The sequence below is a fragment of the Fukomys damarensis genome, unplaced genomic scaffold (assembly GCF_012274545.1).
Source record: "Fukomys damarensis isolate Sample0158 unplaced genomic scaffold, DMR_v1.0_HiC HiC_scaffold_17, whole genome shotgun sequence".
Classification (NCBI taxonomy): domain Eukaryota; kingdom Metazoa; phylum Chordata; class Mammalia; order Rodentia; family Bathyergidae; genus Fukomys; species Fukomys damarensis.
This window is the reverse complement of record NW_022900929.1, coordinates 26,683,569-26,750,470: the sequence shown is the minus strand read 5'-3', so window position 1 is coordinate 26,750,470 and position 66,902 is coordinate 26,683,569. Positions and strand designations below refer to the sequence as shown.

The 66,902-nt window shown below is 46.8% G+C and overlaps 2 protein-coding genes and 1 long non-coding RNA gene across 6 annotated transcripts; all 3 read left to right on the top strand.

Moving 5' to 3' along the window:
* The first annotated feature begins 7,368 nt into the window (after nt 1-7,368).
* Sun3 (Sad1 and UNC84 domain containing 3) lies at nt 7,369-29,396 on the top strand. 3 transcript variants are annotated; one of them, XM_019207606.1, is made up of 10 exons: nt 7,369-7,517; nt 10,533-10,594; nt 15,455-15,558; nt 20,401-20,441; nt 21,882-22,053; nt 23,031-23,115; nt 25,371-25,486; nt 26,599-26,820; nt 28,477-28,569; nt 29,131-29,396. In XM_019207606.1, exons 2-10 carry the CDS (start codon nt 10,564-10,566, stop codon nt 29,248-29,250), a joined length of 984 nt encoding a protein of 327 aa, XP_019063151.1. In that variant the 5' UTR covers nt 7,369-7,517; nt 10,533-10,563; the 3' UTR covers nt 29,251-29,396. The 3 variants fall into 3 exon arrangements, with proteins under 3 accessions (XP_019063151.1, XP_010623201.1, XP_010623200.1); XM_010624899.2 differs by having other exon boundaries at nt 7,438-7,657; nt 26,599-26,766; XM_010624898.2 differs by having other exon boundaries at nt 7,438-7,657.
* A 16,790-nt stretch (nt 29,397-46,186) lies between these two features.
* On the top strand, nt 46,187-46,837 carry LOC104862716. The gene is made up of 2 exons (XR_780417.1): nt 46,187-46,488; nt 46,699-46,837. It is a non-coding gene; the product is annotated as an uncharacterized LOC104862716 (long non-coding RNA).
* Nucleotides 46,838-50,310: 3,473 nt separating this feature from the next.
* Nucleotides 50,311-59,990, top strand: Hus1 (HUS1 checkpoint clamp component). Of its 2 annotated transcripts, none has more exons than XM_010624903.3 (8): nt 50,311-50,415; nt 50,924-51,051; nt 51,130-51,306; nt 52,705-52,812; nt 54,507-54,581; nt 57,506-57,632; nt 58,784-58,903; nt 59,711-59,990. In XM_010624903.3, the coding sequence occupies exons 1-8, from the start codon at nt 50,364-50,366 to the stop codon at nt 59,791-59,793; spliced, it is 870 nt and encodes a 289-aa protein (XP_010623205.1). In that variant the 5' UTR covers nt 50,311-50,363; the 3' UTR covers nt 59,794-59,990. The 2 variants fall into 2 exon arrangements, with proteins under 2 accessions (XP_010623205.1, XP_010623206.1); XM_010624904.3 differs by having other exon boundaries at nt 50,312-50,415; nt 57,533-57,632.
* The last annotated feature ends 6,912 nt before the right edge of the window (nt 59,991-66,902 follow it).

Here is a 66,902-nt window from a genome sequence, read left to right as displayed (position 1 = left end):
CGCCTACAGCGGGTGTAGACGGGTATGCAGCCGGGGATCAAGCGCCGCAGGACGGGACGCTTCCTGCCGCCCAGCTCAGCCGCCGGCCAGGGGTCTCCGTGGCTCACACGTTTGTACGGCGCGGGCTGGCAGTCTGGGGCCAACCCGAAACTCCCAGGGCGGCGCGGAACCACAACAACCCGCGTCGCCACAGCAACGGGTGGGTGGCCAATAGGTGGGGGCGGTGAGAGTGCAGGCAGCCAATAGGAGCAACCTCTGTGGGACCAGCCGGCCAATCAGAACCAGGAAAGAACGCAGGCGCCTCTGTCAACCGCCTAGAGCCTAGAGTGGGGCGGGCGGGAACGCGCCTGATGTGGAGCCGCCCCCGCCCCCGCTGAAACCACGGAAATCTGGAATAGCCACCCTTAAATTCTCACCTCTAAGAGCACCAGTAGATAAAAATACAATGTAAGCAATTGCAGGAGGAATGATTCACCTAGCAAAACGACGCTTAATCTTAGAAAAAACGTGGACTCCCAATCTCTCGATTATTTAGTGCATTAAAAAGTGACGAGGTTCTTGGAAAAGTTCAGTGAATAGACATTTCTGCTGATTGTATACCAATAGTAAAATTACCGTGTAAACGTTTCCTGTATCTTGGTTTGGGGGATATTTCTGTTTTGTGAGTCAGGACATCCTTTTTATAAAGCTCTTAGACATATCCCTGGAGTTCCAACTGCTTAGCTTAAATGAGATTTTTTGGCCTTGCTGGATTTGAGATCTGAAAAAGGGAGCGGGGAGAGGTAGGGAGGGAAGAGGAGTCAATTCAGAATCGTGCTTCTTTGCAAGAATGGGAATTATCTGACAAAACCTAGGTGAATCCAATGCAAGGAGGCAGCTTTGGCTCAGGTCAGTAGGGGACCCTTCTCATCCAGAGAGTGTCGTGTGACCCTGGGCAGTAGAGGAGAAAACTAACTACCCGTGGTTAACCCGTGTTTAGAGTTAGACAAGGACCAACTGCTAGAACCTGAAAAGGAAGCCTGCTTGTCCAATAGCTGGGACAACTGCTAATAGCTTTCGCTTTTCTCTGGTCGAAAAAAAATTTTTTTTAAACCAAGACTTTAGCAAGGTGGCCACTTGGCACAGGGAGCTAGAGAAGATACTGACCGTTACAGGGGTTTGGCTTTACACGTCTAGGAGAAGGCAGGGCACGCGGGAACTGGGTAAGGAGAGGGAATTCTGTGTGCATGTGACTGGCTGTTTCATCCAGCTCTAATATCGTATTGGGATGAATTCTAAGAATCCCCAGCTGGCCCCTTCCCGTAGTTAAGACTTCGTGCTGCACTGACCTGTAGTTCACTATGTATAGAAGCATTCTGGGTATCTCTGGCATAACAAGCGCTGCTGTGTGTGAAGTCACAAATTCATCTGGTTCAGGGATTATACAGCCAGCAGAGCTTATTTTTTAAAACAGCTAATCAAGGTCACTGTAGCTATTCTGACCAGAGAGCTAGTACCTGTAGTTCTCCACTGGGTTAATAAAAGCATGGGGCATTTGCAGGTGAAATGATAATGAAGGATGATTGTTCCTCAGGGGGACTGGCATGGGAGTCACTGAAATCACAGAGGTCTGTATGTGCCAAACCAGGTGAAGACATGATACAAGAAAGATCTATTCATAATGAGCACGTCTCAATGTCATTTTTTTCCCTAAACTTTGGAACTATGCAGGATTTTAGCCTTTTAAAAAATAAATTGTGACCATTCATCCCATAATCCAATCCTTAGTTGGATTAAGAAACGCCTGGCAAGGGCTGGGGATGTAGCTCAGTGGCACTGCACCTGCCTCACAAACACAAGGTCCTGAGTTCAATCCCCAGTACCAAAAGGAAGAAATGCCTAGCAGATCTGTAAAGCTACTTGGCTGTTTGGAGTCTCTTGTGGTTTCATATGAATTTTAGGAATTTTTTCCATTGCTGAGAAAAATGGCATTAGAATTGATACAAAACGTATCGAATCTGTAGATTGCTTTGGGCAATACGGAAATTTCAGTGATATTCATTCCAGGGAATGAACATGGTCTTTCCAATTATTTGTATCTTCTTCGATTTCTTTCATCAGTGTCTTAACCGTTTTCCTCATACCGGTCTTTTCGCCTCTCTGGTTGAATATTTGTTCCTAGGTTGGTAGAGTTTGGACCTTGAATGTCCCGCAATGGCCTTGTGTTAAAGGCATGGTCCTCTCCTATTGGGAGGTGGTGGAACCTTTAAGAAGCTTGGCCTAGTGGATGGTATTGCATCCTTGGAGGCGTGGCCTCAAGTACTGTGGAATGCTGGGCTTTCCTCTCTGTTTTCCCACCACCATGAGATAAGCAGCTTGGTCTACCACGCACTCCCCATTGTGATAAGTTGCCACAGCAGGGCCGACCAGCCATGGACTGAAACCTCTGATACTGTGAGGCAAATAAACCTCTCTGCTTTTTAAATTATTTTCTTAGACATTTTGGTATAAAGATGGAAAGCTGACTGACACATAAATATTTTCATTTTTTGACACCACTGAAAAGGAATTATTTTCTTAGCTTCTCTTGTAGACAGTTCATTATTAGTATGAGTACTAAAATGCTATCTCTGTTAATTTTGTATACTGAAACTTTATTAAATCACTTTATAAGTTTTTAACAATTATTTTGGTGGAATATTTAAGGTTTTCCATATTTAAGATCATGTCATCACCAGAGACAATTTAACTCCTTTCCGATTTGGATGAGTTTTGTTTATTTTTCTGTTCTGGCTAAGAGTTCTGGTATTCCTAACTTGTTGAGAGTTTTAATCATAAAAGGGAAGGAATTTTGTCAAATGCTTTTTTTGTTTGGTTGGTTTTGTTTTTTGCAACGGGCTTGCTATGTAATTCAAGCTGGTCTTGAATTCACGTGTAGGCCTCAAACTCATGGCAATCCTCTTGCCTCAGTCTACCAAATGCTGGGGTTATAGGCCTGTGCCACCACACCTGATTTCAAATGATTTTTCTGAATCAATTGAGATGATGTTTTTTGCCTTTCTGTTGCAGTGGTCTACATTTACTGATTTGTGTATGTTGAACCATCCTTGCATCCCAGGGACAAATCCTATTTGATCATGACATATGATCATTTTAATGGGATACTGAATGTTTTGCTAGTATTTTGTTGAGAATTTTTTCTCTTGTTCATCAGTTATATTGGTCTGCAATTTTCTTTTCTTTCTTTTTCTTTTTGGTTACCAGGGATCACACTTGGGTCCTTGTGCTTGTGAGGCAGGTAGTGGAATCATTGAGCCCTGGCCCTGCAGTTTTCTTTTCTTATTGTATGTTTATCTGGCTTTGGTATAAGGGTAATGCAGGCCTCACAAAATGAGTTTGGAAATGCTCCTTCTGCAATATTTTGGAAGAGCTTGAGAAGAACTGGAATTGTTCTTTACATGTTTAGTAGAATTCAGCAGAGAAGGCACCGGATCTTGGACTTTATATTATGAGAGATTTTTATTACTGATTCAGTCTCCTTACTTGTTATTGACCTGCTTGGATTTCCTAATTCTTTATTACTCATTTGTATGTTTTCAGGCATTTATCAACTTCTAGATTATCCATCCAATTTATTGGCATCGAATTATTCATATCTGTTATTATATTTGCATTTTTTGCAATAACCACAACATTTCCTTTTAAATTTCTGGTTTGAGTTTTTCCTTTCTTCTTAGACTTGCTAAAATCTGTCAACCTTGTCTTTTAAAAAAATCTTAGCTTTTTTATATTTCCTATTGTTTTTCTAGTCCATATTTCATTTATTCCTGTTTGGTCTTGCTATTTCCTTCCTCTGTACATACAAAAATACTTTCACTTTTCCTCCTCATATCTTTTTATATTAATGTCACACTTCATATCTTTTTACATTATACATTAATGAATTATTGTTTCTATCCTTTTATCTTTCAACGTGTGTACTACGGTTAAAAGTGTTTACCACCACCTTTTCAGCATTGTCATGTTCTGAATTTGACTATGCATTGGCCTTTTGCATGTGTGCATTTAGCTTTACACTTTCGTTTTGTAACTTAGCTACCTTTTATTTTAGCTTGAATTGTCCCACTTGCATTTCCTGTAAGGCAGGTCTTACAAGACATGACCATTTGTCTAAGAATGTGTCTATCATCTCCTCTGTTTCTGAAAGTCGGCTTTCCCAGGCCATATTCTTGAGTGGCAGTTTGGGTTTCTTCAAATGTGTTTTTATTTTGTTTTGGATTTTTGTTCATTTATTTGTTTGTGGGTTTGTTTGTTTGTTTGTTTGTATTATCTCATTTTGTCCAAGTCTGCAAGGTTCTGCTGAGAAATCTGCTTTAGCTTTATGTGACAAGTAACTTGTTGCTTTAAAACTGCCATTTGTCTCTGACTTTTAATCATTCGAATGCGATACATTCCTGAATAACTGCCTTTGAATTGATCTTACTTGGCAGTGTTTAAGTTTCACAAATCTAAATGTTCGTATCACTGCCAAGACTGGGAATTTTTTTCTTTAAATATTCTTTCCTCACCTTACTCTCTTCTGCTTTGCAACCCCAATAATGCATATATACACCCATTATGGCATCTCACAGGTCCTGTGCTCCCTTTGCTTTTTCCAATCCCCCCTACATGATTAATTTCCAATGACTCACTTTTAATTTCACTGTTTCTTCTTCATCATTTCATCCCTCTCTGCATTTTTCGGCCTGTCATTGTATTCTTTTGCTCGAGGATTTTTGATTGGCCCTTTTCTATTGTATCTGTTTTTTTAACTTACTTTGCTCTGATCTTGTTTAGTTATCTGTATGTGTCCTCTTGCATTTCATTGAGCTTCTTTAAAATTCTTTTGATATAAGGGAAAAATATGAGAAAATGAAAAAATGGAAATAAAGTGTTTGTAAATGGGGAGTGGAGGAGGGGATGAAGGGAGGGCAGGGACAAGGGGAAAAAATGAGAACCAAGACCTGTCATGTAAAGGTACAAGAGGGCCGGGGATTAGCTTAGTGGTTCTGCCCCCTGCCTTGCAAGCTCGAGGACCAACCTGAGTTCGATCCCTGGTACAAAAAACAAAAAACAAAAAAAAACGTACAGATACAAGATCCCATTGATGAATGTAACTGTACTGTATACCTAAAATGCACCAATAAACTCAATGAAAGAAAAAAATTATTCTTTTGAGGGTTCGCTTCGGCAGCACATATACTAAGACCATTATTTTGAATTCTTCATTAGATTATTTATAGGTCTCTATTATTTCTTTGAGGTCAACTATTGGAGCTTTATTAGTTTCTTTTGTTGGTGTCATGCTTGTCTGTCATCCATGTAGTATTGAATGGTTGGTCCTTAGAAATAGCAAGTGTTTTTCCAGTCTTCTCAGACTGATTTCAAAAGGTAAAGATCTTAACTTCTTGGGTCCCCAGCCTGGAGGAAGTGTACCCACTGTTGCTGCTGAACAGGTTGGAGTTAAATAAGACGACCATTAGTGAGACTTTAGGTGTTGGACCTGTTACCAGGGGCCCAGCTGTGCCCAGTCCCTGGGTGGAGAGGAAACCCTCCAGACTGTGGTAAGTAGGGTTGGCCCTGGGGCAAGGATACACTTCAGGGTCCACAGTGGAGCCTGCAGGTAGCAGGTCTGCCAGGTGCCTGGATGGGTGTGATCCCCGCTGGGTGTCTGGGAAGGAGGGATTATGGCAGCTGCCTGGGCAGGTCCCTGAGGAGGTAAGGCCATGCCCAAGCCACGCCTGAGAGGACTGAAACCAGGTCACAGACTGCTTTAAATCCTGCAGCTGATACTGAAGACAGCAAACTGGCCTCTGGGTGTACAGTGAGTCCCTGGGTGGATGTGACCACTGTCACACCTCAGCTGGGAGGGGCTGGAGCAGCCACAGGCCTGTGTCAGGATTTTCTACGAGATGGGTCAGTGGCACTGCCTCTGGGGACACAGATGGCTGTGTCTCTCTCTCAACACCTGGATGACATGGTGGCTCCCAGACCATGGCTGAGGAGTGCAGAGCTGGTCACAGAGATCCTTGGGGACTGAAGCAGATGGCTGGCATACCTGCCTCAAGTGTTGGATGGGAGCGTCCCCTCATGGTCCCTATGGGGACATCCTATGACTGTGGCTGATGGGCCATTGTGCTGTTTACATTTGGACTGTGGCCAGGAGGCTCACAGCCTGATACACAGGTGGCAGGGACTCCCCTCTGGTGGAAGCCCAAGGGAGGAAGAGACTTTTCTGGGTTTTCAGGTGGGACCATGGCCAGGGATCCTGCCTGCTCTCCTGGGCCTGACTTCCCAGAATGGCCCTGCTCAGCGGGGGGCTCCATGGGACTTCACAGCCTGTCACTGGGCCCCAAGGCTCCCACAGAGGTGCTGTGTCAGGCATCTGCTGGACTGCTGCTGCTGCTGGGGGACATGAGCAGGGCCCACCTCTCCTGCTGTGTTGCTGATGTCACCCTGAAGTTCCATATTTTAAAATAGATAACAGCAAGATGCCATTAAGTGCTGAAAGCAAGATAGCTATCACACCAGAGCTGCATACCCCAAACAGAGAAGCTCATTCTTCCACCCAGCAGTTCCATGTCTGGGTGTACGCTTGGAAGAACCTGTGACATCCACACAAGAGTGACTGGTATGGCTCAAAAATAACCCGAGTGTACATCTGAGGGAACATGGGTAAATGAACTATGATGTATATGTGATAAAATACTACGAGCAAGTAAAATTTGTGACCTGGGTTAATACATCTCAAGATAGTTATTGTTAGCTGGGCGTGATGATGCACACCTGTGATCTCAGCACACTGGGAGGTTGAGGCAGGAGGAACAAGTTCAAGTCTATCCCGGACAACTTAGCAAGACCCTGCCTCAAAATAAAAAGTAAAAAAAAAAAGGGCTGGGGATGGAGCTCAGTAGGAAAAGTCTGGGTTCCATCTCTAATGCCACACACACAAACGATATTATTGAAAAAAAAAAACAAAAAAGAGTAACCTAAGTAGTCACTTATTTCAATTTTAAAGCATGAAAAATACAATATTTATGGAATATACATATTACAAATACACAGGAATCGATTCGAGTATTTCAGTTTTCCAGTGGCCACTATTGGGGGGGAAGTGTGAAAATGGAGAGTATCTTGGTTTCTTCCATTATATTTCTGATATTTTATATATTTTTCAAAACATCCAGCCGTGCCATAGCATGGACACCTGCACAGCACACACAGGTTTAAACCAGGGAGCCACACAGCAGGGGGGCAGACAGGTGGGTGTGTGGCTCCCCTGGGTGGGGCCGTGGCCACCTGCTTTTATGAGCTGTCGCGGAAGGTGGTGTCATAAAGCAGTCACGACGCTTCGGAACACGCCCAGAGCTCCCCCTTGCAGGCAACTCCTGTGAAGAGGGAAGACAGGAAAGAAACCACTGTAGTAGTGACACGTTTCCCGCAAACCTGGAAAGAGACGGGGGATGGCACCTGGCCTTCTGTGAGCTCTGGGCTGCCAGGTGGGAACAATGAGTGGGAAGGGAAATCTCAGGCGGGGTGCAGGGCCCTTCCCCGCTGGCTCTCATGACCCCAACAGTAGCAGCCGCAGTGCCAGCCTCCCTGTCTTGCTACCAGAGCTCCGGAACCCAGATGAAAATGGGTACGTGACTTTGTGGACTGCTTTCCGGGCCCCGTGTATCTGGAAAGTAACCCATTTTCCTCCATGGTACTGGCTGTCTGTGCCAGTAGTAGTCACATTCCTTAGAGCAGTGGGGACAGGACAGTGAGACAGGAGCCACACCTTTCCAATGACTCACTCTCACTAAAGGGCTGGCTGTGTGGTGTCAGCAGCAGCCTCAGAACACGAGACAGAGAGGCACTTGTGACACTCTGGGTGATGATGGGCCCACAGCCCGATAGTGGACACACAGCTAATCCCTGTGCTGCCTCTAGGAAGAACAATTAGCTGTCAGCTGGACAGAGAAGCAAGGCAGGCTCTGTCTTCTTGGAGGGGGCCAAATGTGCTGCCTGCTGGGAAAAAAAAACTCTGAAAAGAATGAGTTCACCACCCCAGTAGTAACAGTGAAGCATGCTCCCAGAAACAAAACTGCCAACAAAAATTAAAGGGTCACTGCAGAGTCCTCTCTGCCATAAGAACAGCAGTGGAAAATCACACTCAGTAATAAAGCATGCCCACCCGCAATGGCAAAACCCGCAGGCTCTGTGAAGGCTAGAATGAATTTTGCTTTGCAAAGCAGAGCCTGGTGGCAAGGATTTTAAGTTTAAAAACAAAAACTTGAATTAATCTTTGGTAAATATGATAATTTTCACTTAATGCAGCCCCCAGGGAGGGTGTCATTAATCTTAGAATAACTTTGCTTAGACAGTGGACCTTCTGCCCCACCCCCCATATGCTCAATAATATTTAAAAGGGGGATGATTCCAAGAGAACAATTCCCTGGAGGTACTAGGTGTGATTAAAAAATATGGTGCATGTTTAAATTTAAGAATTTTTTACAGGAAAGAATTTATTACATTACTGTTAACTCTCCTCAGAACACTCCCCTTCTTTGAACACACTTGTCCCATTGTGTTTGCCACTTTCTGAAGCCATTCTGGAGTCCTCTTTCCTGAGGGTCTTCCCAAGGCATGGTCAGGAGTGTGAATGCTGCTGCCGAGCGCCAGCCAGTGGAAAGTCAGGCTTCTAAAAACGTGATGCTGTGTCCTCCTCCACCTTATTCACCAGACCTGGCATTGTGTGACTTCTGGTTCTTCTTCAAAATCAAACCGACCATGAAAAGGAAACACTTTGAATTGATTTAGGAGAGCACAACTACAGACCCTCAGGAGAGAGGACTCCAGAACTGTTGCAGAAAGTGGCAAGGACAATGGGATGAGTGTGTTTAAAGTGAGGGGTTGGATTTTGAGGGGAATTCGTGCCCATGTGTCTTTTGCTGTAATACTTTTCTTAAAAAACTTAAGCGTTCGCCACATAGTTTAACCTACCTCACAAATTACATTCCCAGGCTCAAGGGCACCTCCTTAGCCCATCCCCATCCACCTGGAGCAAGGACTTGTGCCTTCCAGGTGATGGAGATGGGTTCAGAGCCAAGAAGTGAGACACTGAAGGTCAGATTGCTGATGACTCCATCTCAGGGACCAGTGTCACCGTCCTCCCAAACTGTGACCCAGGACTCCTCCCGCTGCTTCCCTTTGCCATCTCAGTTAACCAGGAGCCTGTCTTCCGTGTGTGACACGGCCTCTGTCCCGTCACTCTCTCCTTGTGGGGACACAATACCCAACACCCACAGTAATTCACAATGCGTGGTCGGCTGGCTCCAAGGCAGGGCAGAGGGGGCCGGGGGAGGAAATGGTCACAGCCAGGAAGCAGAGAGGAGAGGAGCCAGGGAGGGAGCTGCAGCCTTCCTGGTCACACCCCAGTGACCGGCTTCTTCTGAGCAGACTCCACCTCCTCACAGCAGTGCTCTCTAGTGCTCCATGGTGCAAACACCTTCCAAAGCTCCACCTTGGAGCTCCGGAGGCCTTTAAGGAGGAGCATTCTTGGTCTAGGCCAGGGCCCAAGCTCCTCTCTGTGTGCACACACACACAGCAGCTGTGGGCTCTTCCTCTTCTCAGAGGACACCGGCCTACACTTCAGGGCCGGCTCTGATGAACTCATCCGGCCTCAGCTCATGACTCTGCCTCCACACACAGCCCATGCAGGCGACAGGCTGCGGCCATGAGTCCGGGGTACAGTTCTGCCCAGAGCACTGCGGACTCTGTCCCCGTCCTGCCCAGAGTCACAGGGATGGTTCCTCCTGGGAAGGTCCACGGGGCATCTGTTGCATTCTAATTTGTGCACTTTTCTGTGTGAATAATGCAGTCCTTAAATGCAAAGTGAGGAAGACTTTTGAAAACTTTCTGAGTCATTTTTTCCATAATTCTTAAGCCTAACACCCAATTCCTGCAAAATGACAGCATGACTTTTAGCCCCTTTTGCGTCAAAACCCGCCTATCTTTGTTTTCTTCTTCTAAGCATTCAAGGAACATAAATAGACCCACCCGGCATCCCAGGCACAGATGTGTGAGAGAGGAACATGAACGGAAGTGTGTGCTTGCCTTTATGAAGACTGTTTCCTCTCCGTGTCTAAGAGGAGATTAGGATTTAAGGGAACTCACAGAATCAACCTCAAATAAGCAAGAATGAGAATGAATAGGTTTGAAAGGGAAGAGGACCGAGAGTAGGACGGAGAGAGAAGGGAGAGGAGCAGATGGGGACACAAAAGCAATTGAAATATGCGATGGTCACATATCAACTCCCCACCGTGGATGTCACCGCTGCGTAGTGCAAACTTGGACTAATAAAAATAAAAATAAAAAAGTAAAAGCAGGATGGCCTGCCCTGCAAGAAAAAACAAGAATAAATAGGCTTGTTGGCATGGGTGTAGTGGCTAGTTGAAAGTCCAAGTTAAAGGTTAATAGTAATGGATTACTTGGTTAAATACCTTTTTTATTGTCTTAATTTGTTCTTTTAGGTTAACTCGGTCATGGAAGATCGTTCTAAGTATGATGTTTACATTGACTTTTCTTCTTGTTGGTAAGTGTGACCAACAATGCTCCTTAACACTATTCCACAGGGTCCATTTGTGAGGTATGAAAGATTTTGATACAATGGTTGTCTTTGTTAGATAAGTGACCCGGAAAATGCCAGAGTAGGTGGCATGTTTCTGAAGTTCTTTTTTATTTGTTTTGTCTTCATCTCTAATTATAAAGGTAATGTAAATTATTTATAGAAAATTTAGAAAGTGTTTTTTTTTCCTTTTAGCATTGCATTTTAAAATCACAGAGGGTTATTTAAGGTTAAGAATCCTTAATAGACTTATCGGAAACACACTTTACACTTTCTAAATCTCGGTAGCTCCTTTTGGGAGATCTTAATGACAAAAGACTCTTGTTAATGACGTGGGTCCCAAAGAAATTACTGCTTCCCGTGAAGTTCACGTTCTGACTGGGCCAGTACCACACATCATGACTCCTGGCACAGCGGGAAATGTCTCTGCACTGTATCATCAGCCTGGGCACACAGTTCTCTTTAAATCAGGGCTCCAGTCTGGCTACTGTCACATTATGGCACCGTCTAGGAGGGCAGCACTCTGGAGCTATTCTCCACAACCACCCTTGCACACCTGTTCTCCGTGACCACCCTTGCACATCTGGGCAGCTGCCCCAGCCTGGCCCTGTGGCAGTTCCCAAGCAGGGTTACTGGGATGCCCATTCCAGCTGGGAACTTCTGAGCCTCACCCAGAATGCTCTGGTTTCTAGAGAGAACCATGTACCTCTTGGCTGCTTTCTGGCTGTTTTTTTTTCATTTTGTTTTGTTTTGTTTTGTTTGTCTCATCTCTGTTGACAATGGGATTGGTGCCTCCAGCTGTTCTTTCCCACTTCACTTCTGCTGCCTCTCTGTCCATCCCTGTGGATGAAATGTCCTCATAGCAGTCCCCCAGGACAGTAAGTAGTGAGGCAGGCCTGCCCTTCCCAGTCTCCACCTTAGGGCCTAGGTCAGGGCACACAGTGTAGCCACCAGAACTACTTGTGTTCAAGATGTTTCTCCTCTGGCACCTGTGTATGTGTCAGCTTTATGTTACTGTGACAAAATACCTGATATAATCAGCTTAAAAAGAGGAAAGGTTTCTTTGGGCTCGTAGGTTAAGAAGTTTCTGTTTACAGTCAGTTGGTCCATTGCTCTGGGTCCTGTGACAATACATGATGGTGGGTGTATGTGGCTGAGGAAGGGAAAGGGAAACAGGAAGAGCCTGGGGCTCCAATGCTCCCCTCCAAGGTGTACCTCAATGATCTAACTTCCTCCCGCTAGGCACCACCTCCTCAAGGTTCCAATGTCTCGCAGGAGTGGGGACCAAGCCACTGTCCCTGGCCCATGGGGGGATACTTCCCTGAACTATAGTGACATCTTTTAAGATACATATTTATTAATTCAAATTTAGCTCAGTGGTTCTGCTGCCTGCCTCCCAAGCACGAGGTCCCGAGTTCGATCCCCAGTGTCAAAATAAATAAAAAGTAACTCAAAGAGCAAAGTGAAGGGGACTGTAGGAAACAGGGCAGGAGAGCTTTTCAGATGGGAAAGGGTCCTAGGGATGGACTGAAGAGAGGGAAGGGAGGAGGAGAGGAAGGAAAAAGGACTAGGATGCACTGTGCTGGGATACCAACTCACCACGCCAAATGTATTCATTATAGATCACAAACACATGCTAGTAAAAAGTCTGTGTAAAAGTCACACATTATGTCATTAACCGGATGCAAACTGCTTCTTTACCTGATTATGAGCTGGCAAAAAATGTGCCGGATCCATTTCATACACAGCGGGAAAAACGGAAACACAGTGTCAGTGGAAGTGAAAAGGGCTCTGATCCTTCTGTTCTTTACCAAGCTGAAATCCACACAGTATAAAATGAGCCTCTGGGTGCACACGTGAGTGGCATTTAGCTTGTTTACAGTGCCACACAACCACTCCCTTTCTAGAGTTCCAAAATAATTTTCATCACCGCCAAAGGAAGCACCTCATACCCAGCAGGCACTCGCTTCCCTTTCCGCTCTCCCCAGACCCCGCCACCAGCAGGCTCCATCCTGTCTCTCTGCACGTTCTCCTTTGGGACCACTCAGCATTCGGCCGTTCCTGTCCTCTTGGCTCTGTGTACCTTCACGTTTTGAGGGCTGGCCAGTGTTGTAGGCTGTATTCATCCGTTTATCTTGGCTGAAGAACACTCTGGTGTATGCACACACTAGGAGTTGTTTCTGTGTGTCTCCACTGATGGACACTGGACCATGGTCACCTTTTGGGTTTTGTGACTAGCAGTGCGAAGGGCACCTGTACAGGTGTTTGTTTGAATTCCTGCCTTTGGTTCTTTGGAGTATAAAGGAAGTGATGGAGTTTGGAGAAGGACCTGCCGACCTGGTTTCCCTGCACTTCCAGCTGGAGTGTCTCCACCTGGCTTTGGTTTTCACTTGCTCTCCTTCACAGCTAGTGGTGCCAAGCATGGTTGCATCCATTCTGTGGAGAAAGAGCTTCTGTCTGTCTCTTGCTCATTTTTTGATTGTGCTACTTGTTCTTTTGCTGTGGAGTTGCCAGTTCACTTTTGTACCTGGTGCAAGGTAAGGGTTCGACTTATTTGTTCCTGTTCTGTATGTGGCCATGCAGTTGTCTCAGCAGCATTGGTTTGAAAGGTGATTTCCCCCGCAGGAGCCTTCAGGTAGTCTTGGCACCCCTGCCAGAAGTTCAGTTGGCCATAGTCATTATCTGTCGTGATTTTGATCAGAACTGCTTTGAAGACATGCTTTTTTTCTTGCTGTCATCTTAACAATAAGAAGTCTTCTACTTCATAAACGTGGATTATTGGATTATCTTTTTAAATTTTTTTCAGTACTGGACCTAGGACCCTCACTCTGAGCTACACCCCCGGCACTTATTTTTAAATTTTGAGACAAGGTCATGCTGAGTTACTGGGTTGCCAAGCTGGACTCAAACTTGCCATCCCTGCCTTAGCCTCCCAAAGTGCTGGGATTGCTGGTGTGCGCAGCTGAGTTTCTATTTATATAGATTTATTTAATTTCTTTCAGCAATGTTTTAGAGTTTTCAGTCTCAGTTCTAAAGGAAGCCTTTTGTAAGCATTTTGCTGAATCATAGTTTTAAGTCTATTCTGCCAGTCTCTGCTTTTTACTGGACAGAAAAACTCCATTTACATTTAATTTTAAAGAAAGGTTTGTTTCTACCATTTCCCTTTTTCTTCTCTATATTTTGCTGTTTATTTCTGCCACTACTGCCTTCTTATATGCTTAACTGATTGGCTGTATTGTTTTGATGATCTTTTTTTGCATGTGACTTCCATGGAAATTGCAAGTGACATCTTCAACTTTTAAAGGAAAAGTTTTAACTGATGCCAGATTAGCTTTCAATTGTGTCTCAGTGGCTCCTTTGTCACTGAGACAAAACACTGAATGCCTACCACTAAGAGAGGGAGGAGACATTTATTCTGACTCACATTTTTTAGTCCATGGTCGAGGGACTCCAAAGCAAAAATGGCCTGGCAGGAGGGTCTGGCGGAGGAAAGCTGCTCACTCCATGGCTGCCAGGAGGCAGAGAGAAGGGAGGAGCCAGGGAGCGAGACGCAGCATTCCAGAATAGGCCCCAGGGACCGCCTCCAGCCAGGCCCCGCCCCCTAACAGCACAGTCTTCTCTGAACTCCTCAGTGGGTTAAGCATCTGATGAGGCCCCACCCCTGGTCCGATCGCCTTCTGAAAGCCATATCTCTGACGTGTGAGACCTTGGAAGGGGCCTTCTAGATCTAAACCATAGCAAATTGCATCCTCCCTCCGCTACCGCTCTGTCCCGCTTTATGCTGTTGTCAATAATCTTATCATTATGTTTTGTGTGCTTATTAACATAGATTTAGAATTATTTTTATGCCTTTTAAATGACGTAGAAAGTTAAAAAGGAGTTACCAAGTACAGATACAATAATACCGGCTTTTCTGTTTTCCTGTTGTTTCTTCACTGCAGAACTTGGTTTCGTTTTATGGCACCCAGTTTACCTTTTGCTCACACTTCCACTCAGCCTGAACAGCCCCCTACATCATTTTTTCATAAAGCAAGTCTAATGGTCATGATTCTCTCACTTTGTGTTACTTTGGGAACATCTTACTATTCTTTTGTTCATTTGGAAGGTTAGTTTTGCTGGAATAAAATTCTTTGTACCTTAAATATGTCGATTTTACTTTTCTTTCAGCAGTTCGGATATGTTGTTCTGCTGTTTTCTAGCCTCTGGGGTTTCTGCTGAGAAAATAAAGGATAATCTGACAGGGTCATTCGCGCAGGACTAAGCCCTTCTTTCTCACTGTTTTCGGGTTTCTCTGTGTCTTTGTCTTTTACGTTTGACTATAACATGTTTCAGTGTAAATATGGTTAAGTTTGCTCCATTTGGAGTTTGTTGAGCTTCTTGGTTTTCATAGAATTTGGGAAAGACAGTTGTATTTTTTTCCATTGTTCTTTGCCTCTTCCTCTCTTTCCTCCACCAGCGACTGCCTCACCCTCTCTCCACAGTTCTCTGAGGTTCCATTCACCTTCACTTCTTTTGTTTTTTGCTCCCTAGATTAAAAAATACCAATAGCCCTGTGTCCAAGTTTACTGATTCTTTCCTCTGTCCTCTCAAATCTGCTGTTGAGTGGAGTATCAGAGTTCCAAAAATCAGGATCCTGTCTGTGTTCTTCTGCGCTGGCTCTTTCTGGAGGACTGTGAGTGTCCTGCCACACAATGTCACCACCTGGGGACTTGAAAGGACCCACCCGGCTCCCCCAAACTTCTAGAATCACTATTAGTACATGTGAAATGTTTTATAAAGCTTTTCAGATAAGCTCTTTAACCAGAGTTGGTCTTGTTTCTTTGACAGGGCTTCGAAATCATCAGTGGCTTAAAGAAGCAGAGTTTCCTCAGAAATACAGACGATTACATGCCATAGTTGCAGAATATGGTACAAGGGTTTATAATTACCAGGTGATGTTTTATTGTTACCCCTGCCCATTGTTCATTTAAAATTTAATATGCTGCAAGGTGAATCCAGCTTCTCGTGTGTGGACTTTGCTTTGTGTGAGAATATTTAACAGAAATAACACAGGAAATGGGGTTCTTCGAAGAGTTTTTATAGATAAGAAGCCCTAAACATTCTCCACAGCCTCTACTCTCTGCAGGTGCCTATGTGAAGCTCCAGGACAAGGAGAAGCAACAGCTGAGTCTTCCTGTTGCCCTCTTCACACTCCTGCCAATATGGCACCAGACATAGTCAGAACGCGACGGGCGTCCATGGAGGCTGACCACCGAAGTCCTCCTTCCAGCCTGCCCCAGCCCACGCTACTTCCCTGTCCTCACAGTGAGGCTCATCCGTTTTACACACAGACCTCAGAAAACTAGAGAGAGGAAGGTCACGGGGCTATGGCCAGGTGGTCATTCCATGTGTGAAGGGACAGGCACACATACTGACCTCTAACACACAGTAGCTCCACCATGGTCACCCATGGGTGACCTTGGACCTGGCCGACCAGGACATATCTCAGGACCTTTTCCCTCAGGGCCTCTGGAACCCTCCCAGCCCACCCAGGCAAGGCTGCATTCCTGTGCGTCTTGCCAGGCAGAGCTGCGAGCTGCTAGGCTTGGAGAACACATGTGGCTGAAAGGAGCATCCCCTGGAGGACCCAGAGAAGAGAACACTGCGTGGGAGGTCAGTGTGAGGCAACTCCTATGCACTGGGATCCACGCATCTGAGACCAGGACCCAGGCCCTTGGCAGCTGGGGCCCAACAGCCAGGTCATCGTCAGGAAGACAAAATCGAATATGCAGGGTGGATACGGTGTCTCCAGTTATGTCCTGGCTGTGACCCATCCTCACTGCGGTGGCAATGTCTGGTCACCTTGGCTAGCCATGGTGCAGTGTTCAGTCAGCTACCAATCTAGGTGTTGGTGTGAAAGTATTTTTTTCTTTTGAGAGCTCTCTCACTAGGTTGCCTACTCTGGCCTTGAACTCATGGCGATCCTCCTGTCTCAGCCTCCCAAAGGCTCCAATTGCAAGTGTGCACCATGGAGGCTGGCCTACATTTTTAGATAGGATTAACATTGAAATCAGCAGACTCTAAGTGAAGGAGGTTGCCCCCCCACAGTTTGGGGGGGCCTCATCTGATCATCTGAAGGTTGTGAGCAACCCCCAAGGAAGAGTAATTCTGCATCTCCATGGCCTCGGATTTGAGCTACACCGTGTCTTGTCCCTGGGTCTCCAGATGCCAGCTTGTCCTGACTGCTTCAGATTTGCCAGCCCCACCATTCCATGGCTGTAAGAGCCAGCTCCTTAAAACAAACATCTGCCCCCTCTCCCTCCCATTTCCCTGGGATACCCTGATTACCACGACCACAAGTTCCTCTGGCAGTTCTACCAGAGGCTGGACCCGGGGCAACCCTCTGCCCACAGTACTTGGCCCTAGATCCTAACAAGACAGCCCTGCCCCTATACTCCTGCGCAGCTCAAATCCTTCTCCAGAGTGGCCACGGAGACCGACCACTGGGACAGCATCCAGGGACAGGAACTTCACGTCTGCCTTGCCCTCGATGCTCACTGGTCTATCTGTGGACTCTTCCTGCCTTGCCCTCCCCTACTGAAATGAGGCATGAGCTTTTCAGATCCTAGAGTTGTCCCCAGGTACACAGATGCTCAATAAGTAGTGGAATGAATGAGTGAACAACCTCAGTGGTCTCTCTCCAACTTTCCAGAGCTGTCCTTCTCCTCCATCTCTCGATGTTACACTGATCAGCAGACTCCATGGTGTTTTCCTTCTAAAGACGCCTGAGGCCATGTCTAGGGGCTGAGGTCTGGGCATTTGTGAGCAGTGTTGCTCTGGGTTTGTGTTGATGAGAGCTCCATCAAGAACCACAGGACGGGACCAGAGATTTAGCTTAGTGGTGCTGCTGCCTGCCTCACAAGCGCAAAGTCCCAAGTTCCATCCCTGGTACCAAAAAAAAAACCAAACCAAACCAAAAAAACACTGGACAGGTGGCACCTCACTGTTCTATGTGGGATCCGTCCCAGACCCCAAGCCACACTTGGACCCTGTCTCATGGCTTGGCTTTGTTCACCTAACAGCAGATTTCAAACACATCCCCCTGCTTAGATATCAATTCATGACAGCACTTTATGACTAAGTAATATTCCATTGTTGCAATGATTACATACTCAGTGGATATTTCTTTCTGAACAGTTTTTCTCTCATCTTTCATGTTATAAACATCCTGGTGACTAAATCCACTCAGCCACCTCGGCTGTTTACTTGGGATGCATGTACTGAAAGAAGGATAAACAAAGAATGTTCACCATTTTTAGATGGCCTTTTCATCTTGAACATGAATGCCCACCACGAAGAACAGGAACCCGATAGCAGCTACACATCCTAAGAAAGCCTACCTGTCCCTTCATCCTGAGAGTGACCCTTTAATAAAGGCACTGCTAGGTCCACTGATAGACCGGAAGCTGGATCACAGCCCGGACTCAGCAGCCTGGGGCTGCCCAGCTGCCAAGGCTGAAGCTCAGACTCGCGCTCAGTGCTCACCGAGTCTGGGACTGCTGTCCACTCGCTGGCCCTGTGAGGACAAACCCCATTGTCAGGGGCCACAGATTCACCATCGCCATGAAGAGGTTAAGGACAATGAGTTCAGATTGGGTGCTCCAGCATTTAAGTAGTATGCACAGGCAGCAACCATTGTAACTTCTAGTATTAGCCTTTCTCTTCCTCTTCCTCTTCCCCTTCCCCTCCCTCTCCCTCCCCCTCTCCTCCTCTCCCCCTTCTCCTTCTCCTCCTCCTCCTTCCTCTTCCTCTTCTCCTATGGTGCTGTGATCTAACCAGGGCCTTACATCTGCCAGGCACTTTGTCCCTGTGTGACATCCTCAGTCCCGAGTCTCTGCAATACCTATGGTTTTTCTCTTTGTTTTGCAGCATGGATGCCGCAAATTTCAATCACTCCCCACCTCAGACAGGTTGCTGTGGTGTTCAGAATTTAGCTTCTCAAAAGTAAAAACATGGAAACAAAGTCTTTGTATATAGGGAGGCATGGGGCTGGGGAATGGGGAAAAAATGAAAACCAAGATACATCATGTAAAGGTACAAGATCCTAATGATGAATGTAACTGTACTGTATGCTAAAATGTACCAATAAACTTAATGAAAGGAGAAAAAAGAATTTAGCTTCTCAGAATTTAAGGCACATATATGTTCCATGCCCATGCTTCTAACATTATCTTACTTCTCCAATACTTATTTTTTCTTCACTTTTATTCCTTCACTTATGTCTTTCTGTCCTACGTGTTTTAATCCTGTAGATAGATGGATAGGTGGGTGAATGGATGGGTGCACAGACAGACAGACAGACAGATGGGTGGATGGTTTCTGTAGTAGAACAAGCCTGAAATGCTTTTGGGATTGACGCAAAATAAAAATGCTTTTAAAGTTATGGAAAGTTTTAATATTCAAAGAATTTTCAAATGCACACATCAGCAAATCCCGGAACATTTTCTATCGTTCATTCAAATCTACAACAGAAAAAAAAAAAAAAAAAAAAAGGAATAAACTGGAAACTCCATCCCTATGGACAAGCAACTCACTCCAATTGAAACTAAAAAACAAGAAATGAGAATCAATCTGGCTGTGAAAGCCCCCAAATCCAAGTCTCTCACAAAGACAGTGTATAAGAAATTAAACTGCTCAGCTGAAAAAAAAAAAAATGCGAGGTAATTTTATCCCTGTCCCACACTGGATTCCATGCTAAGGCTGCTGTCACACACTCCAACAGTGTTGGTAGTTGGTCCCTCCATTCGTGGCAGTTTTGAGCATAGCAAACTGACAGGAACCAAGAGGTTCTTCGGAACAGGAAAGCAGATTGATCAGGGGAGGAGGCTGGAGGAAATTTCCCAGGCACCTGCGGTGTGCTGGGGCTGGGGAGGAATCCAGGCTCGGCCACACCAGGCGGTCACTGTGCCTCCAGGCCGACCCCAGGCCCAGGTGACACGCTGATCATTCCCTCGGAGCCTTGAAAGGTGACCCCACAGCCAAATCCTGACCCCAAGAGCCTGTGAATGTGACCTTTAAGGAAAAGGATCTTTGCGGTTGGAGTTAAGAATCTCGAGATGAAATCACCCAGATGGGCCCTAATTCAATGATGGGAGCCCTTATAAAAGAAAAAGAGGTGCAAGGCGAAGAACCACGGAGGTTAGGGGATCAGCCGCAAACCAAGAATGCGAGGAGCCACCGGAAACCGGAGAGGTGCGGAAGTCATCTCCCAAGGCCTTCAGAGGACAGCGCCGCCCTATGGACCCCTGGCCTCCGACTTCCAGCACTCAGCTGAGAGAAGCCGTGTGAGGTGTTTCCAGCCCAGTTTGCAGCCCCAGGACCCCATGCAGCCCCCGGAAGTTCTCCTTCGTGCTCGGGAAATGTGAGCGCTGCCCTCAGAGGGACAGAGCAGCAGCCTGCGTGTCCTTCACACACAGCAGGGGTTTGGGCTGGGGGAGCCCCCCAGGGGCACTGCCAATGGCCAGCTGACCGTGGGGGCCAAGGTGAGGGCTGGCATGCCACGGACCCAGCGTCCTCGCTGCCTCCTCTCCTCTGATCTCCGTCCCCCTGCAGAGCACCCGGGTGCCGCCCCGGCCCTGGAGGACGTCACGGCCTCCTCGGGGGCCCTGAGGAGCCCCAGACACCTTCCCAGGGTATGGAGCCAGGGTCCCGGAGAGCGGATGCGACCTCAGAGAAAACAGAGCCCCCCTCAGACAGCGGGATGCACAAAGACTTACCTTTATCTTTCTTTGCAGGCCAGGCTGCGGATGCCCAGAGAACAGCTGGAACTCCTGAAGTGAGTGGGACTGAGCCGCGCACCACACTCTGGTGGCCTCAGAGGCTGTGACCATGTCGCAGAGTTAAAAACTAAACCCCGCTCTCCACTGTAGTAGGCTTCACTGCTCCACCCACGCCAGAGCCCTGACCCAGGCCACTTCCTGTTAGCCGCTGATTCTTTTTCTCCTTCTGTGTGTGTGATACTGGACGAAGCTAGCACCTGCACTAATCTTCATCCCCAGCCCTTCTTTAATTTATCTTTGTATTTTCTTCCTAAGTCATTAAATTACCCAGGATGGGCTAGGGCTTGCCATCCTCCTGCCTCAGTCTCCCAGAGTGCTGGGAGTATAGGTATGCACCACCCCATCTGGTGATTTTTTTCTTTATAGTAAGCACATGTATCTTTCAATAAAAACAGTCATATTTTTATTACTTTGGGATATTACTGGCCCTGTCATATATTTCTACTACCATGAATCATTCTTTAAGGAAATATATACCCAATTTATTTTCAGTATTAATTATAATCACACAAAAAAATAGAAAACAACCATTTTTAGGTGAGAAAAATGGGCCAAAGTTTAAATACATTAGTTTATCCATGTACTAATGGAGTTATGATGCTACTAAATAATTCTAAATTTTTTTTTGTTTTCAGAGTGTACTAGCACACATAATCACAAATACAATCCTATTTCATTACTGACTTTTTGCACTGAATACAAACTATAAGATCACATCAAAATTTAATAGTGTTGGGGCCAGGATTTAGCTCAGTGGCACCGTGCCAGCCTGGCAAGCACAAGGTCCTGTGTTTGATTCCCGGGTACAAAAAAAAATTAATAGTGTTAATTTCTTTAAAGTGTTTGTATTTTTCCAGCTTTAAATGTAAATTGTTTTAGCTGGCACCGGGCGTGGTGGCACGCGCATATAATCCCAGCACTCAGGAGGCTGAGGCAGGAAGATCGCTGTGAGTTCGAGAGCAGCCTGGGCTACATAGTGAGTTCCAGGTCAGTCTCAACTACACAGTGAGACCCTGTCTCAAAAAAAAAAGTAAATTGTTTTACAATTTGGGGGAAAAAAAATACTAAACAAATAGCGCTTTTTTTTCAACATAAGGAAATCCCTGTTTAACATTTTATTGTTCTCCCTACCAGCGGCTCTTCAACCGCAGAGCAGTAGACTAAATTCTTGGAAGGTGAAATCTTGCACACGCAGGCAGTAAAACCAGTGAGAGGTGCCTGGTGCCGGAGTGGGTCCGGGTCTTTCGCCTGGCATCCCTGCGGCTCTGACGCGGCAACCTGTGACGCTTACAGCAGCGCGCTCCCCTGCCCCCCACTTGGATATGCCTTTCCCCCAGCACCGAACACCCTTCCGGTGGTGGTGGTGGCCCAAGTTCAGCCCGGCTCCTGACCGCCATGGCCCTTCTCCTCTCTGACCTGCGTCTCTCCCCCTGCAGGAGGGAAAGCCAGGCTCTGGAGAACAATTGCCGAGAAATTCTACTGCTGATGGAGCAGATGGACATGCTGAGGGCCCTGCTCAGGGACGTGAAGGGCGGAACTGACCGTGACAGTGGGAGGGACCCCGGGCGTGTCCCCCAGGGGCAGGACGTCACGGAGGAGCCAGACGAGGCAAGGAGAGTTGGAGGGCAGCAGGGACTGAGTGCTGCTGCCTCCCCTTCCCTGCCAGAGCACCTGGTGCCTGGAGCCTGCCAGGAAACCCACCCTGCCGTAATGCTGGTGACAGAAACAGGGTGCCGCAGTGGGACCTCCTTCCTGCCCTAATAGACCCCCAGTTCAGTTTCACTTCCCAGTAAAAAAAACAAAAGCAAAAGATCACTCGGAAGTGGTGGGCTCCAAGCATCTACCCCCGAACCCTGAAATAGTGAGGGGTTCCTAGTCCCCGCTTTCATAGCAAGTGCCGTTGGGCCCATGGGCGCCAGGGCTGGGCAAAGGGTGAGTAAAACCAGTGAGCTAAACTGAGTGTGGTGGTGCACACCTCTAATCCCAGCTCTCTGGGAGGCTGAGGCAGGAAATGACAAGTCTGAGCCATCAGACTGTAAGAGCCTGGGGAGGTAGCTCAGTGCAAAGGCCCTGGGTTTAATCCTCTGTACCAAACAAAAACAAAAACAAACCAACTGGGGAGCTCAGCTTTCTTCTCTTCTCTTCTCTTCAGCAGCCACCAGCACCACCATGCCTGTCCCTTCCACAGTGTCCATACTTTATTATTCACAAAAATCTGACACTGGCCTCCCACTGCCTTCCGGGCCCTGCTTTCTGCCTTGTCCCTTGTTTGTGAGAGCTTAAACTGCTCAGGATACTTGCCTACTCTAGGACAGCACCCTGCAGAACCCACAGTTAATTCAAGCAGATACAATTCAGCACATAGAAGCAACCGTGCAGGATTTGCAAACCACCAAGTTCCCAAATAACCACAGAATGCTTGCGTGTGCCTTGCTAAGAGGAGGATGGGCGGCAGCTGATCCCACAGCCCAGCCTGCCTCACATCTGACTGGAAAGCACAGGCTGCTATTTTGCAGATTAGGACCAAGACCTCACGGTGAACACTGGTAAAGGTTAACAGAAAACTGTTTTTACCATTTGTACAGGAAATGTTCAACTTAGTACACCACATACTGAAAAAGTTGAGAGAGGACCAAGTGCAAATGGTGGATTACGCCCTGAAGTCGGCAGGTGAGTATGTACAGAAAAAGTGAACGCGGCCAAGGATGTAGCCCAGTGGTTCTGCCACCTGCCTCAGAAGCAGAAGGTCCCAAGTTCACCAAAAAAAAGGTGAACAGATGAGTATAAGAAAGCAAAGGGAAAAGAAGGAATGACCCCCCCCATGTCTCATGCTTCCCTGAATTTCTTCATCTTTTTAGTAATTTTGGAGAAGGAAAACAATAAGTCTAGAGGACAAGGAATACATTAAAAGTGCTTATCGCTGATTGCTTTCCACAAGTAAATCTTGGCACACACCGTTCAACTTAGCACGGCCCAAAGGAACTCAGAGGAAGCTGAAATGCCACCCAGATGAGAAGGCAGAAAACAGTTTAAGCAGAGCAAAAATGACAGCAGTCTGTATTGGAAACCAAAACACCTTATGCATTATGACAAATCTAAATGTATTATTAGTGACTAAGTTGGCAGTCAAGAGTCATTTACCAAGTAATGTTCTTAATATTTTCCATTTAAAAGTAATCCTTCAGAGTGTGGGCTGTGAATCATGCACCTTAAAAATCTCCAGTGAGAAATTTACATTTATTAGAGAAACTGTGTAGGTCACACTTTCCTTAAAAAAGTAAAGCAAATTTGGACTGAATATTTTTTTTAAAAAGCAAACTTTAGGGCTAGGGAAGTAACTTAGTAGTTAGGGGTTAACCCTAAATACCACCCTCATGAAACTCAACTGTGTTCTGCTAGATGAAGGAGCCATGTTCAAAACGGCCACCCCCTGAGAACAGACACAGGAAAGGAACGCCCAGCTCAGGTAGCTTCATGGAGACATAGCTGTGATTATCTAGGCCCGAAGCAGGGGCTTCTGGGAAATGAGGAGAACTGTTCATTGCTGTGTGTTTGCTTGGGGTCTAAAAGTTGTGGTGTACCTCTGATGAATGACATGGTATCTGAATTATTTTAGAAGCTGCTTTAAAAATAAGCTAAATGAATAAAAAAGTGAATATATTTGAATTATTTAAAAATCTCACAATTCAATGTTCTCTGGAAAGTTTATATGAGTGTAGGATCAGTCCTCACATTAGAATGTAAGAAAATATTTCCTGTCCAATTGGTTGGGTAGGGGTATTAATTGAGTGAGCAGATCATACTGGCCTTGAAAACAAGTACGTGTGGGGGTGCCAGGTAAAGGAAAGGGTATTTCATTAAAGTTGAATTTTAAATAAATAAGCAAATATTTTTGTAGGATAAATATGTCCTAAATATTGTATGAGACATGACTGTTACTAAAAAATTAGTCCTTATTTATCCAAAATTCAAATTTACATGGACGCCTAAATACTAATTTTGGGGGGGGCCGGAAATTGAATTCAGGGTCTTGTGATTGCCAGGCAAGTGCTGTGCCACTGAGCTACATTCCCAGCCCAAGAGTAATTTTTTTTAGCAACCCTGGGTGCACATTTACCATTTCAGATCATGGAATCTTACAGAAAGTTCTGGAGTCTATGGCCATACCACCTTGAATGTGCCCGATCTCATCAGAAAGTTCTGGAAATCAGACATTTGGTCAAGCACATATACTTTTAATATTATATTGTGTTACTCAGGCGAAATTTGAAGGAGTGGTTCACATTTCTGTTTCTAGTGCACAGAACACATTTTCTTTCTAAAACAAAGTAATCTGAAGGGATAGTATATATGAATATATTTAATTGATTGAAATAAAAATTCAATAAGTATAATTGGAATTATTAATATAATTTGTAGGCCATTTATGACATTTTGTTCTCTGCTGTTTGTTTTTAAGAGGGCTGCAGAAAGTCTCATTTATCACATGAGCTATGAAACTATAGAGCACCATATATGTTTTTTTGGATGCTAAATATCTGTATACTATTTTCAGCTCTAATTTAGTTGCTCCGCAATTCAATTTTTTATCATATTAATTTCTGAAATTTTGTAAAACTGTCCAAGGCCAACATAACTATATCAATATGACAAAATTTCAGTGGAAATGAACAGCTTTATTCCTTCTACTGATTCCTTGACTGTGAATTCTGCCTCATGTACTATTTTCCCAGCAATAATTTTTTCAAGGACATCATTAAAACCTAGGGGCTGGGGATTTAGCTCAGCGGTTCCATTGCCTGCCTCACAAGCTCAAGGACCCAAGTTCGATTCCCAGTACCAAAAAAATAAAAATAAAAACGCAACTGATATATATTGACTTGTGTATGCACTTCTTAAAATTTAAAATGCATTTTATATTTTAGGGGCCTCCATTGTTGAATCTGAAACCTCGGAAAGTTACACAAATAATAAGACAAAACTGTACTGGCATGGGATCGGGCTCCTAAGTCATGAAATGCCACCAGATATCATTCTTCAGGTAAAAAATTTAAAAAATTAACCCATTACTATTTTAAGACTTTATTATTACATGCCAGGAAGTGCAGGCAATATAAGATAATCCAAACCTGAAATAATCTTAGATTTTTATAGTCTTTACATTGTACAGATTATTTCTTATTTGATGGTCAGTAAACCATGCTCAGTCAGTTTATCATTACTTATTATTTAAGGATCTATTTATTTCTTGGAACACATACATTCCATATCTTTCATTTACATTGCTTCTGTGTCCTGCCTTTTAGATTCAAAACTTCAGTCACTCAACAAACATTGAAAGTGCTGGTCTTTTAAGTGCTAGGACTGTGCTAAGTGCTATTCAGGCCACATGTTCTCATTAAGTCCAGTTGTAACAGGAACAATTTCCAGACAAGGTTTTCACAGAACATTTTGGTTCAATTCCAAAGGAAGTGGACATCACAGCAGCAGAAGACTTCTTAACTGAAGTCTGCACATTTGAAGTTGGTTTCAAATTTAGATTTAGCTTCAGGGTCAAAGCCACAGTCTCATATCAGGTTGTACTCATAGTTTAGATCTGGAATATGATAGATCTCTTTCTTCCCCATCATCACTGACGTCCCCGGCACCACCATCACCACCACAATCATCCTTGCTGCTGCTGTCCCCATCACCAACCGCCATTACTGCCATCACCACTGTTCCTCCACCATGACACCATGGGCTCGGTCAGCACCACCATCACCATCACCCCACCATGATCTCAACCGTCCCGTCACCTCCTCCACCATGACCATGGTCAGCACCACCACCATCACTGTCTTCAGCAGCACCGACAGCCTCACCACTCACACACCCTGGCTGTGTCTAGCAGCTCACAGTCCACTGAGGACCATGGAGGAGAGCGATGCTCACACGATAAAGGTCTCTGATCCGCAGAGGCACAAAGTGCTCTGGAAGACAACAAGCTAGGGATGTCATGAACATTTCCTGTTTGGTAATGTTGCCCGATTGCTGCCTATATTCTGAGGGCATCGGAGAGAGATCTGCCAGCACTAGTGATTACAGCTGCCCAGTTTCCAGCAGTGGATTTACAAAACCATATGAGAGGTTAATTTCCTCTTTTCTTTCCAGCCCGACATCCACCCTGGAAAGTGCTGGGCCTTCCCGGGTTCCCAGGGTCACATCCTAATCAGACTCGCCCGGAAGATCATCCCAATGTTGGTCACCATGGAGCACATCTCAGAGAAGGTGTCACCGTCGAGAGACACGTCCAGTGCACCCAAGGAGTTCTCTGTCCATGTGAGCCACCGCGGACCCTCGCAGTTGAGCGGGGAGCAGGAGCTGCACCCTCCGGTGTGGCTCTCCACTGGGTCACTCCTTGGTTGAGTCGCTTACTTTCTGGGTCGTCGCTTTGCTTTCTACAAAGTGAGAGGGTTGATCGGCAGGCTTTGTAGCACTTTATTGATTTTGCTTTACCAAAGTTATACAAATGCAGCAAAAACGTTACATATTTCCAGAAAGTTTAAAATGGAACAGTGGTTCCGTGTCCCATGTCTCTCTCTTCCCCCGACTCTCATGACCCCCATCCTTCCACTGGAGACAGTCTCTGCTGCACGTTTTGGCATTCGCCTCCATATTTGCTTTCACCGCTGCTTCTTCATCTTCCAGTTGTGACATTCCCCAGTGAGGTGAGGATGAGCTCCCTTCCATGGTTGCCCCACACTCCTGATATCTTCACATCTTTTTCAAAAACCATGCTTATGGAGATAAGTAACACTCACCCACTGAAAATGCACTGTGCAGTGGTTTTGTGTGTTTATTGCCACAATCAATTTTAGAACATTTAACATTTACCCCAAAAAGAAACCCTAAACCCCTTAGCTGTCGCCTCTCAGTCACCCACCGCACTGCAGCCCCTGGCAACCCTAGGCTACTCCGTCTCCATACACATTACCCATCCAGGACATTTTATATAAATGAAATCACTTTCATGAAGGGATTCTTTCAGTTAGTGTCATGGTTTCCAAAGTCACCCACAGGGAAGCAACCATTGGTACTTGATTTCTGGTTTTAATGGCTAAGTAATATTTTATGGTATTACCATATTTTATTCATCCATTCTTTAACTGATGGACATTTCAGTTCTTTCCAGTTGCTCCCCTATAATGAAGAGGTTATGCTTGTACAACTTTTGCATAGGCTTATTTGGGTAGGGTTGTTCATATAAAGTTATCGCGCAGTTATCTCTGGCTTTCTGTCTGTTGTGAATAACACTGCTATGAACATTTGTCTCTGGGTTTTTTTGGGGGGTCTTTAGATTTTGCTTCCTGCAGAGTACACCTAAGATCAGACTCACTGCATCTCACCCTAAGTCCATGTCTGATGTCTGAGGAGCTGGGAGCTGTATCTTATTTTTGTTTCAATCATATTCAATGTGTTCATGGTGACTATGTGAACTGTATTGTTTCTAGTTGAGCCATAGAGTGTACTTGAATAGTTTTCTTTTTTTTTTTTTTGCATAATTTTTGATGTTTTGGGAGGTAATGGCTTTAATTTGCTGTTTTACTATGTTTCTCCCACTAAAATAGTCCCCAACTTTTTACCACAAGTGTAAATATTCTCATTTATCTACCATCTGTCTTATCCTTTTCTTTTGCTATGATCTTTCCTGCATCTCTCTATCTAGCATCTGTCTGTCTTCTATGTAACCTTCTTCTGTCTCCGTTATCTACCTTTCTTGTGTCTTCCCGTCATCTGTCTCATTGCCTCTCTCTGTTACTGTCTGTCTATCTAGCTAACCAGCTACTATCTGCCTGCTTAACGCTCTGACGGGTCTTCAGCCTCACTAGCCCCCCAAGCCTGAGTCCTTGGGGTGCACCGGCCAGTTCTGGCCCTTGCACAACCTCTGTCCCTGGTGGACACAGAGGGTCCAATGGGTCCCATCCACACCCATTCGTTTTAACGGACAACATACTCATTCCAGCCTCCATACCGGCTGTCTCCTGACAGGGTCTTCAGAAGAGATGTGGAGGAGAAGAAATTTTCCTAGGTCAGTTTCTCTATAACAACACGGGAAGCACCATTCAGACATTTGACCTACAGGTAATAGGTGCCCCGGGAAATGGTAAGACGTGATGGGCTGGGGGGGTTTAAGTCTCATGCAAGGGTGTGGGCAGGTTCTGTGCCAATACCATGCCATGTTGTTCTGAGCATCAGGGTTAGGGTGTCAGTGGGTCCTGGAGCCAATTCCTGCAGATTCCAGGGATGAGCACAAGTATAAGAAACGAGCATGTCCTTAGGGTTTCACGTGGACTGGCCTCTTCTTATGAGCCTGGGCTCTTCCATCGGGACTTAGTTGGATTCATGGGTGTGCCCTCTCATGCTCAGTAGGGAGCAGCACTGAGCAAAGGGACACAGGCGGGTGGAGAGCGACCTACACGCCAGTACCTAGACCACCACCCCGCTGTTGCTCTCTGCCATGTTTACCTCCTCTTGAGTTCTTCCCTTCCAGTAGTTCATCTTCTCGCCCTTTAGACGGTTGTCTGAAAAGGCTTGTGTTACAGGAAGTTACAAAGAAAGGGTTTTAATGTTCTATTAGATCCGCGTTCCCTGGGATTCTTCGAGGTGAATCTCACTGTAAGTCATTTCTTTCTTCATCTGCAGCATGGAATTTCTGAATCCTTATTATGCGTGAGACTGAAAATCCTCAGCAACTGGGGACATCCGAGCTATACTTGCGTGTATCGGTTCCGAGTCCACGGTGTCCCCAGCGACCTCACCTAGAGGTACCGGGGCCAGGACAGTGGCCCCACGCCCGGCACACGGCAAGTTTCCTGGTCGATAGATTAGACCTCACCCCTGGCAACCCAAAGTGGGGAGGTGGGGAGAAACCTCAGAGTGGTTCCTATTTGTCAGAAAAAACGAATGCATTTTACTAATAAACATATGAGAGTAAATTCAGCCGTCTTGTAGTCTGCCTTTTAAGGATGCAGTCATGCTGCTTGAGCATTGAGAAGTAATTGTGTACCTAGAAGGAGATGGCATTACTCAACCTTCGTTCTTACCACAGCACCGGTACCTTCATTTCTCTTGCCTCTGTGTGTCACGTGTCTCAGTCTCTTTCTTCATGGCCGAGGCACAATGCCCAACCCCCACAACTTAAAGGAGGAGAGGCTTATTTGAACTCACATTTTCTGACCATGGCAGAAGGGCTCGGGTGGAGGACAGCTGCTCCAGCCACGGCGGCCCGGAAGCAGAGAAAAGGAGGAGTGGGGAAGAGAGAAAGAGCCTTCGAGGTCATGCCTCTTCCGACTAGGTCCCGCCCCCTAACAGCCGGGCAGCTGTAGGGATCCCCTGATCCAAACCCCGCCTCCAAGCACTGAGGCTTCAAGGGAAGAGCCCAGCTCCAAACCACACCATCAGGTAAGGGTGTCAGCTGTCACACTTGTTAGCACTGGTCTGCAAGCACAGTCGATGCACTAAGACCACAGGCAGGTAATTTTTAATTCAGAGAAGTTAATTTACTGAGGAGTTCTGGCCAGGATTTTCTGCAGATAATTTGATGAACTCTTTGAAAATGCAACAGTCTATTTTTTTTAAATCACAAAGAAGTAAAAACTGCAGTAAGATGGTAGATATAAAGTAACTATGTATCATTCATAAATTCAAACAACAACCTGTAAGCAGGTATAATTTACAGAAACATAAAAAAGAAGTAGCAGACCTGTGTAAAAACCTCCCGACAGAAGTGAATGATTAGGGCCAGGGATGTGGCTCAGTGGCACCATGTCTGCCTGGCAAATGCAATGTCCTGAGTTCGATCCCTAGTACCGGAAAAGAGAGAGAGAGAGAGGTGAATGATTAAAAGAGGATTTCAATAAATAAAAGGAAATCTCTAAGATTCTGAAAATGAGGAAGCACTGGGGGGGAAAGGAGTCCTCCTGGAGAGGCTCTTGGCCGAAGTCTTTCCCAGATGTGACTGTCCTCTTAATGCCGCACCGAAGGTGAAGGAAGAGTCCCAAGAATGTGTCCCAGTGTGGCAGCAGCCATTTCCACACATGCTGTGGTACAGGGTAGAATCACCGCTGTTTCCTTCCGATCTTCTAGCAAGGGTCACTTTGGTTGCAGGTTGCCCACATTTCCTGCATCAGGCTTAGGTTGCGCCCAAGGTCAGAAGGATGAGTCCCTCCCTCCCCACCCCCAGGAAAATATCCAAAGTGACTTACACCTCTGTAGCCGTATTGCGTGCAGACTTTCACATGACTATGGGGTATCCCTGATGTGCCTTTCCTCAAAGCAATGCTAATCCTGAGACACAGAGCTGAAGTCCAGTGGATGGCGGAGATAATAAAAGAAAGGTGGCTTCAAGAGAGCTGAATAATTATACTGGTCTTTTGATGTGACTGAAGGTTTTTTTGTTATTTTTTCCATTACAGTTGGTAAATACAAAATGGGTGAATTAAGCTTTTGCAATTTATCTATCGCTATTGTTATTTCAGGGCTGGCGTGAAACATTGCAATGTGATATTTGGAAGTGTTTTTCAAATCTCCTTTCTACTGTGCATTTCATCCTCAGGTTAGAAAATATCTGGAGAGAGACATTCTTTCTGTTTGATTTTCAGTGCCTACTTAGTTTTTGGGACTCTGCTTCTGTGATAACGTATCTGTTATGATTTATATCTAGAGGCCTCCCCTAAGCCATATGTACTTACAGGCAGGACTTTCAGGAGTGATTGGATCACGGGGCCGTGATACTCACCAGTGGATTGGTCCACTGATGGATTTAGAGGTGAATGTGACGTTTGGAACCCGGCTCTGGGGGTGTGTCCTGGAAGGGTCCAGCTCCCTCCCCTGCTCCTCCCTTCTCTCTCAGGACATGGGCAGCTTGCTCCTGCAGTGCCCTGTGCCGCATGGCCCTGCCTTGGAGCCCAGATACCCATCAAGGTACTGAGATGACGAAAAATAGACCTTTCCTCCTCTAAATTGCTCATGTTGGCTGTTGTATCTCAGTGTCAAAGAAAATGACTAAGACCATACCTTTATTCCAGAATTCCTCAGATTAACATTAAGTAGACCCTGGATGTTTATTTGATCTTCTTTATAGAACCAGAGATATTTTTAACCTGTGTATATGCTTTACATTATTAACTAGATGCGAGGTTACCGAAACATTTAGAATTCCATGCTGAACTTCAAACATTATCAGGTGAGGTTGCTGCATCTACACCAGAAGCTAACTGGGTGAGAAGTAATATATGGAGTTCTATTTGGAAATCCCTAAATCCAAGGATAAAAATTCAGACTATGTAGTGGTCTTTCCTTCAGTTAAAAAGATTCCCTGGACCATTCAGAATAGGAGAGGACTCATAGTAAATCCAGTCTGCATCTCCATTGTGAATGTCTTAGTTTTCTCATTGCTGAGACAAAATACCCAGCGCCTATAAGTTAAAGGGGGAAGGGTTTATTTGGGCTCGTAGTTTGTAGAGGTTTCAGTCCATAGTCACTTGGTTCTAAGGCAGAGTGCCATGGCAGAAGGAACTACAGAAGAGAAACAGTCCATAGCAAGGTAGGCAGGAGGCAACAGCCAGCAAGCATCCCTATCCCTTTTATTCCACTCAGGCTACAAGCCTACTGGCCATACCCAGGACTATGCTAAACCAGTCAGTGGGCTAATACAGTACCACACACCCTTTATCCAAGTATCACACACTCATGATCCAGCGAGATCCCAAAAGCCCCACCTATGAACACACAAGCCTTTGGGGGGACATCTAGACATAAGCCATAAAAATGAGTGTGACAATACGTGCATGGTGTCTGGGATTGATGATGGGACAGGTTACATATAAAACATGGACTGAGATCTGGGCAAAGGTCATCTGACCTATACAGCCCCATGCCATGAACAGAGGGGACACTAGATAAGCCTGCCTGCTTCAAACACATCTCAGGTATAACTGCATTACAACAAAGTTATGAAACCCTAACACATCTGCCTTTGCTGACTAGCACTGACATATTAAAAGTGGGGAAAAGTACAGTTTTAGCAAACACTTAGATTGCAATGATCTTGATTCATACATTTTCTCATTGACCTTTACAATGACATTATAGTGTAGAACAGCAATCCTATCCCAAGGAGTATTCTGGCCTTCTCTGAAATATGTGATTGATATTAACATTTTCATAGGTCACTCTTTACAGAATTCATCTATAAAGTACCTTAGTTTAAAAGTAGCTTTAGGGGAGTAATAGTTGGGTGTGAACTACTGTTGAGGGAAAAGCCAAACTTAACTTCATATAAACACGATTAGACGTCTTCCCACAGAAAAGTCTAAGTTTTCTGCAATATTTACCATCACCCCAACTACTCAGGGACTTCTTTTAAATTTTTAATCCAAAGTAGTAGAAATTAGGGCCAGGGATTTAACTCAGTGGTTCTGCTGCCTGCCTCGAAAGCGCAAGGTCCCATGTTTGATCCCTGGTACTTCCCCAAAATAATAAACAAAGTAGTAGAAATTGGTGGGCAGCTTAGAATAATTTCCTTTGGAAATTAGAAGAGAATTAATTATGTTTGCATGGAATACAATAAAATGGTAGCAAGGATATGATGAAAGATTGTGACCATGATGGTCCTTAACAATCAATCACATCAAAGATAAATAAGGCTGACTCTGATTTACCTTGGGGAAAAGTATTAACTGGAACCTCAAGACACACCCTTGGGAGGGAGGGAGCTCCACGCACTCCTTGCAAAAGTTAAATGCCCAGTGGTCATTCATAACTGACAGCAGCAGATGTCCCCTCTCTCTGTGGGACCTGCCCAGGGCTGGCCCTGCCGAGAGGACCCCAAGGCATTCGCCAAGGAGCTACTGCGTGAAATAGAACTGAATTTCCCATTTTTCCTTCCCATCAGCAGCACAAGAGTGAATACTAACATGATTTTGGTATACGACTGCTTTTTATTTTATGTAAGATTTAAAGACAGAATCCTAAAAATAACTGTGCAGTTTGGGGCGCACCCTGTACAAAGACGTAAGCAGCAACAGCAGTAACGTGAGGGGTAGATTTGAAGCTGTGCAGAAATAGATGTTTTGTCTGCAGTTGGAGAAGGAGATGGTGTTGACAAGAGGCATCCGTAACACTCAGACTGGGACAGGGAGTGTGTGTTTCTCTTTTACCCGGAATGGGAATTTGAAACAGACTGGAGATGGGTTTCCTGCACCTACACTGTGAGGAGAGGACCTCTCCACGGGACTTCAGCATCTTTGTGGTAGGAAACTAACTCCACAGGGCTTCAGGAGTCTCAGGGGGACAAAGTTCCAAGGCCATGTGAGGACTCGGTGACAATGTGGTCATCATAACAACACTGGATTTGACCTTTTCAAAATAAGAAAGCTCCCTGTTTGTATTAGTGCATAAAATATGAACAAACATCCAACTACACCAACAGGCACATGGACAAGAAGCCCCCTTCCTGCTAAGTCAGGTCCCAGCAAAGGCAGGAGCCACCTGGGCAGGGCCCAGGGTTGGGCCCGAGCAGTCTCTTCAGTGTTGGCTCCTCAGGGTCCACAAAGGTGGCCTGGGGGTGGCAGATCTGTCAGCTGGCTGCAGAGGGACCTAAGGCTCAGTAAGTCCTGTGGGGATCAGGTGACAGGGCTGTGGCTTTGAGCCCCAGGCACAAAGCAGGGTCCTGACTCCTAGGACCCAAGAGGCCACCAGGCTGGGTGTGCTCAGGGTACAGGGGCCTCCTGGTACAGCCCCCATGACAGGGCAGGGCAGGGGACAAGGGCCCCAAGTCCCTGGGGCAGGATGGAGCTGTCCCTGCTATCCAGCGGAGGCAGGCAAGTCCCTATCCCCATCAGCTCGTCCACCCAGCAGGTCGGGCAGCCAGCAGGGAGGCTGGGGGATGGTGGTCTGAACACCCAGCTCCACCTCCTCCTCACAAACACAGATCCCAGGTGCACATGGCCTGACCAGGGCATGAAGGACCAGGTCATTCCATTCTGGTCACTGGCTTCCTGCTCTTAGCCCCAGGACCCTGCCTCCACACCTGTTCATGCAGCCTCCCACCCCTGGCACACAGTGGCCCAGGGCATTCTACTGGCCTCTTGAATGCAGGGTTTGTGGGCCTTGTCTGGCAGGGGACCCCAGACAGGTTTACTGGGCCCTCGGGGGTGAGGACCCAACCTGTGGGCTTTAGGGCATCATCGGAGGTACACAGGAAAGGCATGGCCTGAGGTGGAGCTCACAGGGCACCCTGTGTGCACGGCCTCCAGGCCAGAGACCACAGTGGCCCTGGAGACCTTGGCGCTGTCCTTGTGGGGCAGAGTGGAGGTGGCAGCAAGTGTGCCTGGCTCAAGACCAGCATCCACGAGGTTGCTTCCAAGCACAGCACAGTGAGGGCACTGGCAGCTTCCACCATCAGAGTCCTACCCTGGCCAGGCCTGAGTCCTGGGCACAGGAGGAAGCACTGGCTTGGCGGCAGCCAGGGTGCCCACTACTGGAGAATGGGGAGCAGAGCCACAGCTCTTCCCTGGCTGTGTAGATACTCAGCCTGGGTCCAGGGACCCAGCACCCACCTCCGGCTTTGTGTGACAGAGAGGGAGCAAGAGGAAAATCCCTGCAGACAGCTGTGCACACAGCTGCCTTCCTTCAGCACTGCCAAACAAACATGATACGCTCCAGGGCTCTTCTGCAAGAATGACTGTGTGCTTTTTTCAGTACATGGGATTGTGTCTTTTGCTGTCTGGGTGGATGTTGACAACACTGTAATTTAGCTGTTAGAAAATGGTGAAATGCAGCTGCAACTTATGACGGGAAGTTTGTCTTTGCCATGGAGAATGCAGGTAATGGTTTTTGCTTTTATACATCGAGTTACAGACAAGTATGAAACAGTACCTGAATGTTCACATCTGCCGAGGCCCTTTGCTTTCCTGGCCAGATCATCAGCACCTAAGATCCCGCCAACAGGCAAGGAAGAGAAAAAGGAGGCATGGGCTGCCCAAGTCCAGCTCCTAGAGTTGACAAACACAAGTCTTCCTACAAGAAGACCCTGGGATGCAGGCACACCACTGCATCAACCACAGCTGGACAATCATTTGTGAGATTTAGCAAAGACCCTAAAAGCTTTAGCAATCACAACAAACCCACCAATAGTGAAATCAGGATGAAAATACATTTTGCATTAGCAAAAGTAATTCATTATCAGTGTCTTCAAATTATACTTCTGGAGTAGAGGACGGGGACATGTGGGTGGAAGGAGGCAGAGGTGACGGGATTAAAATGAAGATGCTAAATGCATGTGCCAGCTTCCCAGAGCCAGTCCCATCATCACAGCACACTAAAATGCACTGATCCAACAGAATGTACAAAATAAAGGACAGGGACGGGGATTAGGCCAGTGGCACCACACCTGCCTCCCAAACTCAAGGTCCTGCATTTGATCCCTGGTACTGAAAAAACAGAGACATATTTAACTATTTAGAACTTAATTCATACATGTTGATAAACTGCCAGCCAAGTACTAGATTAAAGATAGTTTGGCACACAATACTTCTCTCTGGAGGCCTATTGCCATTTTTATCTTCAGTGAAATTGTTCCTAAGAAAGGCAGGATTACAATTTTTTTTCTAACAGATTGAGTTGGTGTAGTGTGTTCTTAGTTATCAAAAATACTCTTGTAGCTTTGGGATTTTGAATTAATGATTATTCATGATACGTAGAAAAGCATGACACACACTGTACAAACTCAATCACAAAATGGTTGTCATATATGTACACGCAGGACCTAAAAGAACACATCCAGCTAAGCTGCTTATGATTGAGAATGACTTTGTTCTTTGCTTCTTGTGTTTTGGTTTCCTGTAATACATATATTAACTTTAAAAAAATAAAAATTATTTTTAAAACTCAAAAAAAAAGATAGTTTGGCACATTTTATTTAGGAAATTTAATGTCGTATTACAGCAAAATAAGAGAGAAAAGCAAGAAAGTAAAAGATTTAAAATCTAAAAAGCAGAACGTGAGGCTGCCTACCTCGCAAGTACAAGGTCCTGAGTTCAAAATCCGGTATCAAAAAATAAAAAGAAGAATCTGTTACCCAAAAGGGCAAGGGAATAGTGAGCTTGGGAGGCCAGCTGTGCCCAGTGATGAAGGCAATCAGTGTAAACTGGGACAGGAGGACTGAGTTCAGAAGGGAAAGGCAGGAGAAGCGGGGGAGGCCAGAGTCCACATTGCCAATATCCTGCAGAAACACTGCTGAGGGAAGACATTAAGAAAGGGATAAAAAACAAACACACAAAATACACAGAGCTCATCACAAAAGGAATGTGATCGTGCCACTCCACTTACCTGGGAAACTGGCCATGTGTACTTTGTTGTAATTGTAATAATATAAATACCACCTGTTTAAGTCTCAACTTCTCAACAATGTACCTGTTTAAGTCTCAACAATGTACCTGTATGCAAGCAGAATCAGGCCTGTCATCAGGCCCGGGGATGAATCAGTGCAAGTCCAGGGGACCAGAGTGACGAAGAGAAGCCGAAGGTCCACGCTCATCCTCGGAGAGTCAAAGACACCTGCAGGGTTCAGAACAGAAGCGGAGGAGCGCACACTAAGTCGGAGAGCTGGCAGCCAGCGACAGCTAGAGAACTCAGAAGAGTGGCTCCCTACTAGCAAAAGGAGGAAGGAATGTGTGGTGGGTGCGTGGGGGAGAAGACAATAACACCGTGGAGAGGGGTAGCCACGGATACACTGCGAAGGAGACAGTATCTTCATACTTGTCAAACGAGGTTATTGCAAGGGTTAACTGAGAAGTAATCTGGAGACTGTTGAGAAGCATCAGTAATGCCACAAAGCACAGGACCTGCTCCCTACTAGTCAGTATTTGTAATAAGTGCTGTCACGGCTGTGTCTTCAAGTCCCCCCAGCACCTCTCCGCTCACTCATAGGTGGGGCTTTTCAGAGAAGGCTGGATCTAGAGGGTGTGATTACTAAATTGGCCCACTGATTGGCTTAGCGTAGATCGGGGTGTGGATAACGGGAAGGTCCTGCTGTGCTAAGTTCAGGGAGCCTGGACAGAATGGAGGGGACAGAAGGAGGGGACAGAAGGAGGGCTGGCTGCTGTGTGGCTGTTTGTTGCTTGCTACTGCACTACTTTGCTGCTTGCTGCCTTCTGCTTTGCTGGACTTTCTCCCTTGCAACACCCATCTGCCCTGCCACCCTGCCTCGGAACCAGCCAATGATGAACTGAAGCCTCTACAAACTGTGAGCCAAAATAACCCTTGCCTCCTTTCTCCTTGGGTGTTGGCTGTTTTATCTCAGCGAGAAGATTAACTAAAACAAAATGCTAAGCATTTAGAAATTCAACAAGGATCCTACCACTGGGGAGGCTGAAGCAGGAGGATCGCCAGGAGTTTGAGGCCAGCCTGGGTTACATGGTGAGTTCAGAGCCAGCCTGAACTACAAAGAGAGACCTTGGTTCAAAAAACAAAACCAAACAAAAAAATTCAACAAGAATTTTCTGAGGGTCTTGGATAAAGGAATCGTAGTTCAGTCTTGCCTTGAACTCACTATCTGGCCAGATTGGCCTCCAACTCATAGCAATAATCCTGCCTCTTCCTCCCAAGTGCTGGGATGTCAGGTGTGAACCACCACATCTACTTCGCAAATATATTTTGATTAAATTGTAATTAGTAAATTATGTTTTTTATGTACTCTGAATCATGGAATTGAGACATTCTGAGTCTTTTCTAGGTGTCTTCTTAAAAAAAAAAACCCTAAAAATAGTGTTAAAAATTAGTTTGACTTTTTTTTTTCAAAAATTAAACAAGCTCTATCAGAAGCTCAACAATAATAAAGGAAAGGTCCTGGAATTTAGCTCAGTGGTTTTGCCGCTTGCCTGAGTTTGATCCCCAGTACCAAAAAAAAAAAAAAAAAAAAAAAAAAAAAAAAAAAAAAAGGAGGAGAGTGTAGCTCTGTGATAGAGCATTTGTCTAGCACTGGGAAAGCATTGGGTTTAATCCCTAGCTCCACAAAATAAATAAAAAGGGAACTATGCACTCAGTAATATAGTGGGGCCACCGAAAGTTTACAGGCCAAATAGTCCCAGAAATAGGCAATGACCGCATTAAAGGAGTGGGGAAATCTCCCCTGGGGACGTCCACTCCCAGCCCTGTCACCTCAAAGTCAAACTCTGCACCTTTTAAGCAGAGGCTTACAGAAGGTGCCAGTGTCACGCCCAAAACGCAAGGGCGCCGCCTACATTCAGGTTCCCAAAGCAGACCCTTAAACCGACAGAAGATGGAGGTCCTAGGAGGACAGACAGAAAGCAGGGCCACCAGCGGTCACAAAGCCACGTAAATGTTGCCTGCACCCTTCCTCCCCTTCACGTGCCTTTCTGCTGCTGTTTTCGTGTTAAAGCATGTTGAACCCCACGGACGAGGTGGACATGGGTTTGGCGGGGTCCAGACAACTGGCAGAATGCCACAAGGAGACTCATATACCTTGCCAGTGTCTAGAAGACAGACCGGTTACTAACCATTCTCTCAGGGGTTCCCGCACGTGCTGAAGGTGGCTTACAACACAGCGCACCAGTCCTACACATCCTAGCAGCACGGGTAATACAACACAGATGATTCTTCGCTATTTAGGAAATGTAACTGTTGCTTAGGAAGGTTATTCTGCTCTATCACCAGAGTTCTTGGTCAACCCTCATTTTATTCAGATATAAAAAAAGGATTTGTGCACTGCTTTATCCACATCAAGAACTAGGTTCACCAAAATCTGAGTAGCCAAAATGCACGCGATTAATAGGAACTTGTAATCCTTTGCTGTCAAAAGAAATTAATGCTCATTCATTTTATCCTGCAACAAAAGACTTATCAGTAGCAAAGCAAATGTTTTAGAAGTTTATGTGCTTAATACAGGCTGCATGTATATGCATACACATGCACCCATGTAATTATATAAACGTACATGGGGCTGAATATCTGTAAACACAGCTGTACGGTCTCAAGATTAGCGACAGCCAAGGCTTCAGTGCATTTTTATTTTCCTAAGGACACAACTTCATTCAACACTAAAGCACTGTTTGCATTTCAAAACCAGACAGAATGTTATTACTATGAAAATACACTTTGTGAACTACGGTCCAAGACTAAGGAGTACCACTCAGTCTTAGTAACGGGCACTGACTGTGCCCCCAGAAAGCCAGTGCTGGAATCCAGGCCCAGGGCGACAGTGAGGGTGGTAGGAGGGGGTCACAGGCTCCCTCAGAAGCGGGCGGGCGGAGCCAAGGTCCAGAGGCTGCAGATTCTCCTGAGCTCTGGGCAGCACCAGGGGTGATGCTCCAAGAACACCCTTGTTGGAACCTGGCACCTGGGTCCTGGACTTCAGGGCCTTAGGAACTCCCAGGACACACATTTCTCTAAATATGTTTATATTTAGTCTGTGGCAGCAGCACAAATCAGACTGAGGTGATTAAGGCATCTGCCTGCCACCTTCCCACTGCAGATTAGAGAAGTGACTCAACTATATGCTGTTTTCACAAATGATTAGAACTTGGAAAGTAAACACTGAAAGAACAAATACTTGAAGTAACAGAATATTTTTTAAAAAGGAATGAACCGGTTTTGTACTTGTTCACACACAGTATGTTTAGGGACCAAACTGCCACACTACGCTCAGCTGCTGATAAGTTTCCCATCCCACCATGCTTTACTTGCTGTTTTCCTCACAGGAAACATTTACCTGATAGAAGATACTGGTTTATGTTTGTGTCCTCCCAAAATCTATGCAGACACTTAGCCACCAAGCTGACAGTGGTGACAAGCAGGGTCTTAGCAGTAGTCAAGCTATGAGGGCGCTGCCTGCTGATGGGGTCAGGACCTGTTTTCGGGGAGCCCCTGACACTTGTTCCCCATCTTACTCTCCACATGAGGACGCAGCAGGAGGCAGAGACCAGGCCCAGACACTAGCCTGCTGGGACTCTGATCTTGGACTCCGAAGCCTCTAGAATGAGGAACAAATTTCGGTCACCTATAAATCACCCCAGGTTGGTGTTTTGTTCTAGCAGCAGAACTAACAGAAGAGTACTCAAAATTGTAGGGCAGGTTTCCACCAAACCCTCACGTTTACTAATTCCCAAGATGCCAGGGTGAAAACCTCTTCCAGTAAAGTTCAGCCGCCCCTGTAAGAGAAAGAGAGATGGTCATTCTGGAGCATGCATGATTGCATGAGCGGTACTGACTGAAATGTGGAATGCTGCATTGTCACAGACTCAAAACCATTTATTTGAGAATCACATCTAACTTTGCACCAAGATAACATCAAAAGAAAAAAGAACAGACAAAAATTCTAGGGCCAAAAGGGTCCTTAGTGATGATGCAGCTTCCCAAACACGTTTAAAACTTACTCTGCTCATTTGGGAAGTGTCATTTTGGAATGATCTGGCTTAATGTCTTTCTGAACATGATTTAAAAAAATACCAATTATGAGACAGAATGGTTGGTTGGTTGAGGAGTTTGTTTCTCATAATGGTGCTCAACTGAGCACTGAGCTGAAAGCCTGCAGAAGGGCACTGTGCCTCGCAGTGTTGGATCACCATCGCTCAACACAGCATGGCCAAAATGACAGGAGTAGCCTGGTCCTTCAACAGAAGACAGGTTTCTGAGTTTCAAAGCGCAGCACTGCAGCGCGCCTACAATCCCAGCTGCTTCAGAGGACAAGGTGGAAGGATTGGCACATTCAAGGCAACTTAGCCCAGATCGTGTCTCGATATAGTTCCTAGTGCTGCACAAAGTTAGTTAAAAAGGAAAGGCCTGAGGATGTGTCTTAGTGGTAGCACACTTGCTCAGTCCCCAGCACAGCAAAAACTAATAAAACAGAAGTATAAACATTAAAATTGCAGTGTTAGCTACACATTTTAGTACTGATGCTAGATAAACATGGCTTCCACTAGAAAATGAATTTTATAGGTACATCCTTTAATTGCTTGTTATTAAATTGGCTGGCTGTAACTATAGCACCAGCGAATCCTTACCTCCCTTACATTATACTGTTGGCGTTTTAACTTCAACTGCTATAATTGTAAAACAAAGAAAAAACTACCAAAAGAAAAAAATGTGGTAATTCAATCTAATGAAAGAAAAGCTTGTGCTGTTTTGCTTGCTATCATCTCAAAATGATTTAAACGATTTATACTTTCAAGCAGGAAAAGAGATTTCTTTGTTTTACAGCTACCCTGCCATAACATGAAAATAATGTTTTCTGTTGCTATTCTTGCAAAATGTTTACTTTTGTCTTCAGCTTCAGGAAAAAGAAAAAAATCTTAAAGTAGATTTTTAAATTCAACACTGGAAGTTTTTCTAGGCAAGTATCAACAGCAGTGTTTCACAGGCTGCTCAGCATTTAGCAGTCATGCCACGGAGGTTTAGCCTCTCCACACCTCACTTTCACCCTTAGGGTGAAATGAGGGGACTCCCATTAAGGGAGAACTGCTCTAGCACCCTGCATGTGGTTGGTAAAGGCCGGCTGTTATTAGTAACACCATCAGCATTACACAAAGATGGCCTGGAAGTAGTAACTTAAATCAACTAGTATTTATTCAGTACTTTTAATGAGTGCAGTAAGGCATTGGACTAGTTTCTACAGGAAGTACAAATATTTATATATTTGATACAAAAAGCCAAACAGTTTGCCTCAGAACTCAAATCTTAGCATGTTAGACAGGCATACCTATGACTGAGCCAAGGCAGACAGTGAAGTCTGGCAAGAGACAAAAGTATAGTGTAAAGTGAAGGTTGAGGCACAAACACCCAAAAAGGTTTACATAGGCTTCACATCAAATGAAAAAAGTGAAAGCAGTCTGACCACAGAGAAGCAGCAAGAGCAGAAACTCTCAAGACAAAGCTGAGCCTTGAGGCAGACGTGATTCTCTCCCTGTACTGATTAGGAAACAGTAGCCAGAGATAGTCTGAGGCTCCTGACATCGACTTCCTTATTCTCCCCACAACTGTGAAGCTGACATTTTCCATCAGCTATGCAGAAGGAACTTCTGAACTCACAGAAGAGACATGAGGTACTTTGTTCCTTCCAGATCTAATTCTTTGTGATTTGAACTATAATGCTGCTTAGTAACTACGGTAACCTATGTTGCAAATATGCAGTCACCTGTCACTTAAAAGACAACCTCCTCAAGTATCATCAATAAAATGCCTAAGTCTAAGAAATTTATAGCTTAGGAAATTTTTGGAAGTAACCACTTCAAACTCCACCACTCCATAAGGTAAGATAAGTTTTATTTCCTCCAAATGGCACGTGAGGATGAGTAATGAAAACAAAATCAGGATAAGCAATGAAATGCATGTCTAAGGCCTTCCACTAAACTTAAATAAATGCCTGCGCTGATTACTCTGCCGGTCTGATGTCAAAAGATGTCCCAGTGACTTGTAGTTAATTTAAGAGCAAAAGCATTTGGAAAAGAATACAGCGATCTCAGGGTTTCTCAGCTTTTTCTCTGCTCTGAGACCCTTGAAGATCTGATGTTTCACTTTCCTCAGGATGCTATTCTAGGCGCTATGACTCCATGACCCCTGGAAGGTACCACCAGACCTTCTAATTACCCTAACACTTATCAAGGAGGTGAAAAAAAAATGGCAATTATTTGTTTATAGTCTGCCCGGATAGAACCTAAGCTTCATAAGCCAACTGTCCTCTATGTTACATATACTGTGTTCAATGCCCAATTTGTAATTAATAGATAAAATTAAATCAACTCTGCTTTACTTTTTAATACACAAATCATCACAAATAAATTTTCTAGGTTGGCAACAAATATATTGATTCCATGTTAAAATTTTGTTTGGGGACGTGGGACCAGAGCAGGGAGAAAGCCCGAGATTTTTCAAGAGTAGTACTATGGGAAATTTTAAAAACTCTTTAAGGTCATAAAATACAACTAACTATAACGTGGACAGTACAGCTCTAATAATAATTTTACACCATTTAAAAATACATAAAACGGAAAAATTTAAACAGTATACATAAGTAATATTTAAAATCAATAAAGCAAATAAATGAATAAAAATGTCACTAGTGCAACAGTTATTAATTAGGAAAATGTTATGAGGTATGATTATAAAATATGATGAATGTTTAAATTAAAACAAATTTATTACAGGGGCTGGGAATTTAACTCAGAGGTTCCACCGCCTGCCTCGCAAGTGCAAGGACCTGACTTGATCCCTGATACCAAAACAAAACAAAAAAACCAAAAACAAATTCATTACAGTAAAAAACACCTTGCCATTAATCCTCCTCAAAATACTCCCCCTCACTTTGCACACACTTGTCCCAGCGTTCTCGCCACTCTGTGAAGCAGCTCTGGAAGTCCTCCTTTGTGAGTGAGTCCAGCTGCGCTGTCACAGCTGCCTTGATGTCCTGAATCGATTCAAAATGTTTGCCCTTCATGGCCATTCTGACTTTGGGGAAGAGCCAGAAGTCGCATGGAGCCAGGTCTGATGAGTAAGGCGGATGAGGACACACGGTAATGTTCTCATCAGACAGAAACTGCTGCACCAGAAGCGACGTGTGATACGGAGCACTGCTATGATGGAGGATGAAGCCATTTGCCCATTTTTCGGGCCGTTTTACACACACATCATTGATCAAACGCTCTAACAAGCCCCTGTAATATTCAGAGTTCACTGTAGTGTTCCTAGGGACAAACTCAGCTAGCACGATTCCATCAAGGTCAAAAAATACAATCAGCATCACCTTGATGTTGCATCTTGACTGGCGCGCTTTTTTTGCACGAGGAGAGCTAGGTGATTTCCACTGAGAGCCCTGTACCCTGGGCTCAGGATCATAACCGTACACCCAAGTTTCATCCCCCGTGATGATGTACCTTAAAAAGCTGGAATCGGAAGCAGAACGCTCGAGCAACTCCAGGGAGATCGACAAGCGCTGCTGCTTTTGTTCCTCAGTCAGAACAGGTGGAACAAATTTTGCAGTCACTTGCCTCATGTTCAAATCTGTTGTTAAAATGCTTTGGACGGAACCGTAAGAGATGTTCAGATCCTCAGAAATCTCCCTAATGGTCAACTGCCTGTTGGATCGAATTATTTCGCTTACTCTTTCAACATTCTCTTGGGTTTTTGATGTTGAAGGTCGTCCAGATCGCTCATCTTCGACCGACTCACAGCCACTACGGAACCTCTCAAACCACTTGTAAACAGTCTTCCTGGTCACCGCTGCGTCGCCATAAACTGATTTTAACATTTCATGTGTTTCTTTAGCACTTTTTTGCAGTTTGAAACAAAATTTCATGTTGATGCGCTGTTTGTGATCCATGGTTTACGGCACGCTTTAAAATCCACCTCTCAACTACAGCTCACAGCAGACTGCGCCGAAAGAACTGGAACTTGTCCCTTGCCAAGGTTCAGGGTGACGCTGGTCATACTGAAGAGTCCTCTTTCCACAGGACGGCACTCTGCAGCGACGTGCACTGTATTTTTTGATCGAACAAGTGCACAGCCTACAATAAAAGCAAATATGGATTTCAACCTGTTATAAAATATGCCTACATGGTATATTTAGAAAACAGTGTACTGTGTGGGATGGGCGGAGACAGATAAGATTTTTCAATCCCAAAGACTCGCTAAAGCAAAATTTAAAGTGTGAGAAGCTACTACACTCCAAACTCTTAGTTTTGAATCTTTTAAGGCACATCTTATCTTCTGAGAACCTTATCACATAGGTTCTTATCTGCCAGAGATAGTATATCTCTTTTACTCTTAAAATAGCTTTGAGAGCTACTGGTAAACAGCGAATAAGGCCAGGAAATTTGTACTCTATTTTGGATGCTTAGAACAGCAGTCTGAGGTTGGTTCAAATCTGTCTACAAAATATAAACCTAAGCTTTCATTCCTTCCCCTAGAGTAAGCAGTGGACAATTCAGTGGAGTTGAAACATTTAACAAGTTCTAGGAATTCGATAAACGTTCTGGGACAAAAACACAGCAATGCCTGCTGGCTCCATTTTACACTTTGCTGTTGAAACCATACAGTCATGGCTGTGATAATTGCTGAAGCCTCTTCATCCAGGACATGCGCCCTACACTGAATGCTGCGTTCAGGGTCACAGGATTGGATCCGAGAACCCACCAGGATCTCTTGATTAGAAATCAGACCACCTCTCCCACTTCACACCGAGGGAGAGTCGGCAGGGCCAGGACTGAACACGAGAGAGAGGAGACGGGTCACCATCGCACTACAGCCGACGGCACAGAAAGCCCCAAAATGGGCGACCGAGGATGAGCAGAGAGAAGCCGGGCCTCGGGCCGAGGGCTTCCGAGCCCTGGACGGTCGGGGTGTCGCGGCGGGAGCTGTGGCGAACCCGACGGCTAGGCCACGACCGCTGAGCCTCCGAGTCACAACGGCCTGTCCGCCCCACACGCCCGGTACGCCTGGGATGCTCCGGGCCAGCCCGGCTCGCCTCCGGGCCCAGGTGGGAGACCCTTACCCGCCCGCGGCCACTGAAGATAACAGACACACGTAGCACTGCGGAAGACAAAGACCCACCGGAACCGGAAACCGGCTCTTTCCCTAATCCCGCCCATTCTTCCGTCCAATTGGTTCTTTCTGCAGAGACGTCAGTGCGCACCCCAACCATTCCGTCCCATTGGTTCTTTCTGTGGAGATGTCAGTGCGCAGGTACAGCGCTACTGGCGTCAGGTCTTTTCCGAAAGAGGCTCGCTGAGGTACTTGCTAGAATCGTTATTAGAGAAGTGTTCGCTTTCTTTTTTCCCAGTATGGACCCCAGCATCCCTTTGGCCCTATCTCGCGCTGTTCACGTTCACAGCAAAAGCTCCTTACGGCCTTGTGAGGTTCCGCTGTGCAGTAGCAGCGTACCGGATCAATCCTTGTTGCTGATGCCTGCATCCTGGCGTGATGGATTGCTCCTAAAGTTTGTTTCCTGCGATCCAGCTTGGGCCGTGTGCCTCACTGCACCTGCTCTTTGTACGTATATAATGCTGTTGGTCATAATGAGACTAATAAGCAGCAGGATTGTGTGACCGACCTAATTCAGAATCGTCTCTAGTCCAGCCATGGTCGTCCACTGTCCATCGTGGAAGATGGCCCTAATGGAAGCCATCATCCGGATGTGGTTGGATGGATCATGGAGGCATGCCGTTGGATACTATATAGTCCATAATCTGTTCCTCTCAGGTACTGTTCTCCTGCTGTGCTCCCTGGCCACCATAAACAAAGCAGCTTTGCTTTGTCAGGCCCTTCTGCCATGATGTCTCTACCTTGAAGCTGGCCAATCATGGACTAAACCCATGAGCAAATTAAACGTCTCTTCCTTTAAGCTGTGCGTGTTAGGTGTTGTGTCTCAGCAATAAAAAGCTAATACATGAAATTGGTATCAGAAATGTTGTCATTGCTGTGACCATACTTGACCAAGTGGTTTAGAGGACTCTGGAACTGGTTTGAAAAGGTGTAGAGATGCAAACTAGATAAACATTAGAATGCTATAAACAGAACATCCTAATGGGGATTCTGGTAAAAACTCAGAAGACCAGAATGCTGATAGGAATGTAGTCAGTAAAGGCCACGCTGAGGAGGTTTCAGACTGTAACAAGGGATTCCATAGACAGTTAAATTAGAAGGCGTGTGTGTTATCCTCTGACCAAAAAAAAAAAAAAAAAAAAAAGTCTAGTCTGCTTATATCCTGAGACTTTTATGGGAGACCGAGATTAAAAGTGGTGGAAAAATTAATTTGGCAGGGGCGATTTCAAAATAGGCTAGCATTCAGGCTGGGATGGGTACTGCATGGCTACTTTTGGCAAGATTTGTAATGAGATTTGACAGTAAAGTACAGAGCAGAAAAGTGGGGAAAACTTAGTTTTGGGCCCAGAAGGAACTGCAAAGTTGTTGCCAAAGGAGTTCTGACTGATGAAGTGATTGACACTGTTAAAATGAAACCAAGTATTTTGTACAGGGACAAGAAAGATCCCTTAAGGGCATCTAAGGAATCATCAAGATCCTATTATAGGCTCAAGGGTATAAAAATATCAAATACAAAAGTATTTGAGAAGAGCATCCTTGGGATACCTGCTTGCAAAGGGCTTTCTAAGGAATTGTTTCCCCAGAAAGCATTTCACAATGCTCAGTCATCCAGCATGTAGAAGCCACTGCAGCCATGATCCAAGGGAGCCCAACCACCATTCTCACAGACAGTCGACTTTGTCATTGTCCATGTAATGCTGGTCTTATTAGCATGCAGAATAGAAGAGTTGTGGGGTCAGGGAGCCTTCCAGTCAGATTCCAGTGGAAGGCCAGGTAAGGAGCCTCTGATAGGGCAGTGTGTGAAGCTGTGGCAGTGAAGCCCAATGTGCAGTGGAGCTCCCAATAAGACAGACATCAGGAATGTGAAATGTCTGCAAAAGCAACATAGAGATCACAAATGAAGCTAGCCCAAGAGTGAGGCAGTACATGTGAGGCCACAGACTTGGGGCTGACCAAGCCCCTTGGAACCCATATTGCACTACCCTGTGCCCCAGGTGCCACATACAGAGCTTCAGAACTCAACATTTGCTCTGCTGCATTTTCAGTCCTGCTTTGTACATACATACCACAAGTTTTTGACCCATTCTCTTGATAGACACATAGGATGATTCTACATCTTGGCTACTGTGAGTAGAGATGCATAAACATGGGAGTGCAGACATTTCTTCAGTGTGTTGGTTTCAATTCCTCTGGGTGTCTAGAAGTGGGATTGCTAAATCATATAATAGTTCTATTTTCAGTTTTATGAGGAACTTCTACACTATTAGCCATACTCTAAGTTAAACAAACAATATCGAAAGAAAGAAGTCTGTTTTTTGAAATGTGTGTGAGACCTAAATAGAGAATGAAAAAATAAAGTTCGGGGATTTAGCTCAGTAATTCCACTGCCTGCCTTGAATAGATGAATTCCTCTAATAGATGAATAAACAAACACAAGACAATGACATGTTGTTTTATGCTAAAAAGAAATGAGCTATCAAGCCATAAAAAGACATGAATATTAAATTCATATTTCTAACTGAAAGTAGCCAGTCTGAAAAAGCTGTGTTATAGATTCTAATAATATGCCATTCTGGAAAAAGTAAAACTATAGAGACAGCCAAAAGATCAGTGTTTTCCAAGGCCCTGGAATTGGGGGTAAAGGGAGCCATAGATGGTGCTTGAGAGATCTTTGGTGTGGTTGAAATCATTCTGTATGATACTAGGGTGGTGGGTATAGGACTTTATACTTTTACAGCTGTATAGAGTGAACCCTAGTGTAAACTATGGCTTTAATTAATACTATTTCTGTTGGTTCATCAATTAAAACAAATCAGTCCAAGATGACGAGAAACTGCAGGGGACACAGGTAAAGGTGATTGTAGAACTTTGTACTTTTGGTTCAATTTTTCTATAATTTGAAAACTAAAAATAAAATCTATGAGTAAAAAAAATTTAACTTCAAGGCCACAAAAGATAGAAACTAGTCATTTCACTGTTTCCTTTTGCTCTATCTAAAACAATGCTAGGACAATACTGAGACTCCTGCATTTTCCCCCTCTACTGCTGGTTTAATCATGATTCTAAGAAGTTCAGTGGCTATCCCCAGACGGAGTTGACAGAGATGAGTTTACCCACAAACTTAGTTATAGTAAGTTGACTTATTTTAAGAAGGCAAGAAAAAAAAAAGGCAAGGAGTTCTGATCCCTTTATTACATTTTTTGGGGCATAGACAGTGAAACATGACAGCTTTCACTCCTACTTCCTTTAGATTGTTTGATATTATGAGCTGAACTTTGTCCTTCCAAAAGTCACTTCTTGAAGTCCTGACCCTAGCACCTCAGAATATGACTATAGTTTGGTCTTTAAAGAGGTGATTAATCACCAAGGGCCAACAACGTGGGCCCTAATCCACAGCACTGGTATAACTGGACATAGATGTGTACAGAGAGGAGGTTAAATGAAGGTTCAGGGAGAAGACGGCCTCTTGCCTACTAAGGAGAACCTTCAGAAGAAGCCAAGAGATCAGCCATGCTGAGGTCCTGCCTCTAGAATTAGGAAAAAATACATTTCTGTGGTTCAAGCCGTATGTTACTGCAAGCTAATAAGAATTTTATCAAATCTGGTAAAGTTCTTACGCAGACAGAAGATCAGAGTTCTTTAAGCGTCCTGTCTTTAATGACTGATTGGTAACACGTTCAAAATTTAAAACAATGTTCAGAACTTTAGTCAAGCTTCTGAGGTACCAGTACTGTGTGAATATCAGATTGGTGGGGGTTTAGAGTTATTTCACTTTAAAGAAATATATTTAAGCGACACTTTATTGAATCTTTATCAATTGATTTTCTAGTAAGAGTTTGATTTTATTGGCCTGTTTTAAAACAAGGGGCATGGTGGCACACTCCTGTCACCCCAGCTGTCTGGGAGGCTGAGGCAGGAGGTTCGGCTTGGACAAAATAGACTTTGGGAGACCCAGTCTCGAAATAAAAATATAAATAAAATAAATAGGGCCGGGGATGCCGCTCCTTGCAAAGGCCTTGGGGTCAATCCTTAGTACGAAATGGGGTGGGGGAGGAAAGGAAAAGAAAAAAATGAAAGAAAGCCAAACCAATAAATAGATGTCAAAGCATTTTTCAAAAGATGAATTCTCTGAACACGAATCCGCCCTGGATCTGGGGGTGGAGGACCCCAGAAAGTTTGCAGGGACCTCTTGCCGGAAACACCGGGTCGACTCTGGGGGGATCCGGAACCTTTGGGTGCACCGCCGCGTTTCCGGACGGGACACTCTGGGACGGACCCGAGTCCTCCCTAGATAGACGCCTTCCTGTGAGCCCGGTGCCACCATGAAGTTTCGCGCCAAGATTGTGGACGCGGCCTGTCTGAATCATTTCACGCGTGAGCTGGGGTCGATGGTGGGCGCGGTCGGAGGGGCAGGAGCGGGAAGCTGCGGCCGCGGCCCTGCGGGGTCGTCCCAGGGTGGTGGCGGGGCAGGTGGAGGCGCGGCGTCTCTGAGGCTTGACCCGAGTCACGTGGTCGTGTTTGGGCCGCGGCCCAAGAGATGCTGTCGTCTGGCGGGGTTCGCCCTCTGCCGGGCTGTGCCTAAGGGTCCCCCAACACTGCCGCAGCGCCCAGTTTGTGTTGACTGTGTGAATGCCCACCCTAGATGCCAGCTGGTCTCAGAGCCTCAGTTTCCCTCTTGGGCACTGGTGCGGCGTACCGCATGCCTCGCTCGTGTGACTCTTGGGAGAATGGCCTGCCACAGCTGTGCAAGCACTTCCTATGGCATCCCAACTGCAACTGTTGTTTTCAGCCTGGGCAGTTGCACCGGGATGAACGAGAAGTTTTACGGGAGAGGACTCTGGATGCTTCAAGGAGTAACTCCTTACCTTGTTCCCCACCCTAGGAGTCAGTAACATGATAGCCAAGCTGGCCAAAATCTGCACTCTCCGCATAAGCCCGGAGAAGCTGAACTTCATCCTCTGCGACAGGCTGGCAGGCGGTGGGGTGAGCACGTGGTGTGAGCTGGAGCAGGTGAGCCAGCACCTGATGGCCTCCGACTCTGCCTGCACGACCCGCAAGGCCTCACCTGCCCTTCTTTTCCTCCTCTAGGAGAACTTTTTCAGTGAATTTCAAATGGAAGGTATCTCTGCAGAAAACAATGTGATTTATTTAGAACTAACATCAGAAAACTTATCCCGAGCTTTGAAGACTGCTCAGAATGCCAGAACCTTGAAATTCAAGTTGACAAATAAACACTTTCCCTGCCTCACAGTCTCTGTAGAGCTGGTGAGTAGGGGGAACGGGGAGTCTGAAGTTCCTGCAAGCCTTGGCCTCCAGGGAGTATCAATAGTTCTACACCTAGGCTTTTATACAGGATTGTTGAAAGCTAATTCTTTTGGTTAAAGATCTGGTGTGTGACTTTTTTTTTAACCTGTTAGAGTCAGTTTCCCCTCCTCATTATCTTAATGTTGTGATCATATAGCATTTGAATGGGATGCTTCCTTTTCCAAAGAGTAGAATTTCCAACATCTGAATGTCTTTTAATGGTATTATTATCCAGTGCAGACATCATGGTCTTTATCCGTTTTCACTTCCGTGTGCCTTCCCCACAACCTCTTCTACTGGAATGTCTTTAAATCACCAGTCATTTTTCAGTGACACATCTGCCTTACATTGTACTGCCAGATGAGTTAATGCACACCTCTCCTCAGAATACACACACAGGATGAAGTTCATGTTTCATCATGTGATGTTCAAAGCCTTTTGTATATGGCCCAGTGTATCTGGGAGCCAAATCACAGATCACTGTACTCCAAGTTGTTTCCTGGATAGGTCCCATTCTTCCCCAGTTCCCAGAGAGTGGGGACTTGATTTCACCGTCCTTCTAGCCAAACCCTTTCTTTATAATGAACCTGCCCAGCCTCTGCTATCCTTGCATCTCCCCTCCCTTCTGTTCTGTACATGCTTTGCACATCTGTGGGCAAGCATTGTTTATGGTTTCAAGATCTCTATGGAGGAGGATTTCTCAACTTCATAACATAACGTTTGCTTGATTCTGCAGTGAATTGGTTCTTAGAGCTAAATCAGGATAGTGTCACAATATGAATCTGGAGTTTCTTCACTTTCTTAAGGAAAAGAAAAGTAGTAATTTATGATGCTTTTCTGTGTAAAAGGGCAAGAGACTTCGGTCTGTGGGTCTTGTAGAAGCCCTTGGAAATAGATAAGCATAGCTTATTCTTCTGCAGTGTAGGACCCGCCACACACCAGCATCCTCTGCACAAAGAGTGGCTCCTGGGTCACTGCCACAGCAAGTCAGCTTCTTCGACCTCATGGTCATCTGCAGTGTGTTCTACCCCGAGAAGCCTCCCTTGGACTCCCAGTTGGGGACCTTACCCACATGCAGCCTGGTCACTGCCAGGTTTTGTCAGGGCTCTAATGAAGATCTCATGTGTTTTGTTCAATCGCTTCCTCACCTGTCTCTTTGTGCCCTGGAACACTGGGGACCATGTATGATTCACTGCAGGTTGGCTGCTCACAGCCCAGCAGACACCCTGTCAGTGCTGGCTGAATGAGTTAAGATCATTCCAGTTAGGCATGATGTCTCAGCCTTTTCTCCTCAGTTCTTTAGTTTTGTTTGTGCTGTTAGTACTGACAACATAAAGTCTATGCTTCTTTTCTTGGCAGCTGTCCATGTCGAGCAGTAGTCGCATTGTGACACATGATATCCCCTTAAATGTTATCCCTCGAAAGCTGTGGAAGGACTTTCAGCAGCCCTCGGTCCCAGAAGCTGAGGTGAGTGACTCTTGCCAGCCTGCTGTTCATCACAGTCAAAGGGTAGATTTGGATCCTCTAAGGTTCCTTTCTGTCTTGCAGTGTATTTTATCTGGAAGTTTTGTAAGGCCTGCCTGCCAAGAAAGCGATACACATTTTAAAGGGTCGTCAAGGAGAAACCTTTTGTTATTTACATAAACTCTTTTAAAACTCTGTTGCACTTAGTAGAAGTGCCGTATTCTACATGTATAAACTGTTCATCTGAACATGTGCGAGAGCCAAAGCAGCCATTGTGTCACGTGGGGCCAGTTTAACACTCCTGCTGAGGGGAGTCCCCAAGCCACTGGGAAGGAGGATGCTGTCAGGGGTCCTTTGGCTCTTGCTCGGTTTATTTTAGAAGAAACTGTAAACATATACTGGATAAGGGCTGGGGATTTAGCTCAGTGGTACTGCACCTGCCTCACAAGCTCAGGGTGCTGAGTTCAATCCCCGGTACCCCCCAAAAAAGAAAATACCAATGGGAGAATGAAGAAAAATACAGTGAATATTTGTAAAAAAAATGTATTACAGTAAATTGCCATGAATTACCCTCGAACCACCCCCACTGCTTCAAAAACATTCATCCCACTTCTCTTGCCACTTTCTGCAGCAGCTCTGAAGTCCTCTTTCCTGAGTGTCTTTATGAAGTATGATCATGAATATAGTGAATGCCGCTGCCGAGTGCATCCAACATAAAGGCAGAATCATAAAAACACGACAGGGCGTCCTCATCCACCTTATTCACCAGATCTGGCACCGTGTGACTTCTGGCTCTTCCCCAAAGTAAAAGCAATCACAAAAGGAAATATTTTTAAATTGATTCAGGACATTGAGGCAGCCAAAAACAGGAAAGAGGACTTCCATGCCAGGTGTGGTGGCACACCTATAATTCCAGCACGTAAGAGGCTGAGGCAGGAAGATCGCCACAAGTTCAAGGCCAGCCTGGGTTACATAGCAAGACCCTGTCTCAGAAAACAAACAAGTAATAAACACATACCACAAAGAAAGAGAACTTCCAGACCTGCTTTAGAAAGTGGCAAGAACAATGACACGAGTATGTTGTAAGCCCGGGAGAGTATTTTGAGGGGGATTCATGGCAATATATCTTAACTATAATAATTTTAAAAATTTAAATACATAACTTTTTGCTACCAGGGATTGAACTCTGGACCTTGCGCTTTCAAGACTGGCAGTGGCACCACGGAGCTACATCCCTGGCCTAATACACAGTTTTTCTGTCTCACCTTGTCTGCAGGCTGGGGAAGGTGATAGCAGAGACTTAGGCAAGGCAGTGGCTCTCACTGTGTTTTGCACGGAGCCTGGGAGAGTCCCCTGGGTAAGAGGTCCCTGAGCAGAGGCCCTGCTGGCTGCTGGCTGTGCTTCCGTGGGCCCTCACAGGCATCTTGGCTGAGGAGCCGTTAGGGGCCCTTGGACCAGACAGAAGCCCGCAGGGATGTGGTCACCAGGGTAACCAGGCAGGCATTTCATTCTGCTCGAGTGCCTGTGAGTTCCTGAGAGGCTAAACTGTCTTCCTTCTCATAGTTTTAAAGGAATTTCATTCAGAAAATTTAAAGCTAGGACTTCAGAGTTCTTGAGCACATATGCAGCCCAGAGTCAGGTAGCACTGGAGCACAGCAGGTTTCTCACACTTCTGCTTTCTCCCATTGGCCTCGTAGGTCAGTATTTATTTACCAGTCCTGAAGACTCTGAAGAGTGTTGTGGAGAAAATGAAGAACATCAGCAATCACCTTGTAAGTCGAGGGCTGCCGGCCTGTGAGTGCTGTGTGTCGTTGGTGGAGCTGCTGTGGGAGAGCTGCCCTGGCTGCACCCTGGCTGGGGTCTGGAGCCTGGCACCCCTCTGTCCCCAGGAGACCTGCTGCGTCTTCCATGGAACGGACTTGCTGGTTCTGACAGTCTCCTGCATTTTGAACAAACAGTCCGTCTCTCTGTTCTTCCTTGGTGCTGGGGTTGGACTCAGGCCATGGTGAGGTGTGCTGAGCACCTGCCGGGCCACAGCTCTGCTGTGCTGAGGCGAATGCTTCCCGAACTGCTGCTTCAACAGCAGAGAATGTGGCGGCCCAGGAAAAACACCACAGCACAGCCGTCTGTTCTAGACAGCTCTCGGCCTAACTCATGACGCTTTTAGTTTTCAGTTTAATTTGCATTCTCCTCCTGCCACATGTCACACAGTGCTACCGCACATGACAGTGCCAGGAACCGATGTGAATTGTCCTCGTTCACACTGGAGCGCACTCTGAATCCCTCCCCACTCTCGCCCCCAAAATGTGTGGCTTCTGCCCCTGTGTCTGAAAGGCCTCTGTGCCCTGGTGAGCACTAGCCTCTGACTTCCCAACTCGCTGGGCCTCGCCTCTGCCACTAGGCCCTCCCTGCAGGCAGGGCCGTGTGCTCGCCATCCAAACGGAGCCTGTCCCTGGCCATTTTCCGCCTCTTCCTTCTCCTGTCATCTCTGAGAAGCACCAGGCTGCTGTCCTGTCTGTCCCGTCCTTCCCTGCTGCCCGCAGGAAGCGTAGCTCCCCAGCTGCCCACTCCAGCCCTGCCTGAGATCTGCAGGATCGTGGGCTCCTGACTGCTGGCCAGAAAAGGGTGACCCGTGGGGTTGTCACTTGGTAGGCAGAGTTAGTGTTGCCACATGGATCTGGGGTGAAGTTTAGCTTCAAGGGGTTTTAAATCACAGAAGTTTTCTGAAGCCCAGTTCTTGGCCCCTCTTCCTGGAGCTCTGCTTACCTTGGAACAGGGCCGACGTGAGCCTGAGGTCTGTCCCCTCCCAAGGCAGGGTGCCCCATGCTGCCAGTGCCATCATGTCACCAGGCCGCTCCCTCAGGGCATGCATGGGGACTGTGGGGAGGTTCGGAGAGGCCCTGGGGATGTGGCCACCAATTAGCTGAAGGATCCACTTGTTTGTGCTTTGTTTTTCCTGGAAACAAGTGAGCAGAGTGGAGCGCTAGAGCATGCCTTAGAGTCCTCAGAGGTATTTTCTCTGGAGTATTTTTAAATGTCTGGAAATGTTGTGGAATTGCTACCTGGAAGATAGGCCGTGAACAGTGGCGGCTCCTTGAGTGCCGGAATCCTGTACCTGAAGGCAGCAGACTGAAGAATTCAGGAAAGTGAGTGGGACTGGTGCCCTGACTGTCCTCTCCCTCGCTACTCACTGCTTCCCTCCCTTTGGGTGACACAAGTGACGACAGGCTGGGCTGTGTGAGGCCCAGGCAGAGCATAGAGCCAATACCCAGGAATCCAGTTTTCCCTGCTGGGCATGGAGAAGGTACAAGGGGGTTCAGGAGGTCTGGGCAGGGCCTGAGGCCCTGCATTTCTGACCAGCTCCTTGAGAGCCCCAGGTGTGTCTGGGATCAGGTCCAGTGGCGGGGCCTTGGGATTTGCGCCGCTATAGGACAGGACTAGTTTGGTGACTAGAGGCGCCGAGGGGTGGTGGAGCCCACACTGGGCTCCGCGAGCTGGGTGCTGGGTGTGTCACCTTACCCGGGTGCTAGTGCTGCCACGGGGGTAGTTTTGTCCTTGTGAATTCAAAGACAGTTTATGACAGGTGCCCAGTGAGCTGGCATTCAGCAAACAGTAGACAAAGTGTATTAAGGACCTCACTGAAAAGGTAGGGCTTTGCGCCCTGACCCTGACACAGTGGCCGATCGCTGTGCACAGCAGCTGATGCCCTCAGGAAGTGCTGATTGCACTCAGCCAGGCACTGAGGGACTGGGAGCAGCTCGGAACCAGAGTTTCCCAACGCAGATTTTAGGAGGCAGAAGAGAGTGTGGGCTCTAAGTGAGTCCAGAGCCGTTGCAGGTTGCTTTCAACAAATACTTACTTTGAAGCCACTGAATTAATTATTTGTAAACCCACTGTTTTTCATAAAAAACGGGAATTTTCAGATCTTGGGCCCATGAATGCCTGGAACCAAGGGTCCTGTGTCAGGGGTCAGCTTTCCGGGCTCCAGGGAGGGGCTGGGACCTTCCCAAGGTGTTTTGTATATTTTATCTCAGCTAAGTATTGTAGGTTAGGAAATGGAACAGTTATGTTTCTTGACTAATGAAAGGAAGAAAAACCATTTGAAATGAATGTTTTTTATTCATAGAGAAGGTTACTGGTTTAAGTGGTCAGTGAGTGTGGGGGCTGTTTTTCTGTTTAATGTCAAAAGCTCAGAAATAAGAACTTATGGAGTTCAGAAACAGAAAGCTCTCCATTTCAACTCTGAGTGAGGAAGACGCAGAGCTCAGAGAGTGAGGAGCAGGGGTGGGACAGTGAGCGACAGGCCAGATGCTTCTCCTGCCCATTCAGGGCTCCATGTGTCACCGGCGTCGGATGTGGCCTCGTGAACCTGCCCAGCATTATCAGTGGCAGCACCCTCCGGAAATGGCCCAGCTGCACCGTCAGGCTGCAGAGGCCAGTGCGCTGGGTGGGGTGGGGGCTGGAAAAGGAGGCCCCTGAGCTGTGGGGACCTCCCGGGCCTGTAGGGGCAGTGGAGAACAGGAGCTAAAGGCAGGCCCAGGGGGAGAACAGCCAGAGCTCAGCAACGCACCGCAGCACAACTTTTAGAGAAAGGTTTCCCTCGTCACTTCTGGATCGTAGTTATGGCAGGGGGTTCGGTCCTCTTACAGAAAGGAGGCAGTGGGCCATTCCTTTTGTTTTCTTTTTCTTTTTTCAGACTGTTTTTGCAATACTCATTCTGCAGGTTATTGAAGCAAACCTAAATGGAGAACTGAACTTGAAAATAGAAACTGACTTAGTGTGTGTTACAACTCATTTTAAGGATCTCGGAAATCCTTCATTAGGTGAGTTTTCTCGCAGGTTGTATTTTGCTTTTGGTAAATTTGTTTGATGTCGTGTATAAATCGAGATATCTTAATGTAACAAAGGCCAAGGGTGGTTTCCCGTCCCTGTGTCAGGAAGGGGTCGGGCCTGGACAGCTAGCCCTCAGCACAGTGGCACAGGCAGCCCTGGGGTGTGGGGCTGGGGCCCAGGGCAGCCTCTTCCTCCTCTCTAGAACTCAGTCACCCTAAGTCCTCCAGGACGCGCCAGCCCCTCTCTAGGCTCCTCTGAGAGATGCCGTTTCTTGCCTTGAGCAGCGAGAATGGCAGGTATGTTTCTTCTCACTTGTGCCTCCTGTCAGGCTGATGCTTGTGAAGCCAGATTAGCAGGGACAGGAAGTGATGCATGCACTCTAACGTCTCTATGCGGCGATAAAGCCAGTGGAGTTGGTCGCTCACAGTGGAGGAGGAGGCGAGGACCGGGCACCTCAGGAAGCCGGAAGCGCATCGGGTGCAGGATGCAGGTGGAGTGCCGAGTGGAAGACGCTGCGGATGATGTGGAAGTGCTTGTATCCCTGTGACCCAGACAGACACAGCCCAGGCTGCTCTTGGGACTCAGATTCGCTGCCTCAGGCTTGGCTGTGCACAGGGTCTCAAGGGACCTCTGTCCCATAGTGACCCAGGGCTGCTGCACCTTAGGGCAAAACCCTTTGGGTGCAGCTCTGCGGCCTGAGTGAGGGGCTCACTTCAGCCATCTGTTTGTCTCTTCCTAAGAGCTGTGGAACTCACGTCACCATCTCAGAGCTGGAAGGCTGTTTTCCTCCGAGCACCCTGCTTTAGGCTGAGCAGCCTCGCGGGGACTGTCTGCATCACAGCTTTTCAAAGCCCGGCTCACAAATGCTCCTTTCCTCATGCTCGGGGGGCGCAGTCCTGTTTCAGCTCCTGAGAGTGAGGACCCCGTGGAGGGCGCTGCAGCGTTTTAAGCAGTACTGGAGGGTTCTGCAGGATCAGGACCCGGTGTGTGCTTAGCAGTGATGACAGCCACGCCGTGGTGCCTGTCCAGATTCCTCAGACCAATGGCGCAGTAGAGGGTGTATTTACTGAACACACACCATGCATTTCCGGTGTCCCTGTTGTACCCAAGGTGTCACACGGAACCACCCATTTCTCTCTAGCCTCTGATGATGCCTCACGGGACAGAGACCCAGCAGAGATGGCCGAGGTGCATGTGGACATCAGGAAGCTCCTGCAGTTCCTCGTAGGGCAGCAGGTGAACCCCACGAGGGCCTTGTGCAGTGAGTATCACCTCCATTTGATGTTCACGTCCTGGGTGGTGGGCGTGGGATGTGACATGAGCTTGGCATGGTTTCTACAGTCACCCTGGAGTCCTGAGGACCCAAAGTGGCTGTGAGGGTGAGGGTGCTGCCCACTGGCCTCCAGGGCGACTCAGCCGTGGCTGCCCCTGTCTCTGAGCCCGCAGGGACTCTGTCTGTCCTCACCTGGCTCCCACAGTCCCCTCCGCCCGCACCGTGTGATGGCTGCTCTCAGTGTCCACGGCCAGGCCACTGCCCCACAGGTATCCACTGGCTGGCCTGTCTCCCGCCAGTCCCAGGCCTTGGCTACACTCAGCCCCGCTGCCCTTTCCCTCATGCCCCAGCCCCCGTGGAGCTGCTTGGCCTCCTTCCGGCACCTTGACTGCAGTCACAGCCACCCTGGGAAACCAAGGCCCAGCTTGAAGGGCTGCTGCTGAGGAGCAGTGGGTGGGCTGAGCAGGGACCCTGGCTGTCTGTGTCTCCTGGGTCCCTGGGTATTCACGGAGGAGACTGGAGAAGTCAGGGGGCTCTGAGCAGAAGAGGCCAGGAGCGGGTGGCAGGCCACAGGGTAGGTGTCAAGGGCAGGGCTCTTGCCGCACACCCATCAGTCAGCCCCTCGGACAGCGCCACCCTGAGGGCCGGGTCCCGTCTTCCAGTCTCCTCAGGTGTGGGCGCTGCACTGCACTTCCTTCTGCCCCTCAGCAGGGACCAAGGACACAGACACTTGTGGGCACAGGTGGGCGCAGAATGGGGTCCCGGTGGCTCTGAAGCTGCAGTCTCTCTCCCCAGACATTGTGAGTGGCCGGGTGGTGCATCTGGATCTGCTCTACGAAGACGTCTCCCTGCAGTACTTCATCCCCGCGCTGGCCTAGCGCTGCCCCCGGGGCTGCCGCCTCTGCACCTGCAGGAACGAAGTGACCTTGGATGAACAGATGCCCTCCTAGTCCACATTTCTGGGCTGATTTTTTTTCATTTTGCTTTGTTTTTTGGTTTTGAGATATTGAGAAGGAAAGCTAGGATGTGTCCAGACTCTAGCTTTTGTTTGGTTCTCTTTAGCAGCGAACAAAGCCTCCTGGAAGTCACACGCTGCTCCCACCTGCCTCTGCCCATCCCCTCTGCCTGTCCCTACTGCACAGCCGCAGATACTCAGGCCGTGAGGGACCGGCCCATAGCCACTTGCCGGAAGTGCTAGTCTGTGGCTCCGCCCCTCTGCCAGGTGGATTTGCCTGGAGATCACAGTGCTGCTCAGCTGGGCTCAGGTGGATCCCAGGGCCTCGCACACACCAGGTGGGCCGCCTCGGGCAAGCTTAGGTGCTCACTTCCCACCCAGGCCCCAGAACCCATGCTCCGGGAGGAGCATGTTTGGATGTGGAGCAGCTGCCAATGAAGCTGTGTCCTGGGTCCTTCACTGTGGCAGGCCGGAAAAGGGCCCCAGTGTTGATCCTGAGGCAGAACTGTGGCTCTTGTGCGGCCGCAGACTCCAGCTGTAGAGCATTCTCATCGCCGGCAAAGAGGACTGAGGACCCCTGACCACTCAGCCAGCCCAGCCCTGTCCATTGCCTGCTTCCTCCGTGTCTTTCTGTCTCTGTCTCCTCTGTCCTGGACTCTTGAGTTCTTCCCAATGCGCTGAAATTGTCCTGGGGTCTCACTTCCCCTGCAGCCCCAGTCCTAGTCTCAGCTGTGCTGTGCCTGGCTCAGTTTACTTAAGTCTCTCTAACACCATTCCTTCATGTTCCCGATCATTTTGACAGGTGGCTTTCCACAGGTGACAGCTCAGGTTTACAGTAAGAATGGTCTGATACTGTTACACTGAAGAAACACAAAGTATCCCACAGATGGGGATGGGGAGTTCTTGGGTGACCTGTGGCTTGATGCGGTGTTTCGTTCTCTTAAAGATGTGGAGAGGAGGCAGTGTCTTAGGCTGTAGTCACTGGTTAAAGTGGGCTGGTAGTTGGTTTGTCCACTGTGATCAAAACACCCTGGTTTACGCCAGCATCTCAGCCTCATTATTGCTGGATGGATCCTATTTCATCAGTGTACACTGACGTATTTTCTCACAATTTTATAACCAACTTTGGGGGAAAAAATTTACAGGACTAAGTAAATATTTATTGAGTATTTGTTGTTTGAATATTTATCCTTTGTCATGCTGAGGTTGTGCGGGGCTTGGGAACTGCACTGGGTAGCGTGTGTATGACTGAGGAGGATCCAGTCAGCTTCCTGGTGCTGTGAAATTCCTGTTCGCTTGGCTTATGCTGTGGTTTGGCTAGGGGTGGCAGAGGGTGGAAAGGGTCGGTCCCAGAGCTCCTGCACCCCAAACCGGGGCACCTCTGCCAGACGCTGCCTCGGACAGGAAGGGGCCATGGGGCAGACTGAGCCTCTTGCGCATACACCTCTGGGGCTGTGAGCGTGGTCAGGTTCCAAGGATGTGGGAGAGGCCAGCCGATGCTCTCTGACCCCGCAGGCCTGTGCTCCCAGCCTAGTTATATGCAGATTTAGAATTTAAAAAGCATCTATGCATTAAAGTCATAGCACCCACCCCGTGCAGGCTGCCATTTAAAATGATCCACCTGTGGCCGAGGATTTAGCTCAGCAGCGCTGCACCTGCCTTGAAAGCACAAGGTCCTGAGTTTGATCCTGGTACCAAAAGTTAATAAATAAAATCCTGTACGGAGGGAAAATCCTACTCAGGTCCTCTGGGTGGTGGGGAGGAGAAGCACACAACCACAAAGAGGCGAGAACTGGAGCCCAAGGGACTTGGAGGGGTCATTCGCACAGGGACAGGGGCCAGGGCTCGCCCAGTCTGCCTCTGCACGCTCAACGCTGCCTGCCCTGCGCTAAGGAAGGTCACAGTTTCCTCAGGATGATTGGCCACGGGTCTGCAGTCTGTCCTCAGGTGGAGAAAACACTGCAGGTTAGAGGAGGCCCCAGGCAAGAGGTGGGACTGGCAGGGGACAGTGATGACAGATAAGCACTTAAGTTAATAAACAGCGCACTTCAACCCAGAAGCAGTCCCAGCAGGGTGTGTGGTGCTTTCCTTAGCAATTGCACTGCAAGAAGATAAACACGGAGGTGGTCGTATTAGTTCCCTTTGCTTAAGACAAAGACAACCTCTTTCTTCGGTGCACACCTGCCCCGGAGCCACCCCACCCTACCCCGAGTGCCCATTTTCAGTGCCAGATGTAGCAAATCGGGCTTTTTCTAACTGGAAAATGGCCTTAGAAGTGCCCCGACACCTCTGCACGGTGAACTACACTCAACTGTTGTCCACAGTGACCCTGTTTACTCAGTGGGGCTCTGCTGAGCCTCACAGAGGGACCACACATTTGACTCACAGATCCACACCTTTCAGGAGTGATTGTCTCCCAGGAAACAGCCCAGAAGCATGCTGGGAGGGGCAAGGACCCCGGAGCTCCTGGGTGGGGTGGTTGTTGGAGGGGTCATGATTGGTCGATAGTCTAAGAGAGGGGCAGGGGGTGCTCCCTGCTGGCAGTTTGGGATCCAGAGGCCCTGTGGACCTCTGCCTGCTTCTCCTCTTTGCCCGAAGCCAGCGGTGATTCGGTACCAAGCAGGTGGCCCATGGGAGTGACTGGTCCAGGCCTGGCCTGGAGGGTGCTATTGGGAGCCGCAGCCCTGCTGCCCTTGGTGGGGCCAGTGCCGGGGAGCAGCTTGCAAGGTGGTAAGTCAGCCCCACAGCCCTTCCCCCGGGCCCCAGCATCACCACCCAGTGCCAAGGTGCTGGGTGCTTGGTGGCCGGAGAGTGTGGGCTGGGGTGGCACAGACGAGGCTTGGGGGACAGCAGAAGTGAGTTGGCTGTGTGGTCCTGCAGGCCATGAGCAAGCTGGGCCCAGCGCATCCCCAGCGTGCACCATTAGGAGGGAGAAACAGAGGCAACTAGCAAACTGAGTAATCACGCCCATAATGGGGCTCAGGATAAACATCCCTCTGGGTCATGTGCCCCGGGTGTTGCCTGTGCTCCCCTGGGCTGCACCCCAGAACCTGGGGTCCTTAATTGCCAACCACACATCGGGCGAAGAAATGAAACGACTCCTCGTCCCTTTTTCTGTCATTCTCAAGGGCAGAGGGACAGAGGGTCCTGTGGAGTCTTTCATGTTGCCTAACTGGGAGCTTAGACAGTGGCTTCTTAAAAGGCATCATGGTAGAGACCACTTGGCTAATTTCACCTAGAATATTCATACTTACAGGTTTTATTTTGTTTGCTTTTTTTACTGTAGTGTAGACTGAACTCAGGGCCTTTGCAATGAGCTACATCCCCAACCCTTTTTATTACTTTAAGACAGTCTTGCTAAGTTGCCCATGCTGGGTTTGAGCCTGTGATCTGCCTGCCTCAGCCTCACAGAATGCTGGGATTATAGGTGTGCACTATCATGCCCAGATGTACTTGGTGTTTTTAGAACTGAGCCTAATTTCCAGCTCGCTTGGTTGTCTCCAGGTCTGACCCGAGATGGCACGACCCTCTGCGCTATGGAGGGAAACAGCGTGATTTGGTCTCTGCACTGGACCAAGGCTAGGGCAGGCCCCGCGGCCAGGGCTGAGGGTGTGGGAGGGCTGCACGGTGCCCACAGCACTGCCAGAGAGTGGCTCAGCGCACCGAGGAGGCCCCTGGGTGTCCTGTGACGGTGGAAACCTTCTCTGTCGCTGTGGCTGCCTTGCACTCCTGTCACGGCTCCTTCCTGATCTCACTTCTTTTGCGCCCAAGGGCCCAGGTGCCTGTGGCAGCCACTGATGTCACTGTGTGCTCCCCTCTGGTCCTGCAGTCCTTGGCTGAGCTGTGTTGAGGCCAGTGCGGCCTCACAGCCCCGGGGAGGAGCAGGGCTCGAGGCTGGGCGGGGAGGGGCCTCTATGGAGCGCAGCTGTCTTTGCTTACCCAGCTGTGGATGGAGGCTGCAGATTAGCAGGAAGGTTTGGGCAAACCCTGGGCTTCCAACAACCATCAGCCTGCTGTGCTCCTTGGGTGGCCCAGGAACACTACTAAACCTGGGTCACAGTGCCCCCAATCCCTCTGATTTACACCCATCAATCAGCAGGGAGGAACCAGGGCAGCTGGTGTGCAGAGCACAGGAAGGACAGGGCACCTCTGGTCACTGGCTGTCCCAGACTCCAAACCCGGGCTCCGGCTCCAGTTCCTCACTGCAACTCGGGTCCTGCGGGCTGCTCCTCCTCCCCAGGCCCCGTCCCATCTGGGCAGCCAAGTGTGAATTCATAAACAATTCTAGAATGCAGAAATTCATCTTCGAGGCAAAACACTAAATAAAAGCAAGTTGTGCACAACCTCTACCGTGTGAGTTAAAATGTTGATGCACAGAGTGGAAGGAACTAACAAGGGCTGACCAGGCGTGGGTGTGCACGCTGAAGCAGGAAGATCCCAAGTTGGAACCCAGTCTGGGGCAGCTCAGTGACTTAGTGAAACCCAGTCTCTAAAGGTATAAAGGCTTCAGGGCATAGTTTAGTTCAAAAGCCCTGGGTTCGATCCCAGGACCCCAGGACCGGGTCCCAGCCTGGGAGCGACCAAGGAGGAAGGGGCTGTTCCCAGCAGTGCAGAGCAGGGCGTGTGCCATCCTGTGATCGCTCTTGCTGAGGTGACCTTCTCCTGCCCCCCTGGACTTCTGATCTGTGTCAGGATCTCGGCTTCTGTTTCATTTGCGGCCTTGAGGAGTGCCCTGTGTCAGGCAGCAGCACAAAGACCCCTCCCAAAAGTGGGCCCCAGATGGAGAGAGATACTGCAAAGTGTAGGGCACACAAAGCTGTTTCTGGTTGGGAAAATGTCACTTGTTGGAGTGTGTTTTTTCTCGGTGTGATCGAAAAACACATGAGATTAAATGAAAGTATATTACAATAAATGACGTGTCGCCATGAGTCCCCTCCAAAGTCCTCCCCTCACTTGGAACACACTTATCCCATTGTCTTTCCCACTTTTTTTTTTTTTTTTTTTTTTTTGAGACAGGGTCTTACTATGTAGTCCAGTCTGGACTTGAACTCACTATGTAGCCTGGACTGGCCTCAAACTTTTGGAGCTCCTCCTGCCTCAGCCTCCTGAGTCCTGGGATTGCAGGCCTACAGCATCACAGCCACCTCTCACCACTTTCTGAAGCAGCTCTGGAGTCGTCTTTCCTGAGTGCCTTTGGTTGTGCTGTCCTGGCTGCCTCGGTCTCCTGAACAGATTCAAAATGCTGACCTTTTTCGTCTCTTTTACTTTGAGGAAGATCCAGAAGTCATGCTGTGTCAGAACCAGCGAATAAGGTGGATGAGGACAGTGTTGTCTTTTATGAGCTGCCTTTCTTTTTTTTCTTTTTTTTTTTTATTGAGTTTATTGGTACATTTAGGGATACAGTACAGTTACATTCATTGTTGGGATCATGTACCTTTACATGGCAAGTCTTGATTCTCATTTTTTTCCCCTTACCTCTGCCCTCCCTTCACCCCCTCCTCCCCTCCCCATCTACAAACACTTTATTTTCATCTTTTCATTCTCTCACATTTTTTTCTTTTCCCTTTTTGTTCTTCCCCTACGTATCACACCTTCCCTACACCTTTAGCTCCTTTCCTCCCATTTCTAAATGTCAGTAATCTTATTAGAATCTTATGCATTGTTGCAGAATATTCACACCAGGGAAACTATTTGGTATTTACACATGTGGGACTTATTTATTTCACTTAGGAGTATATCTTCAATATGTATCCATTTTCCTATGAATGAATCTATTCTCTCGCTCTTTATGGCTGAGTAATATTCCATTTTATAGAAAAACCACAACTTCTTTATCCAGTTTCCAACGGATGGGCAAATAGGTTGTTTCCAAGATTTAGCTATTACAAACTGTGCCGCTATAAACATGGGTGCACATACTTCTCTGTGATATGATTCTTTTAGTTCTCTTGGAAAGATACCCAACAGAGGGATGGCTGGGTCAAATGGAACCTCCAGTCCAAGCTCTTTGAGGTATCTCCATATTGATTTCCATAGTGGTTGCACTAGTCTGCACTCCCACCAACAATGGAGGAGGGTTCCTTTCTCCCCACAACCCCGCCAACATTTGTTATTGTGTGATTTCTTGATAGCAGCCATTCTTTGTGGGGTGAGGTGGAATCTCAGTGTTGTTTTCATCTGCATCTCTCGAATGACCAGTGATGTGGAACATTTTTTCATATATTTTCTTGCTGCTTTCACTTCTTTGTATGAGAAATGTCTGTTCATTTCGGATGCCCATTTTTGGATCGGGTCTTTATATTTGGGGGGACTGATTGTTTTGAGTTCTTTATATATCCTTGATAATAGTCCTTTGTCTGAGGTACAGCTGGTAAAAATTTTTTCCCACATTGTAGATTGTCTCTTAGTTCTGCTAATGGTTTCTTTTGAAGTACAGAAGCTTTTTAGTAAGATGAGATCCCAGTTGTTGATTCTTTCTGCTAGTTCCCGTGCTACTGAGGATTTGTTCATAAAGTCTTTTCCTATACCAATGTCTTCCAGAGTTCTGCCTAACTTACTTTCCAGCAAGTTTAATGTTTCTGTTTTAATATTTAGATCTTTAATCCATTTGGATTTTAATTTAGTGCATGGCGAAAGATAAGGGTCTAATTTTAATCTGTGACAGGTTGATATCCAGTTTTTCCAACACCATTTATTAAAGAGGCTATCTTTCCTCCACTGAGGATGGTGAGCTCCTTTGTCGAAGATGAGGTAGCTGAGTACATCTGCATTTGTTTTTGTGTCTTCCAGTCTGTTCCATTGATCCTCAGGCCTATTTCTTTGCCAGTACCATGCTGATTTTATCACAGTGGCTTTGTAGTATAGTTTCAAATTGGGAATTGTTACACCTGGTGCCATGTGACTGTTGCCTATAATGGCTTTTGCTATTCTAGGTCTCTTGTGGTTCCAAATGAATTTTTGGATTCTTTTTTCTAGTTCTGTGAAATATAGTGTTGGAATTTCAATTGGCATTGCATTGAATGTATATAGCAG

Bases quoted from the DNA above. Each gene is read 5' to 3' on its own strand.
- Sun3 (XM_010624898.2), top strand. From the start codon at position 7,527: ATGAGTGGGAAGGGAAATCTCAGGCGGGGTGCAGGGCCCTTCCCCGCT. The intron at 22,054-23,030 runs GCAAGGAGAGTT...CCATTTGTACAG, and splicing joins TCACGGAGGAGCCAGACGAG to GAAATGTTCAACTTAGTACA. The intron at 26,821-28,476 runs GTGTGGCTCTCC...GTCTCCTGACAG, and splicing joins AGCAGGAGCTGCACCCTCCG to GGTCTTCAGAAGAGATGTGG.
- Hus1 (XM_010624903.3), top strand. From the start codon at position 50,364: ATGAAGTTTCGCGCCAAGATTGTGGACGCGGCCTGTCTGAATCATTTC. The intron at 50,416-50,923 runs GTGAGCTGGGGT...TCCCCACCCTAG, and splicing joins CTGTCTGAATCATTTCACGC to GAGTCAGTAACATGATAGCC. The intron at 54,582-57,505 runs GTAAGTCGAGGG...TTCTTTTTTCAG, and splicing joins AGAACATCAGCAATCACCTT to ACTGTTTTTGCAATACTCAT.